Source organism: Panthera onca, chromosome Y (assembly GCF_046562875.1).
Source record: "Panthera onca isolate mPanOnc1 chromosome Y, mPanOnc1 haplotype 2, whole genome shotgun sequence".
Classification (NCBI taxonomy): domain Eukaryota; kingdom Metazoa; phylum Chordata; class Mammalia; order Carnivora; family Felidae; genus Panthera; species Panthera onca.
This window is the reverse complement of record NC_138358.1, coordinates 18,469,096-18,541,184: the sequence shown is the minus strand read 5'-3', so window position 1 is coordinate 18,541,184 and position 72,089 is coordinate 18,469,096. Positions and strand designations below refer to the sequence as shown.

Below are 72,089 nucleotides of genomic sequence, written 5' to 3'. Positions count from 1 at the left end.
GACTTCTGTGCTGTTGCCTTTTAGCTGTACTTTCCCATAGGTCAGTTCTCTGCAGAGCTTCTCCTTGCTTGCAGTTGTAGAGTGTTTGGAATTTAACTAGGTGTGTTTTAGTTTGTTTGGGGTGGGAACCCCTGATTGAAAAAAAATTAGGAAAGGAAAACAGAAAAAAAAAAAGAGAGAGAGAGAGAGAGAGAGAGAGAGAATAAAAAAAAAAAAAAAAACTATAAGACTTATTCCAAAGAATAAAAGAAAAGAAAAACTGAGAGAGGAAGAAGGGAAAAGTAAATAATAAAAATGTCTGTATCAAAAAAAAGAGAAAAGAAAATGAAAACAACAAAGAAGAAACTATTAGCCTCATTACAAGAAAAAGAAAGAAAGAAAGAAAGAAAGAAAGAAAGAAAGAAAGAAAGAAAGAAAGAAAGAAAGAAAGAAAGAGAAAGAAAGAAAGGGAGAGAGAGAGAGGGAGGGAGGGAGGGAGGGAGGGAGGGAGGGAGGGAGGGGACTGTAGGTGTTATTTTGAAGCACTTGATTTTAGTACACTTGGTGTATGGGGATGCTGACTGTGTTGGTTTTCTGGAGGGGAGGCTGGATGCTTTGGCTCTGAGACAGTCTTGCCCCAGCAAATATGCAGCTGTCGGCCATGGTGATTGGCAAGTGGGGTTAGGTGTAACTGGATATGCCTCCTCTGAGGGTTTCTATGTTGCTCTCTGAATTCCCACTGTGTTGGTGTTCCAGGGAAAATGGCACCACCCCAATCTCTCATACCTAGAACAGGGATCTTACATCCCCTGCTGTTCAGGCAGTCCTTCAGAATGGCTAAGGCAGTCATCTTGTCTGGTGCCACAACTCTCCTGCATTTTTTCTTTGGCATGTCGCTGAAATTTAACACCAAAGACTGCTTTTAAAAATGTTTATTTATTTTGATAGTATGGGAGGGGCAGAGAGAGAAAGAGAGAGAGAGAGGGAGAATTCAAATCAGGTTCTACACTTAGCACTGAGCCCAACATGTGGCTTGTTCTTACTATTGTGAGATCATGACCTGAGCCGAAACCAAGAGTCACATGCTTAACTGATTAAGCCACTCATGCACTCCAATATCCAGTCTTAATGGACTTAATGAACCTGCTCTTCTCCTCTGGATTAAAGTCTCTATCCCTGAGAAATAGCCCCATTCTTGAAAAGTGTGTAGAATCTATGGTGTAGCACTACTAAAAGGAGCAAAAAAGTACCCATGTAGGTGAATCTCTGTCCCCTGCTGATTATGTTGAGGTATGTCGTCTTTAAACCTACTTTGTTGAGGATTTTTATAATGAGTGGATATTGTACTTTGTCAAATGTTTTTTCTGCAGCTATTGAAAGGATCATAATGACTTTATTCTTTATTAATGTGGTGTACCCACCACGTTGATAGTTTTGCAAATATTTAACCACGTATGCAAAACAGGAAAAAATCCTGACTTGATCATGGTAAATGATTCTTTTAACTAGTACTGTGAGTACTGAACGATCCCTTCATTCAAGGAATAAATTCTACCTGAGCATGGTGAATGTATTTTAATGTATTTTGAATTTGATTTACTGTATCTTGTTCAGAATTTGTGCATCCATGTTCATCAAAAATACTGGCCTGTAATTCTCCTTGTTAGTGAGGTCTTTGGTTTTGGTATCAGTGTCATGCTGGATTCATAGAATAATTTAGTTTTTACTTCCATTTCTATTTTTCTGGAATGGTTTGATAACTATAGGTGTAAAATAAAGTTTTCTTTAAATGATTGGTACAACTTCTCTGGGAAATTACAGGATATCTGGCCCTGGACTTTTGTTTGTTAGGAGATTTTTGATTGCTCTTTTTATATCTTTGCTGGTAATCAGTCTGCTTATGTTTCATTTTCTTTCCTGTTTCAGTTTTGGTAGTTTATTTCAATAAGTTTATCCCTTTCTTCTAGTTTTCCCATTTGTTGGCTATACCTTTCCCTAATATTCTAATTGTGGGTATTTCTGTGCTGTTTTTTTGTGTGTGATTTCACCCATCTCATTTGTGATTTTATTAATTTGTGTCTTTTATTTATAAGTCTGGCTAGGGGTTTATCAATATTATAGATTCTTTCAAAAGAACTAGCTCCTAGTTTGTTGATCTACTTTATCCTTTTTAATTTCTGTATTATTTGGGTTTTGTTTTGTTTTTGTCTTATTTTATTTATTTTTTGTTTTGTTTTTGTTCTACTCCTTATTATTTGTCTTCTCCTCTTGGCTTTAGGCTTCATTTGTGGTTCTTTTTGTATTATCTTCAGGTGTAAGCTTAAGTGTTTTATTGAGATTTTTCTTGCTACTTCAGGTAGGCTTGTATTGCCATAGAATTTCCTCAGGACTGCTTTTGTTCCATCTGAAAGCTTTTGCACTATAGTGCATTCATTTTCATTTGTTTCCACATGTATTTTTTTTAATTTCTTCTTTAACTTCTTGGTTGACCTATTCATTGTTTAATAGCATGTTGTTTCATCTCCATGAATTTGTGGTCTTTCCACAATTTTTCTCATAGTGGACTTCAAGTTACATTGTCTTGTGGTAGGAAAACTTGCATGACCTGATATCAATATATTTGTACTTCTAAAGGTCTGAGTGTAAACTAGATGGGATCTATTCTGGAGGACATGCCATGTGCACTTGAAAACAATGGTTATTCTGCCATTTTAGGATGAAATGTTCAAATATATCTGTTAAATCCATCTTAGCCTACCAAGGCCTGCCCCCATGCACACTGAATGTGCATCCTCACTAGGATAAATCTGCCTGGGAAAGAGTGGCAGACCACTCCTCATGAGAATAAGCACAAAAGCCTTATATACACCAGGTCTACTGATCACAGAAAGTTTCAAAACTTCCACTCTAAGGGAAATAGGCTCGTGCTTCCATTTTTTTGGACCACTTCTTAATATAGCAATACTCCCACGAGCAGGAATATAATAGTATTTCCTAAAAATCACACAAATATACTGTGACCTAGACAAAAGACAAAATGGAGAAATCCATCATTAAAGAAAGAACAGGAAAACATAAAGGCAAGAGATTCAATCAATACATACTTAAGTAAGATATATGAACCGGAATTAAAAACAATTATATGGGTAGTAGGTATAAGAAAAGCATAGAAAACATCAGAGAATGCCTTACTGTATAGAGTAAAGATCTAAAAACTAGTCAGGTCATAATTTAAAATGTCATAACCAAGATGAAAATTCTCATGGCTGCCATAACAATAAGGATGGCTGAAACAGAGGAAAGAATCTGACACAGAAGAAAAAAATTGTGGAAAACAATGAAAATGAAAAGAAAAGGGAAATGAAATTATTGGATCATGGATCATGAAGCTATAGGTAGGGAACTCAGTGACTCCTTAAATTATAATATTCATGTCATAGGAGTTCCAGAAGGAGAGAGAGCATAATAGTCACATGGTTTATTTGAGCAAATTATAACTGAAATTTCCCTGATCTGGGAAGGAAACACACAATCAAATCCAAGAACCACAAAAAACTCCCATTATATTCAACAAAAGTTGATCATTATTAAGACATATCATAGTCAAATTCACAAAATACACAGAGAAGGAAAGAATCCGAAAATAGCAAGAATAAAATGTTCTTACCCTATCAGAGAAGACAGATAAGGTTCCCAGAAGATATGTCCACAGAAAATTGGAAGGCCATTAGGTAGGGGCATGGCATATTCAATATACTGAATAAGAAACTTCTTCAGGCAAGAATACTTTATCCATCAAGGATGTCATGCAGAATAGAGTGCTAGATAAAAGTTTTCCCATACAAACAAAATTACAGGAGTTTGTGACCACTAAACCAGACCTACAAGGAAAGGTAAAGGTATTTTTGAGAGGGGAGAAAAATAATGAAAAGTAACAAAGGCTAGAAAAGAACAGACAATATCATTTGCTTCATTTTTCATGTACAGAAATGCAACAGATATCTATACATTGAGCTCATATCCTGTAACTTGGCAGGATAAATATTTTGGGGGGAAGTCCTTCAGGTTTTCTATAAACTATCATAGTGAAAGTTTGACTTATTCCTTGCTGATTTGCATGACTTTTCTTTTCGTTGTCTGACTGCTGAGGCAAACTTCAGGTAATGTGTTAAAAAGTAATAGTGACAATAGACATTTCTGTCTTGGTCCTGACCAGAGAGGAAAAACTGTCAGTTTTTATCCATTGTGGGTGATATTAGCTGTGGTGTTTTCATATATGGCCTTTATAATACTGAAGAATGTTTCCTAAGTTAGGAGTTTGTTTGTTTGTTTGTTTGTTTGTTTGTTTTTTCTCAGGAATGGATGTTGTACTTTGTTAAATGTTTTTTCTGCATCTATTGAGAGGATCATATACTTATTATTCTTTTAGAAATGTGGTTTATCACACTGAGTGACAGGAAAAATATTGAAGAATCCCTGCGTCCCAGGAGTAAATCCCACTTTGGCATGTTGAATACTTTTTTCTTGAACCCATGTTGATCAGGGATATTGTCCTGTGATTCTTCTTTTTAGCAGTGTCTTTGTTTTTGGAATCAAGGTAATGCTGGCCTCATAGAATGAGTTCAGAAGTTTTCATTCCATTTCTATTCTTTGGAATAGTTTGAAAAGAATAGGAAATAACTCTTCTTTAATTGCTGGTAGAATTCCCCTGCAAAGCCATCTGGCCCACGTCTTTTGTTTGCTGGGAAAATTTTTATTGTTCTTTCAATGCCTTTGATGATTGTGGGTCTGCTCAAATTTTCTATTTCTTCCTGTTTCAGTTTTGGTATTGTGTGAGTTTATAGGCATTTTTCTATTTAATCCTGACTGCTCAGATTTTTGGAAAATAATTTTTGTTACAATAATCTTTTATAATTGTTTGTATTTCTGTGGTTAGTTTTAATCTTGTCTATTTCATTTGCGATGTTATGCATTTAAGTCCTTTCTCTTTTATTTTGATAAGTCTAAGTTTTTTTCCCATTTTATGAATTCTTTTAAAAAACAGCTGTAGATTTCATTGATCTCTTCTACTGTGTTTTGTGCGTAGAGGTGGCTTCTATATTGTTTATTTATGTGCTAATCTTTATTATTTCTCTTCTTCTGCTGGATTTAAGCCTTATTGTGTGTTCCTGTTCTAGCTTCCTCAGGTGTAAGGTGATGTTATTTGAGATCATCTTGCTTTTGGAGATAGGCTTGTACTGGAGTAGAATTCCTCTTAGGACTACATTTGCTGCATTGCCAAGAGTTTGACTATTGTGTTTTCAATGTCATTTGCTTCCATGACTTTTTAATTTTGTCTTAATTTTTTGGTTAATCCATTCATTCTTTAGTAGGTTGTTCTTTAACCTCCTATGCATTGTCTTTCCAAATTTTTTCTTGTGCTTGACTTCAAGATTCCTAGTGTTGTGGCCTGAAACAATGCAAGGTATGATCTCAATCTTTTTCTCCATTTTGAGGGAAGATTTGTGAGCCAATATGTGATCTCTTCTAGTGAATGCTCCATGTGTACTTGAAAATAATGTGTATTCTAATGTTTTAGGGTGCAATGCTATGAATATATCTGTTAAGTATATCTGATCCAGTGTATTATTCAAAATAATTGTTTCCTTGTTGAATTTTCCCTACTGTTATTGTATTATTATGAATTAGTTTTTGTTAGTAAATTTGTATATACATATTTGTGTGATATAAAATAGGGGGGTTTTCTTGATGGAAAGACCCATTAATTATTTTATAATGTCCTTTTAAATTTCTTTTTACAGTCTTTACTTTAAAATCTCATTGTCTTATATAAGTGTGGCTACTCTGGCTTATTTTTGACATCCATTAATGGGCTTTGGTTTTTGATCCATTCTGATACCTTGTGTCTTTTGAGTAGAGAATTTAGTTCATTTACATTTAGGGTTGTTACTGAGAGATATGTGTTTAGTAGCATTGTGTTAGCTGTAAATTTGGTATTCCTGTGATTTTCTCTTTTCCTTTCTATTATTTTTTCCTGTTTCTCCTTTTTCCCCACTCAAAGAATCCCCTTTCATATTTCTTGCAGGTGTGATTTAGTGATCACATACTCCTTTATGTTTTGTTTGTCTAGGATACTCATTGTCTCCCTTTTACTCTGAACTATAGCCTTGCTGGATATATTCCTGGCTGCATATTTTTCTGCTTAGCAGTTTGAATATACCCTGCCATTCTCCTCTTGTGTGCCAAGTTTTTGTGAATAGATCTGGTCTCTCCTTGTATGTTAAAGGCTTTTTTACACTTGTTGCTTACAGAATTCTACCCTTGTCTGTGTATTTGACATGATGTGCCTTACAGCAAGGTATTTTCTACAGTCCTCTAGGCTTTTTTCCAAGCCCAGCTAGAATTCTTATAATTATTGCTGCAAATTCTAGTTCAGACATCTTATGTATATCTGCATTGATTACATTCCTGACCATGTTTTTTTCCTGTTCTTTATTTTCGGATTAATTCCTTCATCTTGTAATGTTGGAGGGATCAAATAATAAAATAAAAATTGAAAAATAGAAAAAAATAATAAAGGAAGATAGATCTTGCATGTGTTTTGGTCTGCTTGTTAAAAGAAGCCTAATAGAAAAAAGAAAAGACAAATGATAAAATAGAACAGAACAGAATAGAATAGAATAGAAGAGTAGGATAGAGAATAGAATAAAAAATAAAATAAAATAAAATAAAATAAAATAAAATAAAATAAAATAAAATAAAATAAAATAAAATAAAATAAAATAAAATAAAACATTAAAAATAAATTTCTACCTCATTTAAAGGAAAAGAAAAGAGAAACGAAGAGAAACCAATATACAAACAAAACTCAAAGGAAGTTAGATCCTTATAACATCTAGGATCAGTAGAACTAGTGTGTGGAAAGGGTTTGTGCTATCTTCTGTGGGAGATGCCTGCTGCTCTGATAATCAGGCTGAATTTCCCTAAGGGAGATGTGCATGAAGGGCACAGGCAGACAGGGCTTGATGTAAAGACTCGTTCTCTACTTGGTGGATCTGTTTATCTCATTGAGGTTCACCAGTGCCAGTGGAATGGGGGTGAAAATGTTTTCACTTTGCTCCATTCTCTGGAGCAGAAAGTACATTCTCTCACAGATACACAATCCATCATGCCTCCTTGTCCCTGTTTGTGTCTGAACTATCTATCTACCTAGTGGTGCCACCTTCCTGCATTTTATCTCAGGAATGACTGTGTTTCAGAACACCACACTTTACAAACCTCTGTGGCTTGGACCCATACTGATCATCTGGGGAAGTATAGCTGCACTATGGCCAGTGCCCACTTGTCACAGGAAAAAGTTGAATGACCACACAGTGGCAATAACTTGGAGTTTATGGTAAAAGGCAACACATAGTGCCACCATGGCTTGCTGCCTGTGGGTGCCATCTTTGTTCCTGTACTAGTGAATGGGGCAACACTGTACTGGGTCTTTTGCTCATGGAGAGACCATACTACCTCTACCAAATGTAATCCAAACAGGGGAACAGCTTCTCCCCATGTGACCTAGGGCAATCTCATAACACAGAGCACATTCCAGGAGCTTCACCCTGCCTTCTCTCCAGAGAAACACAAGGCCCTGATGTTCAAAGCTTCAGACTCTGTACTCTGCTATTTATAAAATACTGCTCTTATTGAAACCCTCTCATTTCCACCCTGTCAATGGTTTGGGGGAACATTTTTCTTGTGCAGTTCCTTGCATGCATTTTTTTACTCTTTTTTTTTCCTTCACTTTCCTCTAGCTCACCTTTTGGTGTAAGGGATCCCTCACCACCGCAGCACCCACAGCTCTTTTCTCCCACAAGTCAACACTCTGCAATTCCTTCCTTCCATAGGTGGTCTTTCTGTTTGTGGTTGTGCATCTGTGTTCTCTAACACTTCCATAGATTCCTTTGGTGTTCAGAATTATTTGATACTTACTTAGCTATTTGGGGGAGGGGTAAGTTTAGGACACCCTAATTCTCCACCTTAATGTCCTCTTAACAAAAATTTTAATTTCCCTTTTATTACATATGTTATGTAATAACTAAATCGATGTTCAAGTATGTATCAAAAGTAAAGGGGAAAAATAAACTATAAATAAAGAAAAGAATTTTAAAATATATCCAACAAGCAATTCATATCCAAAATATACAATGAACTTATATACTGAAGTGGTAGTAGTAATAATAATGATAATAAAAGCAATAATAATAATTATAAAAATATGCAAAGACCATGAAGAGATTTTTTTCAGAAAAGAAATGCAGATAGCCAGAAGCTATATTCAACAGTGCTCAAAACAAATAATCGCTTAGAAATTCAAATCAAAACCACAACGATATATCACATTACCTTGTCTTATGACTAAACAAAAGACATAAAGCTCTGGTGGGATTATGGAAAAAGAACTCTGTTACACTTTTCTGGGATTGCATATTAATACATACATTAGTGTAAACAGTATGAAGTGTCTTAAATTTAAAAAAAATAGACATTAAATGAAATCAAGCAATGATGTTTCTGTGTATATATAAAAATACATTTTTAACAATATGTTGAAGAGCTAATTTCACTCCCATGTTCATTGCAGCATTCTCTATAATAAGCAAGATTTGAAAGCAATATAAATGTGCAGGCAAGGGTCTAAGATGGTGGTGGAGTAGGGGACTCTTAGCTCATCCCATCCCTTGAACACACCTGCATAATTATAAAATAATCCTAACTAGCATACAAATCAAACTGAGGACTGGCAGCACAAACTTACAACTAAAGGGGGAGAAAAAGTCAAATCAAAGATTGTAAGCATTGTTGATACATGGTTTGGGAGAGAAATGGATTACAGTTAATTAAGAGGGTAGTAAACTGTGGCTGTGGAGAAAGACAAGCGCCAGAGGAACACACAGGGGAATGAACAAGAAAAACATTTCACCGGATACATTGCCTAATAAAATGATAGGGGCTGATTTTTTTTAAGTCTTGCAACCATCAGGGTGTAAGAACTAGAGTTTTTAAGTTCAGCAGGCTTCACAGGGATACAGCCCTGAAGTCAATGCTCTAGTCCTACAGAGAACCCAGGTAAAGGACACTACAGCAGATGGCATGGAAATGGAGATCTGAAGAATGTTTGGCGCATATATGAGGGAGATTATTTGCTCTTCCTGGAGTATATCCCTGAGAGGAAGAGTTCAAGTAGATGCCTGTGTAGACAAAGGAGCTGGCCTGCACCATTTTCTCTCCTATCCATCAGCATAAACACAGAGCCACCTGGGGAAAGTAGCTCAGCACCAACACTTAGTGCCTAACTTGCTTGCACCAAAATACACACCACTGAACTCTAGTGTGAAAGTCGTTTTCAGTCAAGATTCCTGCAATGTAGTATTACGGGATCTTACCCCTAGAATACCAGCCTAGCACCCTGCCCATGCCACACAGCTAAAGCCTGAGTTTTGAAAGCCATCAGGGTTGGCTGGAATACAACCTGGAGAGCACTGTGCTGTGCCTGGAGAGGACAGCCAAGCAACATTAAATGGACAATATAGAAATAGCAGTCTGAATAACACCTGGAAAAAATAGGAGGGTGAGTATTCCCTCTACTCAGAGTGCTTCTCGAAAGGCAGCATGAAAGGAGGTACCATCATGGGGAAAGGGGTGTTGACTGGTGCCATTTTCCATCATCAAACCTCAAAATACACACATAAAACCCTGCAGTAAGCAGCACAATGCCAACACTAACTGCCTAGTCCACTTACATCAGGAGCCACAACCCTGAGCTCTGGTGATACTGCCCTTTTTGGTCAAGTTTGTCTCAGTCCCATTGTGGTGGGCATATCCACAGCACATCTCCTAACCAGAGAATTCTACAGGGATTCAGTTGTTGTAGAAGTAGTATCAGATCTCATTTAACAAGCAAGGCAGAACATACCTAGTTCTGGCCAGAACTATCTGGTCAAGAACCATACACTGTCAACTGCAGGCAAGGAGAGCTTCTTCAGAAGACAAGCCAAGGGATAGAGAACCCAAGAGCAGAGCATACACAGAACATACCAGAGACACCTTGTATGCACCAGGCCATGATCACTATAAGAGTTATTTAAGAAGCCAGAACTCTCAGGAGCAGGAAAATAAAGGGCTTTTCTAACACCCAAAGGAAGACAAAGACTTAGACAAAATGCTAAGATGGCATTCATCCATCCCAAATTAAAGAAAAAGATAGTCATCACCAGAAATCTAAGCAAGACAGGTATAAATAACATGCATGATGGATAATTTAAAGCAACAATCATAATAATACTCACTGGGATTCAGAAAAAAATGGGGAAGGCTGCAGCAAGGCCTTTACTCCAGAGATGAAGAGTTAATAACAATCAGTGGGAAGTGAAAAATACAATAACTTAAACTGGAAATAAACTTGATGCAAGGAACACAAACTGGAAGAAAAAAGGAAGAGATAAGTATTACAGATGCAATATATGGAAAATAATCTGAGAAAAATAGAGAAAGAAGAGTTATAGAACACAAAATAGACTTAGGTAAATCAGTAATGCCATCAAATTAAAAAAAAAATTTTTGTATTATAGGAATTCCAGAAGAGAGAGAACAGGGACTGAATTTCAAGATACAACAGCTGAAAATTTTCCTAATTTGGGGAAGGAAACAGACATCCAGAATCCAGGAGGCACAGACAATTCCCATTAAAAGCAATAAAAGCATGCTGACACTAAGACATTTTGAAACTAAATTTGCAGAATATATCCCTAAATAAAACCTCTCAACAGCACCAAAATAAAGAATATCAATATTTTTCAAGGGAAGATGCATAAGGCTAGCTACAGATGTCTAAGCATAAAACTGGAATGCCAGAAGACAGTGGCGTGACATATTCAAAGTGATGGATGAAGGGAGAGGTGCTGAATGGGAAATACCACAGCCACAAAGACTCTATCCAATAAGGATATACTGCTGAGTAGACTAAGAAATAAAAGACTTTCCCAAACAAACTAAAATAAGAATTTCATGACCACTAAACCAGTCATGCAAAAGTATTAAAGGGGAAGGGGAATCCAAGAGGAAAGGAAAGATGAAAAGTGACAAAACAAGAAAAGAACAGATTAAAACTCCAGAAACATTGATAAAATAAATAATAGAATGGCAATACATACATATCTATCCATAATCACTCTGACTGTAAATGGACTAAATGCACCAATCAAAAGATGCAGGGTGTCAGAATTGATGTAAAACCGGGACCAATCTATATGTTGTCTATAATAGACTAATTTTAGACCTAAAGTCACCTTAATATTGAAAGTAAGGGGATGGAGAACAATTTATCATGCAAATGGAAACCAAAAATAATCCAGAGGAGCAATCCTTATATAAAACAAACTAGACTGTAACAAGACATGAATAGTAAAACAGATTATCCAACAAAAATATCTAGTAACCTTAAAACTTATGTCCCCAACTTGAGAGGACCAAATATATTGCATAAGTTAATAACAAACATAAACAAATTGATGGCAATAAAATAACAGTGGTGAACTTTAACATTGCACTTACACAATGGACAGATCACCTAGGCAGAAAATTAGCAAGGAAACAATGGCTTTGAACTACATGATGGACAAGATGGACTTAACAACATATATTCAGAACATTGCATCCTAGAGCAGCAGAATACACATTCTTTTCAAGTGCACATGACACATTCTCCAAAATAGTTCACAAACTAGCTCACAAATCTTTCCTCAGTAAGTCCAAAAATATTGACATCATGCATGCACATTTTCTGACCATAACACCATGAAACTTGACATATACCACAAGACAAAAGTTGGAAAGGCAAAAAATGAATTGAGGGTATATTACATGCTACTTAGTTAATAGTTCAACCAAATATTAAAGAATAAATTTTTAAAATCCATGGAACAAAGTGAAAATAAATACACAACACTCTAAAACACTTGGGACAGAGCAAGACAAATTCTGAAAGGGAAGTATATAGCAGTAAAGGCCTACCTTAAGAAGCATGAAAAATCTCAAATAAACGAACAAAATTTACATTCAATAAAGATAGAAAAAGAACAACAATGAAGTCCAGAGCCTGCAAATGGAAGGGAATAATAAAAATTAGAGCAAACAGAAATGATGTGTAAAGTAAACAAACAAACAAAAACAAAATAGAACATATCAATGAAACAAGGACCTGGTTCTTTGTAAAAATTAACAGATTTGAAAAAAAAATCCTAGGGATGCTTATCAAAAAGATAAAGGTCACATATAAAACCACAAATGATAGAGGAGAAATAAGGAACACCATAGAAATACAATTATAAGAGAATATTATTAAAAAAATATATGCCAACAAATTGAACAACCAAGAAGTAACAGACAAATTCCTAGAAACTTGTAAAATACCAAAATACTGAAACAGGAAGAAATATAAACTTTAATGATTGAGAACTAGCAAATATATTAAGTAAGGAAATAAAAGTGCCTGAAAACATTATGGCGGTTCCTCAAAAAATTCAAAATAGAACTACCTTACGAACCAGCAATTGCACTACTAGGTATTTATTCGAAGAATACAAAAATGTTGATATGAAGGGGCACATGGACCCCAATGATATAATGCACTTCTTCATCGCTTGTTATAGACCTGGTTTAATATCTAGTTTCTTATGTTTTGGATTTTAGCCTTTTGGACACGTATCAGCCCCTAATCTCATTGTGTTGATTTTCACTTCCTTGAAGATGAGTGAGTTTGAACATCTTCTCATGTGTCTGTTGGCCATCTGCGTGTGCCTCTGTGCTTCCTGGATTTTGATGTCTGTGTCTTTCCCCAGTCTAGCAAAGTTTTCTGCTATGATTAGCTCACATAACCCTTCTACCCCTATTTCTTTCTTCCTCTTCTGGGACCCCTATGATTCTGATGTTTTTCCTTTTTATGAGTCACGGATTTCTCTAATTCTTAAATCATGCTCTTTCAACTTAATCTCCCTCGATTTTTCTGCTTTGTTTTTCTCCATAAGTTTGTCCTCTATATAGCTGATTCTCTGTTCTGCCTCATCCATCCTTGATGCTGCTGCATCCATCTGTGATTGAAGCTCAGTTATAGCATTTTTAATTTCATTCTGGCTATTTTTTACTTCTTTTATCTCTGCAGAAAGGGATTCTAGTCTACTTTCGACTCCAGCTACTATTCTTGTTATCATGATTCTAAATTCTGGCTGAGACATATTGCTTGTATCTGTGTTGGTTAAATCCCTGGCTGTCGTTTCTTCATGCTCTTTCTTTTGGGGTGAATACCTTCGTTTCCTCATTTTGAAGGGAGAAAAGGAATTAATTGGGTACAAAAATTGAAATTAAAAAAACTAAAATTAAAAAATAGTAAAATTAAAAACACATACATACACACAAAAAATCGAATAAATGATGCTCGATTCTAGGCGTGTTTTGTCTGGGTGCTGAAAGTGGTTTGACAGATTAAAGGGAAAAAAGCGAGAGGGGGTAGAAAAAAAAAGAAAAAGGAAATCATTTGAGAATTTGAAAAAATGAATACACTGAAGTAGACTAAAATTAGATGATGGGATAAAATAGAATTTGAAAAAATTTACACAAAAGTAAAGAATATAGTAGAAAAAATTTGAAGAAAAATACTTTCAAAAGAAATTGAAAGTAAAAATGAAGTCTTTATCTTTCTGCATTCAAGAAATAGAAAATAAATGAAAAAGAGAAAAAAGAAAAATAAAAGAAAAAGAAAATGTTAAAAAATTTAAAAAAGTGAATACACTGAAGTAGACTAAAATAAAATGATGGAAGTGAAACAGAATTTGAAAAAATTTACACAAAAGTAAAAAGTGTAGTAAAAAAATTAAATAAAGTATTTTTAATAAAAGTTGAAAATAAAAATAAATTTTTCTCTTTCTGTATTCAAGAAAAAGAAGTGAAAAAGAGAAAAGAAAGAAAATTGAATAGATGGGCCTGCTAACAGACTGAAATATAACTGACATTACTTTATTTTCCCCTAGAAGTCAGACTTATGAAGTGCTTTATAGTCCATAAACTAAGCGGGCGGTGAGACTTTTGTTCCTGAAAAGTGAGGTTGGCCCTTGGGTGGGCCCCAGTGTAATGTCTCCTTTCTCCACTAGATGGTGCTGCTACCATTCTGGGGTGGAGTGTTTTGGTACCCTTAGGTGCATATGCGCATGCGCAGGAGAGGTGAAAATGGCATCACCCAGCTACCCAGTCTCTAGTATCTGAACTCAGTTCTCCCCAATCAGCAATAGTGAACCTGTCCTCTGTATTCAGCTTTAGATAACTCTCATTCTAAACAAATGTCCTATTTATATTCATGGAAATATAAAATTGAAGAGTGGTGCAAAAAACCACTGTGGCTTACATAGGGACTCACTTAAAAATGCTGAAAATCACAAAACAGATTTGGACCAGAAGGTTAAATTTTCACCCAACATAAATTTGCTTCCTGTAACTGTCTCCCTCATCCTACATTCTTCAGATCTTGTCTCTGACCTTTCAGAAGATTGTGTGACTCTTTGGACCTTGGCCTCAAATCCCTCTTCCACAATATGGCTATTTTATCACACAATCCTCTGGATCTGCCAAGAAACCCATTGATCACTGAGCTGCCTCTGTTCATTGCCCTTTCATGACAAGAAATACAAAAACCACCCCAACTCAATCCGCAGGTTGTATGCCTTCCAATGCAGGACATGCAGTTACTTATGTAAAGGCTGAAAGTAAGAAAATAATGTTAGCAGAGCCTGTGAAAACACAAGGTACACTTCCTTTCACTTCACCTACTTCTCAGGGCTCTGTAATCACACTCCATCATCTCCAATCCTTCCCAGGTAGAGTCCCTTTTAAATGCATCTACTCTCACCACAGACATGTTGTCTGGACAGCTTCAAATATTAGACATTACAATATTATTTTATTCCCATATAGAAGATCTTACCAAATGTAGAAAAGGGCTAGAAAGATTAGTGGCCATTCATAATCCTATTCATAGGGAATTTAACTGGTTTGTAAAAGATGTTCTTTTCATCCATGATTACTGCAATTATTTTCCAAGTTATGTAGCCTCTTTGGAAAGTCACTTACTTGGGAAACTGTTGGCCAGACACCCTCCCAGGGCCTCTTGAAAATGACCAGGAAACAGCTCAGTTGGAGGTTTATATCAAAGTCTGGGAGAAACAGTTGTAGAAGCTTTATTCCCAAAGGTAACCTGTTCTAAGAGAACATAAACCATTCATAAATAAGGGTAGCATCCCAAAGTTTTTCTACAATACTTTATACAGGCTTTCCAAAGACACACTGCATTAAACCCCAAGCAAGGCTCATGAGCACTGAAATGTTTGCCTTTATGCATTAGCTAGAAATCTTTCCCCTTACATGAAGGAACAAATCCAAAACAGTGTAGGTGAGGTGGCAAAAAACTCTCAACATTATATCCACTATTACCCAATTCTTTGAAAACAGCTAATGGGAAAGGGTGAAACAGGAAGCAAGGAGAGAGACACGCGGATAAAAGAAATAAAAATAAATAAAAAGCAAAAATCCTTGCCTTCCAAATTGTTTTTTAAGCAGAAAAATTACTCTGAAATGTAATTTATGAAATTAACTCAGAAATTACTCTGAAAATGAGTCAGAGCCCACTAACCAACTACTGAACCCACCCTGTCTCAGGATGTTTGTAAACCCTATAAAAGACTGAACATTGGAAACACAGTTGCTTCCCACTTAAAAAAATAAGAAAAAGAAAAGGTAAATAACAAGGACCCATTGCCTAGCACATATAGCAAATTCAATTCTCACATTCTAGGAGATCATTTCCCAAGAAGACAAGCTGAGAGAATCAGCTGGTCTTTGCCGTTCTCTCAAAAATTATCATTACACTCAAGGGATAAAGAACTGGTTGCTTTTCTTCCTAGTTTTACTGAGAAATAATTGATATATATCACTGCATAAGTTTAAGGCACACACGATGATCTGGTTAACATACATTGCGAAAGGATGACAGTAAGCTTAACAATATCCATCTTCTCATACGGATATAATAAAAAGAAAACAAACAAAAAATAATAATTATCTTTTTGATGAGAATTCCTAGGATCTAGTTTCTTAACAACTTTCCTGTATATAGTATATCAGTTTTAGTTCGAGTCACTGTGTCATGCTGTATACCCCTATTACTTATTTATCTTATAACTGAAGGGTTGTACTTTCTGACTACTTCCCTTCCCTTTCATTTGGGCCTCTGGTAACCACAAATCTGGTCTCTTTTTCTATTAGGTTGTAATTTTTGTTGGTGTTTGTTTTTCAGATTTCTCATATAAGTGAAATCAAACAGTATTTCTCTTTCTCTGTCTGACTTCACATAATGTCCATGTCCATCCATATTGTCCGAAATGCTATGATTTTTTTGTTTGTTATGACTCAGTAACATGCATTGCGGTTTTTTGTGTGCGTGGGTGTGTATCACTGCTTTATCCACCTATCCATTGATGGACACATAGATTGTTTCTATGTCTTTAATATAATAATTAATGCTGTATGAATCTAGGAGTGCACATATAATTTTGAGTTAGTGTTTTTGTTTCCTTTAGATAAGTACCCAGAAGTTGATTGCTGGATCATGTGGAAGTTCCAATTTTAACTTTTTGAGAAACCTCCATAATGTTGGCCACAGTGTAAGTTCACCATCTTACATTTCCACCAGCACATAGGGAGAAACTGGATTTCTTAACTGGTGAAACTTTCTCTATCACCCACTTGGAGTATTTATCTCCCACCCATCAACCCTAATGGCTGACTTAAACTGATGAGAGTCTTTCTGGGAAACCCAATTTTTGACCCACATCTCAGACCACTGTGATATCTGTAGGCCCTTTTCATAACCACCATCCCTTTCTAGTATCCCAATTCCTCACCAGTAAATCTCTCATGGAGGGAGGTGTGTTATCTACAATGTAATGCCACCATACAGTGTAATAGTAAGGGTGGTTTTACTCCTCTTCTCTCAGACCAAACTAAAGATTGTTACTTTCCCTAATGGGGACCAATCTTGATTTAGAATCCTCTGAGGAGTACCCAGAAAAAAAAAGATTTCCCAATTAATCTTTGCAAATGTGGTTGGGTTACTGCTAAATGCAAAACCTGTACACTATTTCATTGAAAGGGAATAAAACTTTCCCATCAGTGTCCCCAAAGCCTCTGTCATGATATGTAGAGTGAGTAAGTGAACCTATAGTAGACTCTGCCTGCAATCCAGTATTCCTACATTTACCTCCTTAGCCTAAAATATTACAAACTTACCAATGAAAAAGGAAGGAAAGTTTGATTCAAGAGGGAACCAAGCCTGCTCATTTATACAAGTTCTCTCAATTTCTCTTTGCATTTATATATAAAGGAAGACAATTGTGAGTCCCTCTCAATATTTTGGCAAGTTCTTTATACTGATTTTGACTCTGTAACCTTTACCCAAGACTTCACTCTCATTCAGTATGTTGCTGACATTTTCCTCTCTAAGTAAGTAACTCACTTATATAAAAATGTATACCCCAAAATTTAAAACAGGTACTCAAACAAATACTTGTACACAAATGTTCTTACCAGAAGAATTCACAAGCCAAAAGTGTGAAATGGCCTTATAATTAATCATCTGACAAACAGATGAACAAAATGAATTATGTGCATACAATGGAACATTTTTCAGTCATAAAAAGGAGTGAAGCTCAAATACATGGTACAAGGTAGATGAACCTTGAAAACAATACACCAAGTAAATGAGGCCAAAAATAACAATACTTCTTGAATGATTCCATGTATACAAAATATCCAGATAGGTAAACTCATAGAGACAGAAAATTGGTTAGTTATTGCCAGGTCCTAGAGGAAAGTAGAGCTACAGAATGACTGCATAACAAGATATCCTTAAACGGGTGGAAAAGTATGTGAAAATACTGTGAAAAGACTAAATGCCACAAAATGTATATAATAAAATGGTGACTTTATGTGAATTTCACTTCACTAAAAAAATAAATAACTGAGTATCTATGTTCTTATAAGATAAAAGAAGTTCAGTAAGAGTATTGCCAAAAGACAAGTTAATTATGAAGACATACCAGTCATAAATGCTGTTGCACCTAATGTTGAAGTTTTGAAATATATAAAGTAAGTGACAGATTATATAAGAAAAATAGATACATTCAGTAGATTTTAGTACTGTTATCCCAACAAAAGTTAGGCCAAATATACACACATAGAAAAGTAAATATTGGGGATGCCTTGGTGGCTCAGTTGTTAAGCATCTGATTCTTGATTTAGGCTTAAGTCATAATCTCACAGTTGGTGGGACTGAGTGCAGAACCTGATTTGGAGACTGTCTCCTTCTCTCTTTGCTCTCCCCTGCTTGTGTGTCATAGACTCTAAGTCTAAAGTACTCTCTGAGCCAGCAAGAGAGTGGGACACAGTATTAAAGTGAGGTGTGTGTGTGTGTGTGTGTGTGTGTGTGTGTGTGTGTATACAGGTTTTGTTCACATATCTCTTTCTAGGCCAGGCCTCCTATCTAAATTCTTTCAGGCAGTTAAGGAAGATGTAAAAATTGGTAAAAAGCTTTGCCTAACTTGGCTTTAATTGGCTTTAGCTCAAAATAATTCATTGTCAGATTAGCATATTTTGGGATGAAATAGTCTACTCTCTTTAAACACACAAAGGTATTTATAACCACACATCATCGAGAGAAACGCATATGAAAATCATGATGGGATACCACTCACATATATTAGATGTGTGTAATGAAAAAAAATAGGGATTAACAATTGTTGGGAAGGCATCAAGGAATTGGAAACTTGTGTATTGCTATTGGGAATATAAAACAGTACGGCTGTTATGGAAAATAGTACGTGGTTCTACAAAATGTTAACTATATAACCCAGCAATACCACTTCCGGTATCCTCAAAAGAACTAAAAACAGAGACCAACCAGAAATTTCTATAACAACATTTATAGCAGCATTATTCCTAATAGTCAAAATGTGGAAATGACCCAAATGCCCTTGAACTGATAAAATGAATAAATTGTTTGGCCATCAAAAGAAAGGAAATCCTGCCATATCCTGTAAGATTGGTGAACCTCAGAAATATTTTGTAAGTAAAATAAGCCACATATAAAAAGACAAATATATGATTCCGTATCTACAAGAAAATTTCCCGTCCCTTCTATGTTCCTTGGCTGGTCTAACAATTAAGTTGATACAGACAAATTAAGATACAGGAGAAGAAAAATTAATTTTATACATATGGGGGCCCAAAAGATATGAGACTTAAGAGGTAGCTGGGAAATTGAAGCTTATATAACATCCGGAGCTAAGTATAAGTGTAGGTATGGAGATGCAATGGAGACGAAGGACATTAACAGAAAGGCAGCAATGTTTGGGCAATGAGAGCTTCCCTGTTATACAATGGAAGTTTCTTAGGTATCTCTGGCAATACCTCTATTCCTGATACAGGTTCTCTGTCCAACGTGTAAATTTAGGTGGTAGAAGTGAAGGTAAGGAGCTTTTCCTGAATATGCTGGGTTTTTACTGCCTTTAGCTCCAAATAATTCTTATGCCAAAGAGACATATTCTGGAGTGGCAAAATCCACTCTCCTTCAGTACCTACAATAGAGAAATTCATAGTGACAGAAAATACAATACATGGGCTAAGAGTTAGAGGTAACTTGGAGTTACTGTTTAATTGATACAGAATTTCTGTTCAGAATTATGAAAGGGTTTTAGAAATGGATGGTAGTGAAGGTTGCACAACATTGTGAATGTTCTTAATGCTCCTGAACTGTACACTTAAAATGGATGTGGTAAGCATTCTGTTATGTGCATTTTACGAAATGTAAAATAAGACAACACAGAAGTGGAGGGAAACAATATTGACACAGAAACTTTATGTAAGATATTCTACTGAACAAGAACTCTACTATTCTACTAATCTACTGAAAAAAAGAAAACCTCACCAAAGACCAGTCTGGGAACACATGAAAGAATAAAATATAAGTCTAGTGAAAAACGAAAGTTCTGAAAAGGTAAGGAGTATGGGAGAAATTAGTCCTGCTACTTCTGAAACATAATTCAAAACCTGTATAATTAAACACCTGGTTCTTACACATTCAGAGACAGAAAGGAAGAATAAATCAAATGACATGAATGCTTTCCAGTGGAACAGAATTAAGTGTCCAAAAATCACACATGTACATGTGTAAATTTAATCCACTACAAAGGTGGTATTTTGACCAACTGGGCATAAAAAATGGACATTTCAGTAAATAGTACTGAGATTAAAGGACAGTTATTTGAAAGCAAATGATAAACCATAATACATACACTTCACATACAAGGCACTTAACTTTACTCACCATATAGAAAACTCTCGTAGAGGCCAATGGCAGGACTCCCCGAGATGGGCTACTTTGGCACAAAGATTATTTCTAATTAAAAGCAGTCAAAACCAAATAGACTCAGCAAAAGTTTTTTTTTTTTTTAATGTTTGTTTACTTTTGAGAGAGAGAGAGAGAGAGAGAGAGAGAGAGAGAGAGAGAGAGAGAGACACGAGCTCATGAGGGATACAGGGAGACACAGAATCCAAAGCAGGCTCCAGGCTCTGAGCTGTCAATGCAGAGCTTGACGTGGGGTTCAGACTCACAGGTCTCACAGGTGAGATCATGACCTGAGCTGAAGTCCGTCGCTTAACCAACTGAGCCACCCAGGCGTCCCAACTCAGCAAAAGTTTTTGACCCTCTTGTCTCCCTCAGCTGACTCAACACAACTTAGATGGAGCAGCTGCTCCTAGAAGGAGCAATCTGCACAGATAACTACATTATGATAAGAACAAGGGGTGGAAGACAGAGATTGAAGGAGGGGAAAACAAGGAGGAATTCAGCAAAGCCTTTTTGTTAAAATTCCTATGCCCCATTGTCTGTATGAGGCCCTGCAAACAGTTGCTTAACACATATCTACTCTTTATCTTTTTTCCTGTGATTTGCACACCTTCCCTTTGAAAGCCCAGACTCCTACCTGCTTCTCCTTAGTGCAGAATGATGTATGTCACATATATCCAGTCTTTCAATTTTGTGTTGGTGTGGAGTCCCCATGTATATGAAATTGAATTTGATGTTTTTTCCTGTTACTCTCCTCGTATCAATCTGATTCACAGTCCAGCTAGAAGGATCTTGAAGGGGACATGGAATTCCTTCCTCCCCAACAATGTTATGGAAGTTCACTCAAACAGAAAAGAAAAGGGAAAAAAAAAAAAAACCCACCCTAGAGGAGCTAAGACGGAGGTGTGGTAGGAGGACCCTAGGCTTGCTTTGTCCCTCGAACACAGCTAGATAACCATCAAATCATTCTGAGTACCCACGAAAATGACCTGAGGACTGACAGAAACAAACTCCACAAGTAGAGAGAGACAAGAGGCCACACGAAGAAAGGTAAGAAGTGCAGAGACATGGTTCGGGAGGGAAACAGACTGCAGGTGCTGCAGAGTGCAGAGAACCCTAGTCACAAAGAAGGGTGAGAAAGAGGCCCACTCAGGGGAAGACACAGGAACATTTCCCCAAAGGCACTCACTCCACAACGAGAGGGGGTGAATTTTGTGAGCTTTTGTAAACAGTGGGGTTCAAAGCCTGGAGTTTCACAGGTCCCCAGGATAGCTGGGATGGAGATCTGAGGACGGTGCCCTACTCCTGGAGAGAAGACAGGCAAACAACTTCTGGGCAGATGGCATGTTCTAAGGATCACCTCAGTGGGCAGGGAGAGACTGCTGGTTTGTTTTGGAACACATCTGTGAGGCGTGGCATTGCCTCTGTGGAGACAGAGGAGCTGGTGGGCACCATTTCCTCTGCTCCTGAGCGGAGGTGCAGAGACACATCCTCAGGGCAGCTAACCACAACACTGCACAGCAGGCTTGCTCCAAATCCCACACCCTTGTGCTCTGGTGTGACTGCCCTTCTGTACCAAACCTGCATCTGTCGCAGCACAGCGAGAACCTTTCCCAGAGGACCGGTGCCAATCTCCCCAACACCAGGACCCTGAAGTTTGGAAGTTTAGAAGTCAGCAGAGCTGGCTGGGGTAAACCCCAAATGCACTGTGCTCCTCTGGGCCGGCAAGTAACGCGGAATAGACAGAAAACAGCAATCTGAAAGACACCTAGACACACGAGGGGAAAGTATTCACTCTTCTTCGGGGGGACTTCCCTGAGAGCATAAGCATGAACTCCTCTCTCCAGAAACAAGGGACCTGGCTAGGTCCCATTTCTGTCCCCCCGCCCCCACCATAAGCCACTTCAGTAAATAGCACAGTGCCCACACAGTGGATGCCTGACCTGCTAACACCGAGTCCTGCCCCCCTGCACTCTGCTGGCACCGCTTCTGTGCATAGAAGCCAGTGCAGGGGGCGCCTCCCCCAGAAGACCAGCACACATCCCCCACGCCCCACGTGTACCGACCATTGAGTTGTGCAGGACTTCAGTTCTAGTGGAACTAGCATCAGGTCTCTTTTACCATGCCTGCTTAAAAACTTACCCCACTCTGGCCAAGGACCCAACACTGTCCACTGCAGGTAAAGAGAGCATCTGCAGATGACTGGCCTGAGGGATAGAGCAGCCACAGCAGAGCAGCAGAGCACACCAAGCATACACCACAGACATTCCCTGAAGCATGAAGTCCTGCACACTGTATGACTGGTTCTTCATAAAGCCTTTAGTCTCACTGTGTGGGCACCGTGGGCACTGTGGGCACAGGAAACATATCAGGCTTTTCTAACACAGAGAAGAAGACAGAGACCTAGACAAAGTGCCAAGAAGAAGGAATTCATCCCCCAAGAAACAACAAGATAAGGTCACAGCCAGAGATCGAACCCCAGCAGATGTAAGTAACATGCCTGGTGGAGAATTTAAAGCAACAACCATAAGGATACTGGCTGGACTTGAGAGAACAATGGAAGACATCAGGGGAGCCTGGGTGGCTCAGTCGGTCAAACGTCCAACTTCGGCTCACGTGATGATCTCGTGCTCTGTGAGTTCCAGCCCGACGTCGGGCTCTGTGCTGACAGCTCAGAGCGTGGAGCCTGCCCTGGACTCTGTGTCTCCCTCTCTCTCTGCCCCTCCCTTGATCATGCTCTCTCTCTCTCTCTCTCTCTCTCAAATAAAGAAGGAAATAAGTAAGTAAGTAAGTAAGTAAATATATAAATAAACAAACAAACATTAACAATTTCTTTTAGAACTTTTAGTAGAAGGGAGGAGGACATCAGGGAGGCCACCTTGATAAAGCAGTTATAACACAATCATTCAGAAATGAAAAAATAAAATAACAGCTTCATAACAGGCTAGATGGAAGGACCACAAGGCCGGAAGAAGCAGACGGATGAACAAGTGATACGGAAGATAGAGTTATGGAAACTAAAGAAGGTGACAGAGGAGAGAGAGAAAGAAGAATTGTGGTGACAGATTTAGGGAACTCAGTGACTCCATCAAATGTAATAACATTCATATACTAGGAGTCCCAGAAGAAGAGAGAAAAAGGAGGAGAGAACATTTATTTGAGGAAACAAAACATCACATTCAGTGATAGGGAAAAGACAGCGCGTCCACGACAGAACTCCCATCAAAATTAACAAAAGTAGGACAACTCCAAGACGTACTGTAATTAGAGATACAAAAAAATAGGGACAGAGAAAAAGTGTTAAAATCAGCAAGACAGGGGTGCCTGGGTGAGTTAGTCCGTGGAGCGACCAACTCTGATTCTGGCCCAGGTCATGATCCCCGTGCTGCCTGGCCTCACTCTTCTGTGAGGGCCTCACTGTTCTCACAGCGGGGGATGTGAGAGTCCCCAGTGGAGGGAGGAGAGGTTGCAGTGGCGCCATTTCCCCTCCAGCACCAACACGGTGGGTGGGACTTCAGAGAGCAGTACTGCCACTGCCAGTGGAGGCAGGACCCGCTGACACCCCACCCTGTCCATCCGTGCCTGGCAACTACTTATTTACTGGGGAAGGAAACAGGCATTCAAGTCCAAAAGGCACAGAGAACTCCCCTCAGAATCAACAAAAGCAGGTCAACACCATGACGTATCATAGGGAAACTTGCAAAATATAGGGATAAAGAGAGCATTCTGGCAGAGAGGAGTTAAGATGGCAGGGCAGCATGGAGACCCTGAGTTTGTCTCATCCCTGAAATGCAGACAGATCAGCATCAAACCATTGTAAACACCTGGGAAAATTGGTCTGAGGATTAATGAAACAATCTGCACACCTTGAGCCTCAGAACTTGGCAGGTCTGTGGTGCGAAGAAGTAAACCGGGGTAGAGAAAAGCCATGGAGGGCAGGGAGCCATTTTGGCAGAGAGAGAGCAGAGAGGGAAAGAGAAAAGGGGGAGAGTGTGGGACATCGGGAGCGTGCAAGAAGAGAACTCTCCCTGAAAGTAGCTGGAGAGAGGGAGAGAGAAAAGGGTGAAAACACTCAAAGAGGACTGGACAAGAAATCTGCTCCCTATCACCACTGATGGGGGGAAAGGAGAGCATTTCAACAGCACAGGATTGTGTTAACAGCGGAGCACGAGTCTGACGTTTCAGAGCTCAGTGCCTGGTGGTGCTCTGGTGACAAAGTAGGGAGAATCTCCCAGGAGCAGGCAGCGTGGCCTGCGGGGTCCACGTGCCACATGGGGAGAAGCAATTTCCCTGCGTGGAGAGAATCTGGTAGAGGCCATATGGCCTCTGGCCTCCCCACGGGAAAAGACCCCACAGGCCCAGGAGAGCTGCCTCATTTGCTGGCATTGAGACAAAGACGCCAGAGTGCAGAGAAACCTGGCCCCAGCTGCGTGCTGTGATCCGAACCTTTGAGGGTGTGCTGGCGCACAACTGTTTTCTGGGACAAGTCGTCACCTGCCCATTGCTCCCAGATAACTGGCGTGTGTCCAATCCGGGGCAATCTCTGAAGCCTGGGGTTCTGAGACACAGTCCCATCGGAGATCCAACTCTGGAGGGAAGTGCTGCCTGGCCGGCGGACAGCCTGGACACAGACAGTGTGGATGCAGGGAGTGGACAGAGGCCTGAGACAAAGGAGGGGTGCTTCCTCACGTGAGGGTACAAAATTCCCATTCCAGAGACTGGAGAGCTAGCTGAGTGAAGTCATTTTCTTCTCTAGCGTGCGCCCCCTCCCACACACACTCATCAACGCTAGTGAGCTAAGCAGCGCCACCCAGCGGAAAACAAAGTCCACCCCCGCCCCGAGCCTGACCAACCTGTGTCCTCCAGACACATCTCCCAGAAGACCAGAACAAATCCCTCCACCTGTCAAGCCTGTGGACTACAGCGTACTGCAAAATTTCAGTTCTAGGGAAAAGTGGAGGCAACCCCACTCGGATTTCATTCCGTACGCTTCTTCATCTGTTCATTCTCTTTGCTTCTGTTTTTCTGATGTGTTCTGTTCTCTTTTGTTATGTTGGTTCCTTTTTCTTGCACTCAGAAGGAACAACTTTTTTTTTTAATTTTTCAAGTTTAAAAAATTTATTTTGTTTTCTTTAACGGTTTTATTCGACTTTACTATTTAAATTCTTTTTAATGTGTTCATTTTTTAAGCTCTGTTTCCTTTCTCTTTAGTCCCTTTAATATCAAGCATCTCTTAACATGCAGACAGATGCATACCTAGGATCTAGCTTCCTTTAAATGATATTTTTGTTTTGTTTTTAATATTTTACTTTTAACTCTTTAAGTTATTAATTTATTTCTCCCTCCAACATGACAAGATGGAGGAATTCACCCAAAATGAAACGAGAAGAAATGACACCTAAGACGTAATCAGCACAGATACATGTAAGATGTCTGAACTAGAATTCAAAACCACAATTATAAGACTACTAGCTGGGGTTGCAAACAGCACAGAAGACACCAGAGGAACACTTTCTGCAGAGATAAAAGAACTAAAAGCTAATCAGGCCAAAATGAAAAATCCTATACCGAGATGCAATCAGGAATGGCTGTCTTGACGGCAAGGATGGAGAAAGCAGAGCAGCAATTCAGTGATATAGACCGTAAGACTATGGAAAATAATGGAGCAGCAAAAGAGGTAGGAAACAAATGCAAAAGATCACGATACAAGACTTAGGTGACTCAACCACTTGTGAAAGAGGAAGGACATTCATATCCTAGAAGTTCAAGAGGAGGAATAGAGAAAACAAGGGGCAGAAGGTTTATGTGAGCAAATTGTAGCAGACAACTTTCCTAATCCGGGGAAGGACACAGACATCAAAGTCAAGGAGCACAGAGAACTCCCATTAGATTCAATGCAAAATAACCAACTCCAAGGCATATCATAGTCAAATTCACAAAACACACAGACAAGGAAAGAATAATGGAAACAGCAGTGACAAAAACAGTTCTTCACCTACACGAGGAAGCAGGCCAGGCTTACAGCATATCTGTCCACAGGAACTCGGCCAGCTATAAAGGAGAGGCAGGATACTTTCACCGTGCTGAATCAGAAAAATCACGCAACCAAGAATGCTTTATCCAGAACTGCTGTCATTCAGAATGGAAGGAGGGATAGAGTATTCCAGACAAGCCAAAACTAAAGGAATCTGTGGCCACTAAACAGGCCCTGCAAGGAGTCTCTAGGAGGACTCTGTGAGTGTAGAAAGAAACAAAACGGAACAGAACAGAACAGAATGTAAAAGAAAACAAACAAACAAACAAACAAACAAACCACAAAACAGATCAAAAGCAACCAAAACCTAGAAAGGGCAAGAGAATTTCACCAAAAAGACCACCTCCACAATGGCACTAAATTCATGTCTAAAGGTAATGGACCCAATGCTCCAATCAAAAGGTAAAGGTAACCACTCTAAAGGTAAATGGGCCCAATGCTCCAATCAAAAGACCCAGGGCATCAGAACGGATTTCAAAACAAGGTCCATCCAAATGCTGCCTACACAACTCTCATTTTAGACTAAAGACACTTGCAGATTGACAATGAGGGGATAGAGAACCACCTATCGTGCTACTGGACATCAACAGAATGCTGGAGTGGCCACACCTGTATCAGACAAACTAATCAGACCAAATAATTAAGGGGTCTATCCATCAAGAAGATCCAGCAATCGTAAATAGTTACGTCTCCAAGTGGGACCACTCAAACATGTAAGCCAATTAAGAACAAACAAAGAAAATCATGGATACTAATACCATAACTGTAGGGGACTTAAATACCCCACTACAACAATGGACAGATCATCTAAACACAAAATCAGCAAGGATACAATGGCTTTGAATGACAGGCTGGACCAGATGGACTTAGCAGATATATTCAGAACATTTCATCCTAAAGCAGAAGAATACACATTCTTCTTGAGTGCACCTGGAACATTCTCCAGAATAGATCACACACTGGGTCTCAAGTCAGCCCTCAACATGTGCAAAAAAGATCGAGCTCATGCCATCCATACTTTCAGACCACAAGGCTATGAAACTTGTAATCAACCACAAGAAACAAGTTGGACAGCCCTCAGAAAGATGGAGGTTAAAGAATATCCTACTAAAGAACAAATGGGTTAACCAAGAAATTTACGAAACGATAAAGAAATACAGGGAAGCCAATGAAAATGAAAACACGGCAGTCCAAAGCCTTTGGGAGGCAGCAAAGGCAGACCTAAGAGGTTCGCAAATCAGGCGTATCTCGAGAAGCAAGAAAGTCCCCAAACACACAATCAAAACTTGGCCCCGAAGGCGCTGGAAAAAAGAACGGTGAATAAAGCCCAAAACCAGAGGAAGAAGGCAAATGATACAGATTAGAGCAGAAATCAATGACATCGACTGATCAACGGACCAGTAGAACAGATCAACGAAACTAGGAGCTGGTTCCCTCAAAGAACTAACAAAACTAATAAACCCTAGACAAAAATAAAAAATAAAAAGGAAAGGACTCAAAAAATAAAATCAGGAATAAAAATAAGAGAGATGACCATCAGTACTTCAGAAATACAAACAATGATAAGAGAATATTATGAGCAGTGATATGCCAACAAACTGGGCAATCTGGAAAAAATGGACAGACTCCTAGAAGCATGTAAACTACCAAAACTGAAACCGAAGATATAGACAATTTGAACAGACCCATAACCAGTAAGGAAACTGAATCGTAGTCAAAGCTCTCACAACAAAAACATTCCAGGGCCGGATGGCTTCCCAGAGGAATTCTACCAAACAGTTAAAGAAGGGTTAATACCTCTTCTTTCAAAGCGGTTCCAAAAAGTAGGAACGGAAGGAAAACTTCCAAATTCATTCCATGAGGCCAGCATTACCCTGAAAAATGCTGTTTCGAAGGCGCAGATGCACCCAAATGTTTATAGCAGCAGCACTCTCAACAACTGCCCATCTAGGGAAAGAGCCCAGCAGTCTTTTGACTGATGAATGGATAAAGAAGAGGTAGCGTATTTACGCAGTGGAATATTACTTGGCAGTCAGAAAGAATGAAATCCTGCCATTTCCAACAACGTGGATGGAAGTGGAGTGTATTACGCTAAGCGAAATAAGTCAGTCAGAGACAGACAAATACCACACAACTTCACTCATATGTGGAATCCAAGAAACAAAACAGATGGACGTAGTGGAAGGCAAGGAAAAAGAAGGTAAAAACAGAAGGGGGACACATAAGAGACTCTTAAATACACAGAAGCAACTAAGGATTACTCGAGGGAGGAGCACGGGGGATGGACTAAACGCGTGATGGACATTAAGGAGGACACTTGTTGGGATGAGTACACCTGGGTGTTACAGAGAAGGGATGGATCACTAAATTGTACGCCTGAATCCATTGTGACCCTCTCTGTAACTTGACTTTAAATAAAAGTTAAAAAAAAGAGACAACAAATTCTGAAAACAGCTAGGGATGAAAAAGGTCCTTAACCTACAAGGCTTGAAGTTAGCAGCAGACCTGTCCTCAGAAACCTGGCAGGTCTGAGGAGAGAAACAGGAAATACTCACGGTGCCGAATGGGAAAAATGTGCAACCGGGAATTCTTTATCGAGCACCAGCAAGGCTGTCACTCAGAATAGAAGGAGGGTTAAAGACTTTCCCAGACAGACAAAAACCAAAGCAGTTCGTGACCCCTAAACTACCAGGCAGAAAATGTTAAGGGGACCCCCTGAGTGGGAGATTAAAAAAAGAAGATAAAAGTCCTGAGCAACAAACACGGCAAAGGACCAGGTCACCTGAAACACCAACTCTACACGTTAACACGATGGCACTAAAATCGTATCTTTCGACAATCATTTTGAATACAAATGGACTAAATGCTCCATCCAAAAGGCATAGGGTATCAGAAGGGCTAAGAACTGACACAACTCAACACCAACCCTCCCCCTGCAATTATGCATTCAAAAATGGGCAGAGTGCTTGTTCAGATGTTCTTTTTTCCCCAAAAAACACACGCAGATGGCCAACAGACACATGAGAAGATGTTCAAACTCACTCATCTTCAAGGAAGTGAAAATCAACACAACGAGATTAGGGGCTGATACGTGTCCCAAAGGCTAAAATCCAAAACATAAGAAACGACATGTGTTGGTAAGAACATGGAGGAAAAGAACACTCTTGCAGTGCTGGTGGGAATCCAAACTGGTACAGTCATACTCTTTGGAAAGAGTATGGAGCTTCCTCAAACACATTAAAAACAGGATTACCATGTGAGTTGGTAATTCCACGACCTTTTGGAGGTATTTACCTCCAAAGAAAGAAAATGAAACCTTAATCCGAAAAGATACATGTCCCCCGATGTTTCTGGCCACACTGTTTATGAGAGCAACCTAAGACAAATGGATAAGAAAAACATGCACCTGCACAATGCAAAATTACAGAAAAGGAAGAGATCGTGCCATCTGCAACAACATGGTGGGACCTGGAGGGTGTACTGCTAACTGACAAGAAGTCAGACTGAGAAAGGCAAATAGAAATGATTTCACTCCTAAGGGGAATCAAAAATAAAACAATGAAATAAGCAAAGAAAATGCAGAATCAGACCCATACACAGAGAAGAAACTGATGGTTGCCAGAGGGGAGGAAGCGGCAGAATGGACAAAATGGGTGGAAGGGAGTGGGAGATACAGGCCTCCAGTTACGGAACGAGTCAGTCTCAAGAATCAAAGGCACAGTATTCGGAGCACAGTCAATGATGTAACAGCGATGTAATGGGACAGATGGAGCTAGTGATGTTGTAATAGCGATGTAATGGGATAGATGGAGCTATCCTGGCACACTTGTGGTGAGCATAACCTGATGTATAAATGTGTCAAATTCGCTATGTTGTACACCTGAATCCCATGTTGCAACCACACACAAATTTTGAGAAAGAAAGAAGGAAAGGAGGGAGGCAGGGAGGGAGGCAGGGAGGGAGGGAGGGAGGGAGGGAGGGAAGACGGGAGGGAGGGAGGAAGGAAAGAAAGAAGAGAGAGAAAGAAGGGAGGGAGGAAAGAAGGGAAGCCATGGGAGAAAGAAGGGAAGGAAAGGTAGGGGAGGGGAGTGGACAGGGCGGAGGTAGGGGACAGGAGGGGAGGGGAGGGGAGAGAAGGGAAGGGAAGAAAGATGGAAACAAAGATAAAAGGAAGCAAGGCAGAAATGAAAGAAGGGAGAGAGAAGGAAGCAAGGAAAGAAGGAACGGAGGAGGACTGGAAGGAAGGGAGGAAGGGAGGGAGGGAGGGAGGGAGGGAGGGAGGGAGGGAGGGAGGGAGGGAGGGACAGGGGTAGGGAAGGAGGGAGGGAGGGAGGGAGGGAGGCAGGCAGGGAGGGAAGAAAGAAAGAAGGGAAGGAGGGAGGAGGGAGGGAGGGAGCAGGGAGGGAGGGAGGAAGGAAGGGGAGAGAGAGAGAAAAGAAAAAAATGAAAGAAGAAAAAAAAAAAAGAAGAGAAAAGAGAAGAAAAGCCAAGCCAAGCCAAGCCAAGCCAAGCCAAGCCAAGCCAAGCAAAGAGAAGAAAAGAAAAGAAAGAGAAAACCAAGGGGCAAGTATTTGGAAAAATCTTAAAACCTATATCCCAAATGTCTCTTGGTGGAAAAAAAAATGGATCCCGATTTACATGTCAGACCTAAACCTGTAAATGTCTTAGAAGAAAACTTGGGGAAATGCTTCATGCCATTGTAGTTGACAGGGATTCTTGGACTGACGCCAAAAGCACAGAAAGGGAAAAAAAAAATAGCTTGACTTCATGAAAATTGAATATGTTGTGCATCAGAGAATACCATTAAGGGAGTGAAAAGGCAAGTGACAGAACAGAAGAAAGTATGGTGAAATTACGTATCATAAGATATTAACATCCACAACTTATAGGCAGTTCCTAAAGCACAAGAACAAAATAACAACCCAATTTAAAGATGGGCAAAAGACCTGAATAGACATGTCTCCAGAGCTGACCAACACATCGCCAATAAGCACATAAGAGATGCACACTATCACTAATCATTACAGAAAGCAAACAAAACCACCGAGTAAGACACCGTCTCACAACCATTACGATGGCTCTTATTACACAAACAGAAAACAACAAATATTGGCAAGGCTGTGGCCTAATGGGATCTATTGTGGAGAAAGTTCCTTGAGCACTTGAAAGAAGGTGTGTTCTGTTGCTTTGGGATGCAATGTTCTGTATATAGCTTTTAAGTCTGCCTGTTCTATTGTGTTGTTTAAGGTCAATATTCCCTTACTGATTTTCTGTCTGGATGATTGGTCCATCGATGTAAATAGGGTGTGAAAGCCCCCTACTGTCATTGTATACGTATCTATTTCTCCCTTTAGGTCTGTTAATGTTTGTGTTCTCTATGTGGGCGCTCCTATGTTGGGTCCATAGATATATAAACATGTTAGGTCCTCTGCTGGACTGACGGATTTTTCATTATGATATGCCCTTCTTTGTTCTTACACAGTTTTTATTTGTCAGGTTATTTTGTCTGATGTGACCATAGGTACCCCAGCTTTGTTCTGGTTTTCATAAGCATGGGATGTCTTTTCCCATACCTTCACTTGTGGTCTGTGTGCATCCTTCCATCGTAAGTCATTCTCTCACAGGCAGCATATAGATGACTGTTGTTTTCCAAGTCCATTCAATCACTATGTTTTTTTGATTACACAATTTAGTCCTTTTACACTTGGAGTAGTCATGGATAGGTCTGTACTCGCTGCCGGCTGTTTTGCAGTTACTCTGTTTCTTTTCCTCTTGTCCAGCTCTCTGGGGTTTGAGGAGTTTCTTAAGTGGTATGCTTACATTCCTTTCTCAACGTCTTTTGGTTATCTACCACAGATTTTTGTCTTGTGATTACCAAGAGGCTCCCGCATGACATCGTGTGTGTGTGTGTGTGTGTGTGCGCGCGTGTGTGTGTGTGTGTGTGTGTCTATTTTGTGTTGTAACAACTTAAGTTAGGATGCATTCTAAAGCTCTACATTTTAATTCTTTGCTCATGTTTCGGGATGTTATGGCACATTCAAAAAAAAAACCTTCTATCGTGTGTGTTCTCTCCGTGATTATTGTAGTTATGGTTAGTTTTACCACTTTTCCCTTTTAACTTTCAAACGAGGTTTGAAGTGATGAAGCCCCTGCCTTTATAGCCTTTCACCGTGAGCAGTATGATTTACACTTCCACGTTGTGTTGCTGATTGGTGTCCTTTCTTTTCAGTCTGAAGGACTTCCTTTTACAGTTTTAGATTTCACGTCTCCAGGATATCCTTTACCTCTCCTTCACTTCTGAATAACAGCGTTAGCCTGGTGGGTATTCTTAGTTAGTCACAAGTGTTCTGTTTGTTTCCTTTCAGAGCTTTGAGTATATCATGTCACTGACTCTGGCCTGCAGAGTTTCTGCTGAAATACCTGCTGATAGGCTAACAGGGTTCCCTTGTATGTAAATTGGGTTGGTTTGGTTTTGGTTTTGGTTTTGTTCCCTTGCTGCTTTATAATAATCTTTGTCTTCAACTTTTAACGTTTTAAGTACAGTGTGTCTCAGTGTGGATGTCTTTGGGTTCATAATATTTGGAACTGTGCTTCCTGAATCTCAAGGTCTGTGCTTCCTGGATCTCAAGGTCTGTTTCCTTCCCCGGGTTAGGGGGGGTTTTCAGCTATTTTTTAAGTAAATTTTCTTCCTCTTTCTCACTTGGTTCTCCACTTGATGTTGTCCTGTAAGTCCCTTTAGCTATCTTCACTTTTTTCCCATTTTCTCTTTGCTCTCTGATGGTGAGCTCCACTGCTTTTGCCAAAAAGTTTACCGACCCTTTCTTCTACCTCACTTGGTCTGCTGTTGAAACTCTCTGGTGTATTTTTCAGTTCAGTTAATTGTATTCCACTGCTCGACCACTTCTCTTTGGCTTTTTTTCTTTTTTCTTTTCTTTTGTATTTTCGATCTCTTTGTTAAAGCGCTCACTGTTCTCATCCATTCTTCTCTCAGGTTTGGTGAGCACCTTCATGACCACCACTTGGGACACTTAACAGAGAAATTACCTGTTCTGTTTCATTAAGGCTTTGTTTGTTTGTTTGTTTGTTTGTTTGTTTTCCCGAGGTTGTATCTTGGTGTTTCTGTTGGAACACACTCCACTCTTTCTTCATTTTTCCAGACTCCCTGTGTCTGTTTCTATGCAACAGTTGAGGCAGTCACCCCTCCCAGTTTTGAGGGGATGCCTTGGGTAAGAGGAACCGCGGAGTTCAGCAATGCCCTAGGTCTTGGTTGTCTCTCAAACCTTCAGGATTGTCAATGGCCTATTTTACCCTTCATAAACACACATGTTCAGTGTGCCAAGACCTGTTGGGGTCCCAATGTAGGCGGATCTCAGTGAGCACTGAGATCTGTACTAATTGGAGTACAGCCCCAGGTAACACATTTTAAAATACGCAAATATATGCAGTTCTGTAGGACCAGAAGCAGAAGCTTCCATCTGGCTGTTTCCCAGAGCAGATGTGTAGCTCTTGCCTTTCCTGACGTGGCAATCCCCAACAACTCTGATTGCTGCCATCTTTGCATCTGGACCGTGTGTAGGCCATTCAGAGACGCTCTAGGCCATTCCTGCTTCTCCACAATTTTCAGAAGGTGCCAGGTTGCTAAGTGGGGTATACTTGTGCCACTTGGAGCGGTAGTAAGTACAACTGTTCCAGCTCTATACTTAGAGTCAGTTATTCAGAAAAGAGTAACGTGTATGCTACGGAGCAGATGCTTTCAAACAGATGTGAATGGACAAAATTCATCACTGGTAATTCACATAGACACTTCACAACCCACGAGAATTGCCGCATTTACCTTGGAACCAACACTTCTAAAACATTCCTGCCACGATTCTTCAAAATGTCCTATCCCATTCTTCACTTTTTTTTAACTTTTTTTTTTTTAACATGTATGTATTAGTGAGAAACAGACAGAGACAGAGACATAGCACGAGCATGGGAGGGACAGAGGGAGGGGGAGACATAGAACCCGAGGCAGACTCCAGGCTCTGAGCTGTCAGCACAGAGCCCGACGTGGGGCTCGAACCCACGGACCGTGAGATCATGACCTGAGCTGAAGTCAGACGCCCAACCGACTGAGCCACCCAGGTGCACCGCCGCCCCCCCCGCCCCCCCCCCCCTGCATTCTTCACTTTTAAACTGATGGCAGGGTTTCCTTGTTGAGAATGTTTCCATATACCCAAGGTGAATGCTACTTGAAATAACATGGGCCACAGACCAGAACAAACTCTTTATTCAAGTCAGTTTCTTTGGAAGATGCAATAAAAATAGAAAATTAAAAAAATAACAATAAAAATAAAAATACAGTGCCTGGCATATAGTGGATGCTAAGGAAATATTTTCCTGAGAAATAGTACTGTTTTACTACACTACTTCACAACACTCAGCTTCAGTCAAATGGTTAAACACTTTTGAATCTAACCGTGTTTCAGGTTCTACAATTTCTTAATCTACATATAGAAAATCATATCCTCACAACTGTCAGGCATCTAAACGTATGAGGGAAATGCTGACCTAGGAATGCCAGAGCTGACTGAGTTTTAGGAAAGCTATTCCACATCCCAGAGACTAGTAAAATGCTGTATCTAAGCATACCATAAAATGAGGCCATACAATCAACCTAAGTCTCAAGGAATTAGATTCTTACCCTCAATTTTGTAATGAAAAACAACTTTACATTTAAAACCATATCAAAATTACATCTCATAAGCTTATCAGGCACATGCACCTTTCGTTATATTTTATACGGGCTTTGCACCCTTAATACTCACAAGATCAGCATATGTCTTACAGAGAGCTGCCAGCTTCTCCTCTGGAGTTGAAAGAGTGTTTAAGGCTTGCATCAATAGTAACACTTCTTTTCCTGATGGTCCAAAAGGAATGGAGGAAAAAAAAGTACCAGAAGGATAAAATTAATCCAATCTGTCAATTCTACATAAAAATTATGTTCAGCTATCCAGATTATGATTTAAGGGGACATTAGATACAGGCTCACCAGTAAATCAGTGAAACTATTTTCAAATTCTTGATTAGAAGGGGTCAGCCTCCTCCCTGCCCCACATCGCTTCACTTAATAACTAACACTACTAGTGGTCAGCTATTTGGCACTGACACTGTAAGAACACCACTGAATGAAAGTGTAAGTACTCTAACTTAGCCACTGGTTCCAAATTAAGACATTCCACAAAGGGTAGGAATGTCTTCAAAAGCTTTCTGCTAGCCAACTACAAGTATTCAAGGAAGTTTAAGACTACCTAAAGCGCACATAATCCACAGGGACACACACCTTTTCCAGTGACCAATGTGACTTAATGACTGTTTCCTGGTGATTTACCAAGGATACTCTGGGTGCTAATCAAGATTAGGGCCAAGAAAAAGAAGTGAAAAAAAAAAATAGCTCTTTCCTTGGGGAGTTTTACAAGGATACTTTAATAACTGTGCCAGGGATGGGGCGCCTGGGTGGCTCAGTCGGTTGAGCGTCTGACTTCGGCTCAGGTCATGATCTCGCGGTCCGTGAGTTCGAGCCCCGCGTCGGGCTCTGTGCTGACAGCTCAGAGCCTGGAGCCTGCTTGGGATTCTGTGTCTCCCTCTCTCTCTGCCCCTCCCCTGCTCATGCTCTGTCTCTCTCTCTCTCTCTCTCTGTCAAAAATAAATAAACGTTAAAAAAAAATTTTTTTTTTTAACAGAGAAGAATAACTGTGCCAGGGAGAAGCGGTAGCTGAGGTAAGTGGGGGCAAGCAAAGGGTGCTTCAAACTAAGTGATACGCCTCATTCTGTACCCTGCGGGTAGGTACCTTTTTATTTTCTGAATTGTTCCCTCTTGTATGTAGGACGTTTCATTTTAAAAATCTGAAGACAACTTTAATAGTTGTCTTAAATTTAATAACTTAAGTTAAATAACTTTAATATTTTACAAACAACTATGCATGGGAAAGAGGAGGAGGAACAGGCTGACTTCAAAAAATACTCTGCTATGACAGCACACACAATTTCCGTAGTGAAACCATTTCTCAGTCTGTTCAAGGACAAATACAGAGGGAATACAATTACCGAATGTGTAAGAAGTAACCGTCCATGTAAACTCTAATTTTATGAAGGTTTTAAACTGTAACCATCTAAAACTATTTAACAATTTTAACCTGAAGCTATAATTTACACACATTGGCGGAGTGATGGGTTCTGAAGACAGCTGTCTTGTTGGCGAGGAATTTTAAATCCTTCTCATATTCCTGTAATGTTAAAGTCCTACAGGGTGCTCAAAAGCGGATTTTTAAAAATTCCAAGTTACAGGCAGGTACAGAACTCATGCAAATCAAACCACGTAAACGTTACGTACAGTAGGAATTTTAAAAATTGAGAAGCAACCCGTAAGGCCAAGTAGGCGTTTTAGACTTTATTCCTCAAATGTAACATACCACATTCTAAGCCCTAACCTGTCAAACTAACAGAGCAGGAGGGAGAAAGCACACCCTGAAAAGCATTCTTGTGAGCCTGCCTTCTAAGCCACAGAAAACATATACCGTTTCCAAATTTTAGTGAAGAGTCTTTTAAATAAACTGAGCACATACAGAGGTCTCGCAGTAATTACTGGTCAGATTTCCACTCCACTCCACTCCATTCATTTAAAGGGTTAAATACGGGGCAAAACAACAGCACTGCTGCCCAAAGGCCACAAACTTTTTCCCCCAAAAAACAATTCTTGATTATTTGCAGAGAAATAATGTGATTCCTATGACCAGGCTTCCTACCTCGTCATATTCTCATCCTGATTATAACTGCCAACCTGTTCCAAGAACACAGAGGTGTGTTTTCACCTAACCACATCTTAAGACAGACTTAAAACAGACTATGTTCTGTCATTACCTGTGCTGCAGAAAGGCTAGGTAAAATGAGTAGCATGTGAAAATGTCCAAGCACTGAGCAGAAATTATTACCTAAGGTTTTTCCTTTGTTCCTGTTGCACTGTGCATCTTGCTGATCATCAGAAGGATCTCTTCCACCATCTGGCCCAGGAGGCTCCATTCTTGACTCTTGCGTGCAGTACACTGGGTTCACCAAATTCCTGTTCTTTCTTATAAAGTTACTGTCTTCATCCTCTTGCAAGGAATGCCTGCTACTTGCGCCAGCACAATTTGAGTCTTGGTGCTGAAGAGTATCGTTCGACTGAGAGTCACACAACCTATCTGCTTTTACGCCTAGCCTGCAAATTCTAGATTCATCCATCGTGCCACTCACAAGCTAGAAAGAATGAAGAGGGGGAAAAAGAAATTTTAAAAAGGGCCATGGAAGGGGCTAAATCAATTGTAGTGAAGGAAGGGGAACTATGCAGTGCATAAGAATACAGTTTTCCATCCTACATTGCTCATGTCTAAACATACTGTGTACTTTTCGTATGTGGTACAATCAGTGGGCCCATCATCATTTCACAGTTTTTTTCCCCCCTCCTTTCACAGTTGTTTGCAAAATAGCAATGCCAGTTAGAATCAAAGGAGGCAAAGAGTTGGGAAGGACGACCATAATGGTAGAATAGAAAACCCCGAGGCTCTGTCCCCCCAGCAAGTAACATGCTGGCAGAAACCACCAGAATCAACTTCTGCAGAACTCTGGGACCTTCTCAAAACTTACAACACAAACACAAAATAAAACTTATAACCCAAACGGAAGGCTGAGCGAATGAAAAAGCAGCTGTCTTGCAGCAGGAGAGAGCACTGTGGGATTTTAAACTTCCCACCAACCATTCCCTATACCCTACGTCAACAGTGACCATGGAGGCGGCAGCCCACACTCTTAGTGCCAGAGGGAACAACGCAGACATTATTTTCAAAGGATCGTGGTCCCAGTCAACCCTTTCTGGCAGGTCTCTGAGAACCGTGTACGTAGGTTTGCCTCTGTTTTACTTTGGGGAGAGCTGTCCCAAGACTGAGGTAGCTTCCCAGGATGCTCTGGATACAAACATCCCAGCCACAAGTATTGACTTCAGCGGCTGGGTGTATGGAACAACAATCAGGAAAAAGGAAGCGAGAGAGAGAGAAAAGCTAGAGGAGAGAGAAACTGGGAAATGAGATGATGATATAGGCTTTTCAAAAGTTCTGGCATCCGTCTGGCCTTCATGTAGAAGTGAGAGCTAACGTGTGAAAGCAAAGTTATCAACAGCCTGCCTACGCCGTTCAAAAGCAAGTGGAAACATGTCTTGTGTACTGATGTGGGGCCACCCTCTCCCTCTTCACGTCCTCTGATTTCTTCCTGTGTACCCTGACTTTAGCCACCTTAAGGAGGAGGATGGCTAGGGTCGGGAGTAAGGATTCCCCATCCCCCAATGGAAGCCAAAGGCCATACGCATGCATCCCAGCATGCTGGTGTACCGTGGACAACAGAGGGACTCAAACTTTTATGTCTCTGTTTGGAAACAGCTACTGAAGTCACTGCCCCCATCTGAGTCTGTTCCACCGATGGCATTTGGGGCACACTTCACAGATCAAGGAAGTGAGACAATCAGCCATGGGCTTATTCAATGTACTGTTACTGCGCTGCCCTAATTCTGAATGTATGCTTCAGATTACTCCACAAATACATGTATACATCGGATATAAAGTGTAATATGCTGCCCGTGGGGATTCTGTCATTTGGGAAACCCACAAATAAGTGCTTTTGGCGTCCACAAATCCTAATGACTCCTTTATGTTACAAGTCTCTGTGATAAGGCAAGCAATGGGCAAGCCTACCTCACATACCCGGTGCATCCTTTGGAAAAGCACCAATTATCTTGTCCCTGGGCTCCTGCAAACGCTGAAGACTTATTCCAAGATGCTCTCCTGACCCTCTGGCCTGATATTCTCCTTTCGGGGTGGGTGAACTCAGTTTTTAAGACTAACAATGTAGGAAAAGCCCAACAGGTTTCATGTAACAAACTGAAATGGCCGACTCGAGGACTTAGTCAGCCAAGTCCCACCTCTACTTTACACAAAGAAGTGTTCGCTGTCATTCTGGAGGTCTGTTGCCTGAAGCAAAGCCACTGGGCCAGTGGGATTCAGAGGGGCTCTCCAAATTCCGGTTTCCTCTCCAAATCTCCAGTTTACCCGGTGACCTGGTTACAATGAAGCCGAATGGCCGCAGCTGGCTGTGCTCGCTGTTTTGCCTCAGCACAAATTATGAAGAACCAAGAATGGACATGGCTGCTGCGTTAGGCGGAGTGAATTCAAGGTAACTCCTGCTGCTCTGCTGCTCTGGCCTATACCTTATCTCTCCCCGGTAAGACTTGTTACGGCTCACTACTTGGTCTTCAACTTAGAAAAAAAAGACAGACTGGTAGATTAAGGACCTCCTCTTTAGCACCACGAAATGGGGAAATCAATCAAACCCACTAAATGAATCATCTGGGTTATTCACGTAGATGCCCATGGTGAGAGTGAAAGCAAGCTGCGGATCAAGCCTGCACCACCCGGACTGCCGCCTTTGCTACAGGCTGAATTACGCTCACTGACTGCACGGATCATGGCAACATGTACACCACCATCGTAGACTGGGCACAAAGTAAAACATTCTGTTTCTGATGCAGACGTTACCACTGTATGCTAGGCTTGTGACACAGGCTGAGAGTTGACCCAGTTGTCTCCAGATTGGGAAGGCCACAGCACACAGGGCACTGAGTGTACCTCCTGCTGGAAGTTTGAGTACCGCTGACCTTTGAACTATTGCCAGGGCTACTGGTCTCGGGTACCCCACGGCTACCTCCTTTTCAGGTTGTGGGGTTGCCACTCCACTCTGATCAGCTGACTCTCACCACAGCAACGAAGCCCTTGCCCTAATCGATCCTGTGATCACCTCCTACAGATGACCTGTGATCTGACAGTGGCACACCTCTTATCAAAGACCCACTAAGAATGCAGCGACAGTCCAGGTACCCCTTGTACCACCCACGTTCCCCCATCATCCATAGGCACGTAGTATTACTGGGAGTTAGGACTGCCCCTCAAAAGCCATCTCAACAAGATTCCCAACAGGTGCCAGGGTAGCTCAGTCAGTTAAGCCTCCAACTTCCTGGTCTCAGCGCAGGTCTTCTTCATCTCAGGGTCATGAGTGCAAGCCCCACAATGGGCTCCATGCTGGGTTCCTAATATTACCTCCCCACCTTGTCCTTATCTACACACCTTGGAAATGCGAGTTGGGCCAGTGAATGCAGCTGCCCCCAGAAAGGGATCATCCCCTCTGTCTCCTCCCGGGTAATCATCATCGGGGCCAATGCGGCAGAAGAAATTCAAAGAATCCTGACCATAGCATTCTTGGGCTGATGCTTGCCTCATTCCCCCGACAGTAAAACCGAGTCACCCAGGGGGAACACCCTCCAGGTACCAAATGGGGCCTAGAGGACTCAAACGTTGCATCAGCTACCTGGAGTCTCTTGTGGGACTGACATGGTCCTAGATCACAAGGATGATGGCGTACATTGTTGAGTACAATGCCCAAGGGATATCCCTAGGGTGATAGTCCACACCGGTCAAAGAGGAGAGAATGCATCTCTGTGCCGTTTATACAACTTACCTCAGCCCTGAAGTACCTAACCTTTCTGGACAAAAGGACTGCCACAAGTAGGGGATGACCGGACAAAAGGTAAAGATGTATCTCCTGGAAATACCGGAGATATTTTTGCGGCAGTTACCAAAATGTACGCACTGAGGCAGGAACGGGTTAGGCGAAGGGGTGCTGGGGGTGGGGGGGAAGGAAGAGCCCCTTGGACTGGACACACTGCTGAATGTGCCTTCCAGCCAGACAGCTCATGACAATTTGACTGCAATTTAAATGGATGTAGCTAGCAGGGGATGTCCCCGAACCTGCACCTCCCAAATAAAATACATGTGTACCTCACTGAGTGTCTGCCCTGCCTTCATTCCTCTTAGGCATCACCAGCTCATTCCAGGGGCAGAAAAATGCCACCCTCCCGATGTCATGGACAGAAGGACAAACTGCATGGACTGGCCTCAGGCAGGCCATTCAAAAAGGGGATATAATTCAATTACTTACCTGCAAACTCTAAGACTCACCGGCTCTCTAGGGAGTTATGCTGTCAAGCACTCTGAACTTGTGCCACTTGGGGACACTGATTGAAGTCCTCCCTGGGAAGCTCCAAAATCATAAACAACACTTTCTTTCCAAAGGTACCATGTGTGCCTCGTCTTTCATGGAAGTTGTGCACTAATTTGTGTCCCTCAAGCGTCGTCTGTCTTAGCGGTGGTCATAATGGATCACCAAGTGTTTAAGTCATAACAGATCATCAAGTGTTGAAGTGTTTAAATACCACTAGTACTCATGTAGCCCTCAGACAACTGTGAAGTGCTCTCCAAAATGACGCTAGCTTTGGTTCCTTGCAGGAACCCACCCGAGAACAACTAACTCCACACGTAGGTGGGTTTATGCCCACAGCGCAGGTAGTTTTATCCCCACAATGGAAGTCATTCACGAACCAAAGGCAGTCTGAAATCTGTCCACAAATTTAGTTGAAATGATCAACGAATGGCTTCAAGGGAGTCTCAACTCCCTGGCCAGAGTTATTAATGATGACAAAATTGCCCTAGACCTCTTTCTTGCGGACCACTTGTGAGTGTATCTTGCCATGCCTCAGGCCAGTGGAAAGGTCAACACCGGGCCCCACGGAAGAAAGCCATCTGGCTTTCTGACGGTCTGTGAGACTTCCTCAGCCAGTTACAGCAGGGCAGGGTCGAAGTTAATCCTGCCACTTGGGCTCTTCCTCATGCTTGGAGTCCTGTTGATAGTATCCTATGAGACAGACTGGAAAAATCTGGTCCTGGGCTATGCTGGTCAGACTGAACAAGTGTGGCCAATGGGCACCCAACAGAAGATTCACCAGAGCCTATGACAGTGTTTCTGCCTCTCTTGTGGGCAGAGACACGACACACCTCCTGTCTTTGTTTCAGACTATCTTTTCAAGGATGCCCTGGGGGAAAAAAATAAGAATGGCATTGACTTCTAAAGCAATGGGCAGATTTGCTTACTGCCTATGTTTCCAGTTGCTGCTGTAACAAAGGGCCACAAACTCAGTGGCTCATTTATTATCTTATATCCCTTCTTGAGGCTCTGTGGGAGAATCCATTCCCTTGTCTTTTCTGGGGGCTACCTGTGTTCTTTGGCTCGTGGCCCTTTTTTGCATGTTCAAAGCCAGTAATAGCAAGTTAAGCCTCATACATAATGCCTCCTCCCGCCCCCCTCCCCCCACCCCCGCCACCTCACCACCGACTCCTCTCCCCGTCTTTCCTTTGCAAGGATCCTAGCAGTTTCACTGGGCCCATCCGAAGACTCCCTCAATATCCTCATCTATGCCGCCGCATCTTTGCCAAGTCCCTTTGGACAATGAGGTCATTCATGAGTCCTGCTGAAGACATGGGCGTCCTTGAGCAGGCACTGTTCCTCCCACCACACTGCCCATTATTAACGAGTCAGATCCCCTAAACCTAGCATTACTCTTCTGAAATGCAAACATCATCTGCTTCTCTTTACACCACCAGGCTCAGGAGACAGGTGCGTGCATGCGGGCCCTCAGGTAAATGCAATTGTAAAAAACTCTTCTTTTGTCTCGAGGTTTCTCCCCGTATTCATAAAATACTGCCAAGTTATCAGTTTGCAAGTAAAGTAAAATCTCTGGCCCTCCACAGTTTCTAGTTACCATGATTTTTCAGATTTGGGTATCTGCCCGATATTTTCTAGAAAATGAATGAAATAAGCCCGTCAGGATAAACAACAGAATTTGTCGCAATGGGAAGACTTCAAACTTTCAAACGCAAATCAGAATTTTGGATAATTTCAGTCGGTCACCATGACTCCAGCAGCTTCCCAGTACATAATGGCTTTTCTGCTGAGAGGGATAATGATATCAGCAAGTATGATTGCCTAATATTGGATAACAACATTTGGAAGAAGAATGTACGTCAGTGACCACATGACAATGCATTACGAGATGACTGAAAGGTATGGGATCCATCTGAACCATGTAATACAGCATTGGGTTTTCACAGGACCCATTAAAATTTTTGGTAGCACTGTAGACTCCAAACTGGAGTCCTTGGTGCTTTTTAAGGAGTTTTAAAAATAAAATTAAGTAATATTTAGATAACTTCTTAGGCCGAAGAAATGAAGAACTGCCGCCCTCAGGTGTAAATAAGGACACACACAAGAAGATGGCAGGAATAAAAACATAATCTAAGAAGAATTTGTACCTTACAAATGATCTGGCAAATCCAATTTTAGGGAAAATGCCCTGGCACTACGTGGGACAACAGGACCAACCACTTCCTTCTTGGTCAACTGTAACTTGTAAGTAAGTTATATTTATTTTTTAAGTGACTGGCATTACCAAGCCAGGATAATCCAAATAGGAGGTGAGGAAAAGTGAATCCTAAGCATTTCCCCTTGCTCTTCACTGCTCTGATTAAACCATCTGGAACAGTGGTATAACCCCTCATTCAATACTCAGAAATCCTTTCCAGGCAGGTATAATGAACAGTCTCGGTGATGAGCAATTTTAAGAAGTCTGTCCGTGTACAAGAACCAAAGATATGGACAAATAAAAATGCATTATCATTATGACCTATCACATTCTGAAGAGTAAGTTCTTCTGAAAGTGGTAATTGAGCTCTGGTAGGCAATAATACATGGACAAAATAACTTCGTAGGAGTTACTACAAATACTTCCTGCTGGCAGGCAAAGCATCTGGGAGAAGAAATATAAGTGCTAAATATAGGGATGAAGAAATCTAATTTTCTGCAGCACTGAAGAAGCCAAAATTGACCAAAATAGTTTGGCAAACGGTCTGTTATGAAAAGGGTCGTACAGAGTTTCTAGTTTTATAATCTCCATGCTAGTAGTATACATACTAGTAGACTCCTTATAGACGAATTCTAAAATGACAGTATATATTAGACTAAGTACTTTGCCTTTTAAAACAATCACAGAGGGTTATATATTTCAGATTTCATACCTGTGGCTGTTTTGTCTATAAAACTACGATGAGCTAAAAACCACTTCTAGCTCTAACTATATATAATTCAATGACTATTTGTACTCTGAGAGATACAGGTACAAATCTACATTGATATCGGCAGCCAAATAATCAGGAATCCAAAGATTTTAACGTCCACTGAAATATGCTTGGACCTGACCTATTTTGCAGAGTGGCAGGGGTTGAGTCACACAACTAGCATCTTTAAAGCCAGAGAGTCCTAAAATATAAGATGGTCCTCTACTCTTATGGGTTAGCCAAGTGCATCATCTGTGTCCCAATTTTCTGAAGCCACCTTTCTCCAGCTCCATGTGGACCAATCATCATGCCATTTTGAAACATCAATGCTTTTTTTATTTGTCCTACTGTCCCAGACCACTTTAGCATTTGTTAACACACAATTGTGGACTTTCTTCAACAGAACTTACAATGAATGGGTCTCTCTACTTCACACTTCAAACAATGGTCAACCTGTAATTTACCTAAGTTACACTTTGAGGTGCTTTTTCCGAGAATTCCAGTGCACCCATACCTCCAAATCTGTATCTAACGTCCAGGTGGGGCTCAAATGAGTGAAACCACAGGTATGAAGCCTAGACGGTTCACAATCCACCTGGTCTCTAGATCTCACGAGATTTCTGACACTTCCTAATCACATCCCACCCTTAATTACATTTATTTTCATTTAGTAAAACTATTACTCATTTACTTGCCACCAACATTTGCTCACACTCAGCAAGAAGGCTTTGCCCTTTGTACCCTTAACAACTGAGGACTGTGCTAATAAGAGAGAGCATGAGACATATGGAACAGATAATGGTCTTAGAGCCAAAAGAGCCCGATATTTTAACATAGCACTTACCACATCCTGTGCAGCCATGGTGAGAGCTAAACACTTGTTACCTCATCTGTAAACTGGATGGACAGTACCTACCTTATAGAGTTGTGAGAAAATTTGCTATGATGAATATAAACTGCTGGCCCACTGCGGAACTACTGTAATAATTTGTGAATGAGGAATTCTGTAAGATGCATGCTATGTTAGCTTCTTATTACTGTTGTTAACAAGTTACTATCAACCTAATGCATTAAAAATTCACATTTATCATCTTACAGTTATGAAGATCAGAAGCTCTCAGGCCTCCTTCTCGAGGCTCTCAAGGAGATTGTTTTCACACCTTTTCCAAGTTCTAGAGACCACTCCTTTCTCCACCTTCAAAGTCTGCAGCAGATTCCTCAGATCTCTCTCTGATACCTGCCCACATCTCCTTCTCTGAGTCTCACACTCCTGTTTTCCTATTATAAGGATGCTTGTGTTTACACCGAGCCCACCTACCCAAATAATCCAGAACAATCTCCCCATCTCAGCACACTACTTAATCATAAGTGGGGAGTTCCTTCTGCAGGATAATATACCCACAGGTTTCAGAAATTTTTTTCTCTTACCACATGTTAACACAACAACATTTTTTAAAGAAGACATGATGTTCTATGGCATAAATTCTAGAAGCTCTTATTCCCCACCACACCAGTCTACCTTACAGAAGTAGAAAAAAATGTCATCATAACAAGTAAATATTGCTTACAGCAGGTTAAGCGGTGGAAAGTGGGAAGACGGGAGGGGCATTCTGGAAACAGAATTAAAATCAATTCCCAAGACCATAAACATTAACAAAAGTATTGTGGTAGCACAGGGAGACCACATTGGTTATCTGGTAAATCTTTTCCATCAAAGAGCAGAATTTACACGGTCGTAACTACCAACATAAATTCAACTAGGACATGGATAAAACCACAAAAGTATAATCTCTGGGTCTGAATGGATACTAAAGGTCACCTAGTATCTGTATCTACTCTCTTTAATGCTGCTGAATACTAACGTTAAATTGGTATATGCTTTAGATGTTTTAAATACAGTCACACCCATTTGATTATCTGAAAGGTACTTATAATCATATTGGGACCATGGGGAAAAGGAGAGGTAAGAAGAAAAAGGAGGAAAAGGAATTTATTTGGGACATTACTTTAAACTCTACTTTACATAAACAACAAGCGTCCCTGAAGCAAGGTCTGTCATTTGCACTGTCAATTATACGATTATGTATCAATTCTAGATAGTCTACAGATAACTCGAGACAATCACAATTGTATGCTAACTATAGATAATTCATTAGGAGCTATTTCACCTAACCAAGTTAAAAAAAAAAAAAAAATTAACTAAGTGTGTTATCTGGATACCACCACCTTACAAAATTAAGCTTATGCAAGAGGGAGGGACATGACTGAAAATAATGAGGCAGGTTTTCCATAAAACCATTCCTACACTAAGGCAATGATTAAGCTCCCCAAAACTGTCCAAATTCCCTTTTTTTTTTTTTTTTTTTTTCCTTAGAAGTCTGGAATATAATCAACACACCCACCAGGGGAGGGCTAAATGAAGAAAGCAGCTACTGCATATCTGTAAGAGGACAGAGTGACTTTATAATTACCTGCCTAACATACACTAACCACAGCTTGAAAGCGGCTAGCATTCCTGGTGTCGTCTGCCGGTGGCAGAGTGGCTAATAGAAACCTTGTTCTTAAGAGCACTGATGATGGGTTTTGACCCATACAGTGGCTCCAAAGGAGCCTTTATTCTGCTACTCTCAAAACGAACTCCCTTGGGCTGGTATAGCCTCCGAGTGCCAAAGCTGTAGTAACAGCCACAGCCACCATTCTGGGCTAAGAATAACAGGTAAGGCAAACAACCTAAAAATGAGAAGGTTGGAGAAGAAAGATAGACGGAACAGAGCTTTGAAAAGCCCCCAGGTATACCAGAGAATCCAGAAGCCCAGACATATGTAAGAGCAGGATATGCTCAGAAAAGACCTTAAAGATCCTAAGGTTTTACATCTTGCTGTGTTCAAGGAGGAAGTATGCGCTAAGGCAAGTTTTAAATGGCCTAGCCAAGCGTTAACGGAGTTCCCTAAATGAAACCCACTTGTAAAGACTGAGTTTGGTTTTTGTTTTTGTCACTCCCAGCTTTCAAGGAAGTATCTTTCATATCATTATCTAAAACAGATGACTTCCAAGACCATACAAAGTATATATTATTTTTGCAAAACAGCTCTCCATAAAGAAACCATAAAAAGTTAACTGAACAAACAACTATAATCTATCACAAGCAGCAAGAACCCTAGCTAGTGGGGGAAAGATTCTGGTATCCACAGTTCAGTACTCACAACTGCGCATTTCTTACTCACTGCCTTCTCTTGACCAAAGTTTAGTCAGCCTTCTTTCCGTTCCACACACCCCTAATTTCAGGCTTACCCATGAGTAAGCACTAAAATACAGATTATTCCCCCTATTAAGAAGTCACCCCAAGTAAGAGCTGAGACACACAGCCCATCATGCCACATGCTCACTTTCTTTGCTTGCTCATTTCCCCTGAAAAAGTTTTTACTAATCTTGCTTACCCTCCCAATAAAAGAAAAGCCACTCTCTGACTGAGATACTTTCAGATTTCTACAATCAGAATGTTCTCCATATTGCACCGGTCTCTTTAAATAAGGTGTCTTCTTACCAAATCAGAATTTGCTTTTGTTTGATAGTAACATTCGCCACACTTAGTTGCCAACAAAAAATTATAGTGTGTGCAAAGAAACACGGAACTATGGGCAAATCACAGGAATAAAACAAAGTAAGAGAAAATGTCCCTTAGGAAACCTTGGTGTTGAACTAATTACATGCATGTTTTGAATTACCTGCTGGTGTAAATATGTTACTGAGAACGTTTTAAAAATAATAAAATGTGTGGGGTGCTTGGGTGGCTCAGTCAGTCGAGCGGCCAGCTTCAGCTCAGGTCATGAACTCAGGTCATGGGTTCAAGCCCCGCGTCAGGTTCTGGGCTGACTCCTCGGTGTCTGGAGCCTGCTTCAGATTCTGAGTCTCCTTCTCTCTGCCTCTGCCCTGCTCATGGTCTGTCTGTCTCTCTCTCTCTCTCTCTCCCTCTCTCTCTCTCTCTCTCAAAAATAAACATAAAAAAAATAAAATAAAATTTATATGGACAAAGTGCTAAATCGGGAAAACAATGTATGTACAAAATAACAGCATCAGTAAATAAAAGTCAGAAAAAGAACCACAAACAGAAATTCCAGACCCAAAAAGTACAGTAACTGAAATGAAAAACTCATGAAAAAGAGATTCAACAGCAGAGTTTTTAGCAGGCAGTAAAATCAGTACACTGGAAGTCAGGTCAACTGAAATGGTACAGTGTGAGAAACCGTACGAAAAAGTGTGAGAAAGAAGAATGAAAAGAATCAACATGCTTAAGAGACCTGTAGGCATACCAGCACACACATGATGGGAGTTAAAGAGGAACTGAATACAGAAGAGCAGAAAAAAATATTTGAAGAAAATAACAGCCACTAAGAGACAATAAGAAGTGAAAAAATTTCTCGTATCTGATAAAAACTATTAATCTACACATACAAGGAGCTCAACAAACTTAAGATACGATAAATTCAAAGTCTGTCCTTCAAAACAGAAGAGGGCATTAAACATCTCCAGACAAACAAAAGCTGGGGGGGTGGTGACAAATGGTAAGTGGAGCAATTGTGTTTGTCGATCATTTCATAATGTATTAATATGCTGAATCAGTATGCTGTATGCCTGAAAATAATATAATATTGTACATCAACCACACTTCAATAAAAGTAAATGAGATAATAAATTCAAAGCAAAAGAGAAGGAGAGAATACTTTATTACCAGACCCACACTACAAAAAATGAAAATGAAGATCAGATTTGAGACATTTGAAAATGAGACAGAAATGAAAGGATAGTACACATCAACTCAAAGCCATACAAAACAATAAACTACTAAAGGTACCTACATAAGATAAACACAAAAGCCAGTATTACTGTATTTTTGTTCTTAACTTCTTTTTTCCCCTAGGTGATTAAAAGACAAACTACAAACAAAAATAAAAATGTTTCATCTATAAAGATGTAATCTAAGACAATACAACAAAGAAGATGGCAAAACTGTATATGAACAGACTTTCAGTATACTACTGAAACAAACTTGGTAGTAAGTCAAATTCATTCGTTATAAACTGAAGGGGCCAATTGTAATACCCAGAAAACAACTATAAAACTAACCAATATACACAAAAAGAAATGAGGAAAAAAAATTCTACACTACAAAAAAACACAAACACAGAAGAAGGCAGTAACAGAAGGAAAAAAGACTCATACCAAACAAAAAATAGCAGAAATAAATAAATAAATAAATAAACAAATAAATAAATAAATAAATAATAAAACGCAGAAATAAATAAATAAATAAATAAATAAATAAATAAATAGTTAGCAGAAGTAAATTCATCCCGGTTAGTAATTACGTTCAATGTAAATGGAGTAAACTCTCTAATTAAGGGGCCAAGTACGACACATGGATTTTAAAAATGAAGAGTCCAACTAACCGTCTTCTACAATAGACTCAGATACAAGGACACAAACAGTATGAAAATGAAAGCATGGGGAAAGGATACTTCATAAAAACAGTAACTAAAGGAAAGGTAGAGGGGCAATGCTAAAATGAGAATCGGCTTTCAGGCAAAAATTGTTACAAAAGGCAAAAGCATCATATTTTGACAAAAATGTCAATCCACAAAAATTAACAATTACAACTTTACATACATCCAACAGAACCCCAAAATATATAAGCACTGATAAACACAACAAGGGAAAAACAGGTAATTGTGTAATAACAGAACCCAATCAAAGCCATCGTCTCAACAGAGGAACAAGGGAGTCACTTGTGTTTTAACTGCCCCAAATTTAAAAAATAACCGAATAATTACACATTATTTCTGCTTCCTGAAAATATAGGGGAAAAAAGAGGAAAAGAGGTTTACCTTGAGAAGTATTTTTTTTCCCAAGTCAGTGAGAAAGTTTAAAAATTAAAGAATGTACCTAAAAGTGACTTCTGCAGATAGCAGATATTCACCCAACTTGAAATGAAAAGAAAGAAAAGAAAGAAAAGAAAAGAAAAGAAAAGAAAAGAAAAGAAAAGAAAAGAAAAGAAAGAAAAGGAAAGAAAGAGAAAAGAAAGAAAAAGAAAAGAAAGAAAAGAAATTCAAAATGAATACCTTATCTTGTTAACGTTTCAATCCCAGTTAAATGAGAAATCAAAACTAGAAAAATGCCCAGAAAAGCATAAGCAGAGAACTGTACAGTTGGTAGACAAAAATGAATCCGCTGAGACGCTATCATTTTCAGACTATTCATGTCCAACTATTAACACAAAGGGTCATTACCTTAACCTTTCTAATCTGGTCATTAAAAACACTAATTGAATAAACCCCTGTTCCTAATCCAACCACTTTCTATCCTCATCCGAAGGAGCATAAAGCAGAACTTATGTTACAATTTTAATCAGAGTTCTCCCGGGGGGAAGGATCTCTAAAATCACTGCCACACAAAGTGACAATTTTGAATTTCTAGCTCGAATCTGCGACTTCGCTTTCAGTGCTGCACATACTGGATCTTTCCTGCACATCTTTCTTGTGTGGAGAGTGAGAAGTTGGGGGCGGGGGGGGGGGGGGGGGGGGTCGGGTGGACCCTGAGAAGTTAGCAACCCATTGTACTGATACCTGAAAATACCTAACATTGGAAACAGACCCCAAAAAGCTAGTTCTTGACACTTTGCTCAATTATAAACTTGACCTTCTGAAATTCATTAAACATGTTAGAAAAATATTATTTCATGATTTCATACAGGAGTGAATGTTTTCACATGTTCAAGTGATGGGAAAAGAAACGGGATTTCCAAAGCCCTCGTCTGCAATTCTCGGCAACAGGGCTGCGAAAACAGCATACCGAAAACAGCATACCGTTAAGGAGCGCATCCGCAGGCGTCGCGTGACCGTTCCCCGATTCTACAAACCGATCGCAGAACTAGTGGATTCTCCCATTCTTAAGGAGGTCTCCACTTTTTTGTATCCAGGGAGTGAAAACTCCTTGCCGTAAGTAAAATAACGGAAATTTTCTAGAATGTGTCCCACATTGAGACAGCAAAGGCCAGGCAGGGGTAAGCCACTCAAAGCACAGAAAAAAAAGAGAGAAAGGAAGAAAAACGTAAGTTAGAAAGACAAGTTGTTACACGACGATCCTGCCCAATTGTGTCGGACTGAAGTCCTCTGGCATCACCTCGGCATCGCTGCCCCCGCGTGTCGCCAAACGGGCGATGCCAAGAGCCAAGGTTCAGGAACCACGCGCCCATACCAGCTACTTCACAGCAACGGACCAGCCTGTGTGGCGGCGGAAAGGAAAGGCAGAGCAGGAAAAGGAGACGCAGCGTAGCCAGCGCCTCCGCGCCATTACCGAACTACGCAATAGCTCGCTAGTTCTGCCAGGGCGCATCCAGAGCAACTCTGTGCACCCACCAAAGCCCCAGGGCTAGCTACTGACCTCAGTCCCGTCTCCCGACTGTGGTGCCCAGCGCGGGGAGCACTGGGAGCAAGATCACCAGGCTCCAAGGCCCCCGCAGCGACATTCGCACGTGGCTGTCACACCTGGCTCACCCGCACCTGGCCTTCAGATAGGGCTGCGCCCCCTGCCCTTCCTTCTCAGCCAAGCGCCCCCAAGCCCTAGCGGTCTTCCCCACCCCATTTAGTCCTACACACAGGTAAAAACACACACTCGCTCCCACAGTCATCGCCCGGGAGGAAACAAAGCCAAATGTTCGTCTCGTGGCAAAGGTTACCAAACAAGCGTTAACAGCCAACACGTAAAAAACAGTATTCTTCCTCACCTTTTACCTTGTAGTCGGTGGCAAGCCAGGCATTTCCCCCAGTGACCTAACTGAGGATGGTGGGTGCCTCTTTCAGCACTACCAGTTTCACCTGAGTCGCGAAGGATTGACGCAAGCAGCCAAAATGTGCCATTTAACCAGCAGCACGGAAGCTTCCAAAACGTAGCTTTTAGGTTCTGTACCTCGGCAACCAGTCACGCACGAGAGGTATTTCACGTGACCGGAGGAGGTTGTCCTTAGAGGGGAGGAAGTCGGGCAGGATGGGGAATGTTAAAGGCTACGCTGTCGCTCTTTGGGGCCAAAGTTTCAGTAAAGGCCGTGAGGCGTTGCCAAGTCCGGGGTAGAGCCTCCGGATCGAACTGGAACTGGCACTCCGAGCAAGCTGCGTCGCTGTACCTCCCAAGCCCACAGCGTAATTCGGGGCTCTGAAAAAGTGAGCGTGCCCACTGGGCTGCGCCGGCAGCCTTCTGGGATTTGTAGTTTTCCGAGGAAAAGGTCCTGCTTATGGAAGGTATCCGAAGAACTTAAGAGGTATTCCAGTGTTTGGGAATGTAATAATAGATCAGCGTTGAGTGAAAGCAGCCACACACTTGTGTTTTAGTTGGATTAACCTAAGGTGTCCTCACACTTCTCAAAAAGTGGAAGACTGTTGGCTTTCATGATTTGTCTGCTCTCCAACACTTGCCCAGAGCCTGCCCTGCCAGCAGAACTTTGACTGTCATTTACCAGTTACAGCTTATTGGGAGATAGGGCTCTTGTCTTGTTGAGGGATTGCTGACCAACCCGGGCTTCCAGAACAAAGCTCCGCAAATAGTTGGCCTTTAGTATTTCCTGAATAAATTCTACTGTGTCCATCATCTGTTTCATTGATTACATTTACAATAAACTTGGTTTGCTGAATAGCTTTCCTTTGTTGTTGTTAATATGAAATGTTGCTCTGAGGGTTCCTGATACATTTGATACATGTTTCCATCTCATACAATCAGAGCTCCAAGAATTAAGACTTTTTAAAAAAGGTATAATTCACTACATCAAATTCTCCCATTTTTAAGTATGCAATTGGTAATTTTTATCATATCCATAAAGGTGTGTGATCATTACTATATAAATCCAAAATATTTTTGTCACCTTCACACACACACACGCACACACACACACACACACACGCACGCACGCACACGCACACACACCATGCTCACTAACAACCACCTCACATTTTCCCTTCACCCTAGCAATTGATTTCTTTTGACTTCAAGATTGTAGTATCCATGAGTTCTTCATTCTTTCTAGGGCTCATTATATTCCTTGGATTTACCACATATTCTCTATCCATTCATCTGTGGATGAATATTTGTATTGTTTTCAATTTTTGTCAATTGTGAATAGGGCTGCCATGGACATTTCTGTACAAATATTTGTGTGACCATCTGTTTTCAGTTCTTTTGGGTGTATACTTAAGAAGGAAATTGCTGGATTATATAGTAGTTATATGTTTAACTTATTAAGGAAGTGACAAAAGTGTTTTCCACAGCAGTTGCACAATTTTATGTTCCCACTAGGCGACATATTTATCCACATTCTCACCAACATCTTCCTAGTATTCATTCGTCTGATTATAGACATCCAGTGGTACCCTGTTATACTTTTGACTTGTGCTTCCACATGTTTAATGATATTTATCATCTTTTCCTGTGCTTATTGGCTGGCCTTCTGGAGGAAGGGTCTCTTAAGATCTTTTGCCATTTTAAAAATGGGTTGTCTTTTATCGTGGAGATGTGAGACTTATGCACACATGCCGGATATAAGCCCATATCAGATAGGGTTTACAAATATTTTCCTCCATTCTGTGAGTTACCTTTGCACTTTCTTCATGATTTCTTTTGCTCCACTGTTGAGTTATTTCTAGCGAATGTATTCTAAGTCCTGAAGGGTAAATGGGGAATTGCTGAAACGTCAGCAGTGTTCTGGTCTCAAGGCTCTTGGATGCGATAGCATTATCAGAATAGAGCCCCATGATCCCCCAAAGGATAGTTAGGTACAAAATTGGTTGTAACTTGCTGGCACTCACTGGAGATGCACGTACTCCCTGCGTGTTTTTCACATAAACATCAGACGATCCTTTGTTTTCTCGTCCTATACTTTGGTACTCTTTAATACTCGTATCTGATAAAATAAGAAATAAAAGCTATGTGCAGTTAGCCGCAGCTACTGTTTTCGCTGGCTGAGGCAGCCCTGCATGTTCACTCAGTCTAAGTGTCTGAGAACTTTTTCTTCGGTGCACAGTAACACCCCACAAAGGTTTTTGCTATTGATGAAACCCAGTTAACTTATTTGCACGTAAATTTTATTTTGCACTTGTACTTTGATCTCATATCTCAGAAACCACTGCCCAGTCCTAGAATATGGTGATTTATGGCTATGTTTTCTCTGAAAAGTTTTCGAGTTTAAATTCTTATATTCATGAACTTACACCGTTTTTAATAGTTTTCGTATATGGTGTATCATGGAGTCCAACTTCATACTTTTATTTGTTGATAACTCATCCTAGCACCATTTGTGGAAGAGACTATTTTCCCCCATTAAGTGGTTTTGACATTCCTTCTAACCATATGTGTGACTGTTTATTTCTGTCTCTAAATTTTATTATTGATCTCTATGTGTATTTATACGCCGTTACCATACTCTATTTGATTTTGTCGTACATTTTGAAATTTGGAAGTATAAGTCGTATGGTTTCAAGATTGATTTGGTTTTATGGGTCCCTTGTAAGTCCGTGTGAATTTTAGAATCCCCCTGTGCGTTTCTAGGAAAACAAAATAAGCACAGGTTAAAAAAAAAAAAAAACAAAAAAAACAACACAACAACAAAAAGCCAAGAGATGCTTTGAAAGGGATTGCTTTGAAGTGGCAGATCTGTTTGGATCATCTGTAGGCCACCTGTTAATGAGCAGTCTTCAGTCCTTTCATACATGAGCACAGAAGTCTTTGTACTTGTTTTAAGGTCCTTTTAAAATTTCTTTCAACAATATTTTATAGTTTCAATGTACAAATCTTGCACATCTTTGGTTAAATACATTCCTATATATTTTATTCTTTTTGCTGCTCCTGTAAATGGAATGTTTTCTTAATTCCATTTTTGGACTATTTATTTCTAATTTATAAAAATGCAATTAGTTTTTAATGTGTTGATCCTATTTAATGCCACTTTCCAGAATTTATTTATTATGTCTAATAGAAATGTTTATTGTGTACTTATGTATGCTTGTGTTCGTTAGTACTTTCCACACTGGATACAAAAGCATGTTTTTGCAAATAGTATTACTTTTTTTCTTTGCAAATATGGATGTGTCCAGTGATTCTGTTTCTCCTTAGTGTTGAAGGTTTTGGGAGATGCTTTGAGTCAAAATGGGACCTAACTTTCCAAGATAAAACTTACACGACCAGATTAAATAAAGGGAAGACTTAATATTTAGCCCTTATTTGTCAAGGAAAGTTCCAGAGCCTCTTATCTATTGAAGGAGAAGTCAGAAAAAGGCTTTGATAGAATTCCCTTTCCCTCCTCCTCCCCACCCCCTACCCAGCTTCAGGCACAATTATTGGCAGATTACCGGGCACTTATGATCACCTGCAGCCGGGCAGTGTGATCATTTCTTGCAGTTGACCAGAGCCTAAAGCTTTCTTGTGCTGGCAGGTGCCTGGTACTCAGTGAAAGAGCACCGACTCACCCTAAAATACTAGAAGATGACCTTCTAATTTGCGAAAACTGGGCCGTGTCTGATATATTCACACTATCTCTGCAGTCCACTGCTCTTATATATTCACACCATCTCTGCAGTCCACTGCTCTTATTTACCCTTAAGTCTACATAGCAGAAAAATCAAAATTCCACCAAGGATAGATGGGAGAAAGCTCAGCCAGAGCTACCAGCATTGACAGGCTTTTGCATCCGTCAAGATAGAACCCATGGGTTTTATGGAAGTGCTATCCCAACTGGCATTGTAGTGTTCACCAGTGACTGTGTATTTCTTTATGACTTCCTCATTCAGTTGTGGCTCATTTCACAAAACAGAATAAACACATGTTCAAAGGCAACAAAACTGTTCTTTCTGTGAAAACTAGTCTTTCAGGACTCTGAACTTCTGGAATACTCCCTTCTGTTCCTACACTGTGACATAGACTGAGAGCCAGGGCCACACAACTGCGTTTCCACTCAGCCAGGTAAAATCTCAAAATTTACAGGGAAAAGTAACACATGTTGCCAAGTCACCAATACTCTTCTTCCCATTCTCCGTGGGAATTAGATTTAATCATGGTGAATCTCCAACCCACCCCAGAACTTATTCAGCTGTCCCTTTAGGAATTCACTCCCTCAAGGATTAGAGGAAGAGTTAAGATGGTGGGGAAGTAGGGGGACTCTGGGCTTTCCTTGTCCCTCAAACACAACTGGATTAAGGTCGGATCACTTGGAACACACAGGAAATCCATCTGTGGAGAGGCAGAAGGATCTCCACAGTTGGAAGAAGACAGCTTGGCAGGATCGAGGTGCGTGGAAGCGGATTGGGGGAGAGAAAAATGGCAGAGCTGTGGAGGAGAGTGAGCCATTTTTGTGGAGACAAAAGGGAGACAGAGAAACAGGGATAGAGAAAGTGTGGGATCATTTCACACAAGGGGACAACCTCTCTCTGGACCACAGACTGGAGAGCCGGAGGTTCTGAGGGTTGCTGTGTGTGTGTGTGTGTGTGTGTGTGTGTGTGTGTGTGTGTGTGTTTCAATCAGCATTTGGAGCTCAAACTCCAAGGTTTGGGAAATGCATGACTTTCTCTGGGGAGCGTATGTGAGGTGCACTCCCGGACAGGTGGGGGCTGGCCCCAGAGGGCGTAGGGTGGTGTAGAGATCTCCAGGGTGCACGGGGAGGGAACAGTGCCCTTCCGGGAGTACTTTTGGAGCAGGGTCTGTTACCTCTTCAAGGACAAAAGACCCCGCAGGTGCCAGCCGAAGGCTTTTCGTCAGCAAGGGAGAGAAGTGCACCCAGAGGGAATATCAACTTTGCTGCTGTTAGCTGTTCTGCCTCATAGATTTGGTGCTCTCTGCAGGCATGGGAGTGCTTTTCAGGCACAAAGGATATCAGATACAGTGTGGAGAGGCTCTACTCCGGAGAAGGCTCTACTCCGGAGAAGGGTCTGCACGTGCCCAGTTTTTTAAGACTTTGGGTTTTGAATCCCAGCTACCCACGAAAGATAAAACACAGGAGAATTGTGGTGCAGGGTGAGCTGTCTGCCATCACTATTCTATGAGGGCTGCCTGAACAACAGGGGTGTGAGATCCCCAGTCCAGGGAAGAGAGATTGGGGTGGCGCCATTTCCTCCCAACACCCATGCAGTGGGACTTCAGAGAGCAATAAACAGTCCCCAAAGGAGGAAGGACCAGCTCAACACAAACTCTGCCCCCCTGTGCCTGAAACTGCATATTTTCTGGGTCAGGACTTCATCTGAGCCAAGGAAGTGGGCTGGTCTTCCAAAAGCCCAGCACAGACAGCGCCCCCCATAAACCGAGTGTACTGAAGATCCAGTGTTTAAAACAACACTTAAAGTTTAGGTGGAAAGTTTAGGTGGAAATAGGACCAGGTTTGATTTATTTTTTAATTTATTTTTCTTTCTTTTTTTTTTTTTCCTTTCTCTTTTGGAATCAGGCTCATAATTTCTTTTTTATTTCCTTCTCTCTCTTCCCTTGCTTGCTCTCTCTCTCTTTCTCTCTCTGCATCAGATTTTTTTTCTTCTTTCTTTTTCTTTTTTAAATCTTTTTTTTCCCCTTTAGAATCAGGCATATAGATTTTGATTCTCTATTTGATTTTTTTGTTGTCGTTACTTTCCTTTCCTCTTTTTTTGGTATAAAGTTTTTTTTTTTTTTTTCTCTTTTTCCCAGGCTTACTTCAACAAACAAATCAAAGCACACCTGGTTTAAAGTTCAAACACTCAGCTCTAAAAGCAAGGAGGAGCTCTGCAGAGGAGTAACCAGTGGGAAAGAGAAGCCAAACACAACAGGACAGTGCACACAGCATGCACCTGAAATACAACCTGAAGTGCCAGGACCTGGACCGTTTATGACCCTTTTTTTTAACACAGTAGTACTCCCAGGGGCAGAAAACATAACAACCTTTCAAAACATGCAAAAGACAGAAACTTAGCCAAAATAACAAGCTGAAGAAATTCTCCACAAGATAAGGGTCAAGATCAAATCAAGACCAGGGATTTGCTCAAAACAGATATGAACAATGCATCATCTGAACAAGAATTTAGAACAACAGTCAGAAGACTACTAGCTGGGCTTGAAAAAATATATGGAAGACATGAAAGAAACCCGTGCTTTGGAGATCAAAGTCATAAAAACTGGTCAGCCCGAGACTTAAAAAAAAAAATGCTATCACTGAGGTCCAAAACCCACTGGATACACAATGAGTACTGAAGAAGCAGAGAAGAAAACAGAAAATATAGAAAATAAAGTTATGGAAAATAATGAAGGCGAACAAAGAGAAAGAAACGAAAATTATTAGATCACTAGGGGAGACGTGGAGAAATTAGTGATTCCATAATATGAAAAAAAAAAAGAAAATCCAAATAATAAGGCTTCCAGAAGACGAGCAAAAAGCAGAAGAGAAATATTGTTTGAACAAATCGTAGCTGAAAACTTCTCTAATCTGGGGAGAAAAGCAAACATTCAAGTACAAAAGGCACAGAGAACTCACCTCAAAATCAACAAAAACAGGTCAACACCATGATATAACACAGTGAAACTTGCAAATTACAAAGAGCAGCTAGGGACAAAAGGCCCTTACTCTACAAGGGTAGACACAAAAGGGAGGTAGCAAACCTGTCCACTGAAACTTGGAAGACCTGAAGGGAGTTACAGAAAATATTCAATGTGCTGAATGGGAAAAAAATATTCAGCCAAAAAATTCCATATCCAGCAAGGCTGTTATTCAGAATAGATGGAGAGAGAGAGACTTTCCCAGACCAACAAAAACTAAACAAGTTTGTGACCACTAAATCAATCCTGCAAAAAATTTTAAGGGGACTCTACAAGTGGAGGCAAAAAACCCCCAAAAAGCCCAAAGAAACAAAGACTACCAAGAACTAGAGAACATCACCACAAACACAAAATCTACAGGTAACACAATAGCACTAAATTCATATCTTTCAACAAGCACTCTGCATATTAGTGGACTAAATTGCTCCGCTCAAAGGACACAGGGTGAAGAATGTATATAAAAACGAGATCTATCCCTATGTGCCAGCAAAAGACTCATTTTAGACCTAAGTACACCTGCAAATTGAAAGTAAGTGGATGGAGAACCATCTATCACAAAAAGAAAGCTAGAGCAGCCACACGTGTATCAGACAAACTAGGTCTTACTTTTTTTTAATGTTGATTCCTTTTTTGATAGAGAGCGATAGAGTGTGAGTGGGAAAGGGACAGAGATAAAGGGAGACACAGGATCTGAAGCAGGCTTCCAGCTCTTAGATTTCAGCACAAAGCCTGACACTGGGCTTGGACTCACCAACCGTCAGATCATGACTTGAACCAAAGTTGGCCGCTTAACCCACAGAGCCACCCTGGCACACCCAGACAAACTAACTTTTAAAACAAAGTCTGTAAAAAGACATGAAGAAGGACACTGTATCAGAAGTAAGTGGTCTGTATAACATTTGTAAATATTTATGCTGCCAACTTGAAAGAACCCAAGTGTATAAGTCAATAAATCACAAAATAAACAAAGTCCTTGATAATAACACAATAATAGTAGGGGATTTTACTCTTACAGACGTGGACAGAACAAGTACGCGGAAAATCAACAAGGAAACAATGACTTTGAATGACACGCTGGGCTGGTGGCCTTAACAGATCTATTCAGATTATGTCGTTCTAAACCAGAAGAGTTCACATTCTTCTCAAGTGTACATGGGACATTCTCCAGAATGCATCACATACTGAGTCACAAAACAGCCCTCCACAAAGATAAATGATCATACCATGCACATTTCCGGGTCACAGGGCTATGAAACTTGGAGATAATCACAAGAGAAAAGTAAGAAATTCCTCAAATATGTGGAGGTTAAAGAACGTCCTACTAAAGAATGAAGGGTGGGTGGCAGTGCCTGGGGGGCTCCGTCTGTTAGGCGTCGAACTTCAGCTCAGGTCATGATCTCACTATTTGTGGGTTTGAGCCCCGCGTCGGGCTCTGTGCTGACAGCTCAGAGCCTGGAGCCTGCTTCAGGTTCTGTGTCTCCCTCTCTCTGACCCTCCCCTGCTCATGCTGTGTCTCTATCTTTCTCAAAATAAATAAACATGAAAAAAAAGTTTGTAAAGAATGACCGGGTTAACCAGGAAATTAAAGCAGATTTTTTTTTTTTTAAAACATGCATGGAAGCAAATGAAAATGAAAACTCTTTGGGATGAAATGGAACCCCTTTGTGATGAAATAAAAGCCTTTGTGAGGCAGCAAAAGCAGGTCTAGGAGAAGAGTATGTTGCAATTTGAGCCTCACTCAAGAAGCAAGAAAGATCCCAAATACACAACCTAACCTTACACCTAAAGGAGCTATATAAAATAAACAGCAAAACCCGCAGAAGAAGGGAAAAATTAGAGCATAAATACAGGATGTGGAAACTGGAACAACAACAAACAGTCGAACAGACCGTTTAAACTAAATGCTCGCTCTTTGAAAGAATAAACAAAATTAATAAATCCCTAGTCAGTCTTGTCAAACAGAAAAGAGAAAGCATCCAAATAGGCAAGAGCACATATGAAAGAGGAGAGGTGACAACCAATGCCACAGGAAAAAAAAAAAAGTTACAACACTATGAAAAATTATATGCCAACAAATTGGGCAATCTGGAAGAAATAAAAAAAAAACATTCCTAGAAAATCACACACTAGCAAAACTCAACAGGAAGAAATAGAAAATTTGAACAGGCCCGTGACTAGTGCAGAAATTGAATCAGTTATCAAAAATCTCCCAACAAATAAGAGTGGTGGGCCAGAAGATTTCCCAGGGGAATTCTACCAGCCAGTTAAAAAAACACAGTTAATACCTATTCTTCTCAAACTGTCCCAAAAATAGAAATGGAAGGAGAGCTTCCTGATTCATTGTATGAAGCCAACATTACCTTGATTCCCAAACCAGGCGAAGATCCCACTAAGAAGGAATTACAGGCCAATATCCCTGATGAAACTAGTTGCAAAAATTCTCAACAAGATTCTAGCAAACTGGAGCCAACAACACATTAACAGAATTACTCACCAAGATCAGTGGGATTTATTCCTGGGCTGCAGGGCTGGTTCAACATATGCAAATCAGTGTGATACACCACATTAATAAAAGAAAGGATAAGACCATATGATCCTCACAGTACATCCAGGAAAAGCCTTTGACAAAATACAGCATTCATTCTTGATAAAAACTGCCACAAAAAAAAAAAAAATAGACACAGAATAGACACATAACATACCTCAACATCATAAAGACCAGATATGATGGGCCCACAGTATTATCATCCTCAATGGGGAAAAGTTGAAAGCCTTTGCCCTGTTGATCAAGAAATAAGACAAGAATGCCCACTCTGACACTACTATCAGATATTACTATCTGATACCGTATTGGAAGTCTTAGCCTCAGCAATCAGACAACAAAACCTTTAAAAGGACATACAAATTGGCAAGGAAGACATACAAATAGTCTGTCACTATTTGCAGATGATCTGATACCTTACATGGAAAACCCAATGACTCCATGAAAACGTAGCTAGAACTAATACATGAAAATTCAGCAAAATCACAGGATATAAGGTCAACTGATATAAATCAGTTGCATTTTTTTTTATTTAAACACTTTTTTAACATTGGGGTGCCTGGGTGGCTCAGTCAGTTAAGCGTCCGGCTTCAGCTCAGGTCACGATCTCGCACTTTGTGGGTTCGAGCCCCGCGTCGGGCTCTGTGCTGACAGCTCGGAGACTGGAGCCTGCTTTGGATTCTGTGTCTTCTCCTGTCTCTGCCCCTCCCATGCTCATGCTCTGTCTCTCTCTCTGTCTCTCAATAATAAATAAACATTAAAAAAATTTTTAAAGATTTTTAACATTTATTTGTTTTTGGGACAGAGAGACAGAGTGTGAGCAGGGGAGGATCAGAGAGAGAGGGAGACACAGAATCCAAAGCAGGCTCCAGGCTCCAAGCTGTCAGCACAGAGCCTGATGGGGGCTCGAACTCGCAAACCGTGAGATCATGACCTGAGCCAAAGTCACATGCCCAACCGACCGAGCCTCTCAGGGGCCCAAAATCACTTGCATTTGTATACACCAATTACAAAGTAGCAGAAAGAGAAACCAAGGAAGCTATCCAATTTATTAGTACCAAAACCAATAAGACATCTAGGAAAGAACCTAACTAAAGAGGTAAAAATCTGTACTCTAAAACTGTAGAACGTTTATGAAAGAAATTGAAGGGGATACAAAGAAATGGAAAAGCATGTCATGTTCACGGGTTGGAAGAACAAACATTGTTAAAATGTTGAGACTACCTCAAGTAATTACACATTTAATGCAATCCCTTACCAGCATTCTTCACAGAACTATATCAAACATTCCTAAAATTTGCATTGAAGCACAAAAACTCTGAATACCCAAAGCAATTCTGAAATAGAAAAAAAAAAAAGCTTGAGGATCATGATTTCAGACATCAAGCTATATCTGAAAGTTGTAGTCTTCAAGACAGAATGGTAATAGTGCAAAAACAGACACATAGATCAATGGAACAGAATAGAGAACCCAGAAATTGACTGACAAATGTATGGCCAAATAATCTTCCAAAAAGCAGGAAAGACTATCCATTGGCGGGGGGGGGTGGGGTGGGGGGGGGGGTGGGAGGGGGGCGGCGGGTAAGCAGTTTCTTCAACAAATGATGCTCGGAAAACTGGACAGTGACATGCAGAAGAATAAAACTGGACTATTTCCCTACATGATACACAAAAATAAATTTGAAATGGATCAAAGATCTAAATGTGAGACAGGAAAGCATCAAATCCTGGAGGAGAGCACAGGCAGTGACCCCTTTGCTCTCTGCTGCAGCATATTCTTATCGCAAAGGATACAATAATACAGATTCAAAGGGGTACATGCACCCCCAAGTTATATCACCAATAGCTAAACTATGGAGCTATTCATCAACAGATGTTCATCAACATCTTCATGTTCATCAACAGATGACTGATTAAAAATGATGTAGTGTACATAGGTAGTATGTATACATATACATGCATAGTGAGATTTCTCAGCCATTGAAAATAATGAAATCTTTCCATTTGCAATGATGAAGCAATTTTCAATGGATGAAGCTAAAATGTACTACGCTGATATTAAGTTAAGATGAGAGACAAGGAGGGGGATCCTGGGCTTCACACGCAGCTGGATTGAGGTCAGATTATTCAGAACACTCAGAAAATTGATCTGCAGAGTGGCAGAAGGATTTCCACGGTTGGAGGGAGACAGCTTGGCAGAAGCAAGGTGCATGATGTGAGTTGGGGGAAGAAAGTGGTGGAACCATGAGGGGAGGGAATCCCTTCCATGGAGAGACAAAAGGGAGAGAAAGAGAGAAGGGTTGAGATAGTGCAGCATCAAATAAGCACAAGAGGAGGGGCGCCTGGGTGGCGCAGTCGGTTAAGCGTCCGACTTCAGCCAGGTCACGATCTCGCGGTCCGTGAGTTCGAGCCCCGCGTCAGGCTCTGGGCTGATGGCTCGGAGCCTGGAGCCTGTTTCCGATTCTGTGTCTCCCTCTCTCTCTGCCCCTCCCCCGTTCATGCTCTGTCTCTCTCTGTCCCAAAAATAAATAAAAAAACGTTGAAAAAAAAAATTAAAAAAAAAAAATAAGCACAAGAGGAAAACTTCTCTGGGCCACCAATTGGGAAGTAAAGGTACTGAGCATCTCTCTTTTGCAAATAGGATATGGAGCTTAAACCCTGAGTTTCTGGACATGCACAACTTTCTCCAGACTGTAGCTGTGGAGAGTTCTCACGGGGAAAAGGGGGTAATGTATGGTGTAGCAATCTCTGGGGCACACTGGGAGAGAACGATCCCCTTTCTGGACTACTTTTGGAGGAGGGTTTATTGCCTCCCCAAGGACAAAAGACCCTGCCAGCGCCAGACAAAGGCCTTTCAACAGGTGGAGAAGTTCTACTCCAGAGGAGGAAAGAAGATCTGCACAGTGCCAGGTCCTTTAAGACACGGCTTTACATCTTAGCAGTGTGTACCAAGGAGAAGTCTCAGGATATTTGGGGCACAAGGCAAGCTGATGGCCCTTGCTCTTCTGCAAGGGCTGCCTGAACAGTGCAGCTGAGATCTCCAGTATGGCCATGAGAGACTGGAGTCATGCCATTTGTCCCAACACCAACACTCTGGGACTCCAGAGAGCAGCATAGCAGCCCCCAGAGTAGAAAAGACCTGCTTACCCCAAACTCCATTCCTCCATGCTTGGCAGCTGCTAATTAACTGGAGTAAAGACTGACGCTGTGATTATGCAACCAGCCTCTTTCCAGACCAGCAAACGCACCATTCTCTGGGCACCAACAAATAACTCTTTTTCTTCACCTTATTTTTCCTCCTCCTCTTCCTCCTCCTCCTCCTCCTCCTCCTCCTCCTCCTCCTCCTCCTCCTCCTCCTCCTCGTCCTATTCCTGCTCCTCCACCTCCTGTTCCTGCTCCTCCACCCTATTCCTGCTCCTTCTCGTCCTCCTCCTCCTCCTTCTTCCCTCCTCCTCCTCCTCCTCCTTCTTCCCTCCTCCTCCTCCTTCTCCTATTCCTGCTCCTCCACCTCCTGTTCCTGCTCCTCCACCTCCTATTCCTGCTCCTCCTCCTCCTCCTCCTCCTTCTTCCCTCCTCCTCCTCCTCCTCCTCCCCCTCCCCCTCCTCCTCCTCCTCCTCCTCCTTCCCTCCTCCTCCTCGTCCTCCTCCTCCTCCTCTCCCTCCTCCTCCCTCCTCCTTCTTTTTTGTTTCTTCCTAGTGGAATCAGTCTCATAGTTTCTGATTTGTTTTTTGTCGTTTCATTTTATGTTTATTTTGAATAAATATAGATATTTTGAATAAATAAAGATATTTTATCTTTGTTTTGAATCATGCTTTTCTGTTTGCTTCTTTTTCCTTCTTGTCTCTTGTTTTTTGACCCTCTCTATTCTTTGTGCCTTTGTACCTCCTATTCTTGGCTGCTAATCCTGTTTACCCAAACTCAGATGTGAGCATCCTATGGCTTTGTACTTCTTTGTGCCTTGTTAACTCATTGGTATAAGCCCAGGGTTCTCCACTGTTCCCCCTTATTGTTTTTTGCTTTTGGGTTTTTGGTTTTGTGGGGGTTTTTTTTTGGGGGGGGAGTTCTTTTAGTTTCATGTTTGAAGACAATCCGTCATGATGAGTTCCTTGTCTTTTTAAATTTTTTTTTGGCTTTTGGATGGCTTGGAGGGTGATTCTGCACAATGGTAAAAGCATTCCACTTCCTAAAGTTACCCAGAATTTGAGATGGGTGCTAGCCTTAAGTGAGAAAGGATTTAGGTCGTGCCACGTTTCCCAGGAATCCGCCCATTTATTTTTAAGCAGATCCTTTGCAAATTGTAGCTTTTGGAACAAAGTCATATCTAAATCTTTTATATTGTCAGAGAGGTGGGAAGAAAAGATACTGCGAGGATGTGTCTGGACAGCATCCCAAGCTTGGGAGTGATTATAAGGAATTCCAGTCATGCATATATTCTGGTAGCTAGGGTCACAGGGCAGTTTAGAGTGGAGGAACCAGGCCTCCTGTCTTGTTCCAATAAATTTCACTGCAGCCTCAAGAGCTTCCAGGTGGGCCAGAAGTGTCTATCAATGGAAGTCTGGCTTATAAATGCTTTGGTAGCATTGACCATGCATTTATTAAGGACATGGGCTGTCTGGATAGTATGATGCAGGGTGACTCCCGCTGTAGTGCAGAGGTGATAATGCCTACTGCTGCTAGGATGCCCATGATTAACAGGCCAACAAACCTTTTTTGCCTTACGGCAGAGTGCCAGTGTCCAATAAGCTTGGAAGGCATGCCTAGTCCTGAAGGATGCATATAGGGTTCAGAGCTATTAACAGGAACCCAGGCTGAGATGCACTAAGTACTCATAAGAAGGAGGTGTTTAAATTGGATGATGTTATCATTACTTATGCAGGACATAAACCAGCCCTGAGAGGTAGAGATATTATCAGTATTTCCTAGTTGTTGGATCTGCAAAGGGGAGGTAGCAAAGAGAATGTAGGGAAAAGGGACACGAATAGTTGTCCACGCAATTTGGTCATTGTGCAGAGAGGCCCAAGTTAGGTTGCCATGTCGCTTTACATAAATTTCACCATTGGTTAATAGTACGAGTGAAGAAGGGGAGGCCTAGTTTCCAAAGATTACCAGGCCAAGGTCCTTTTAATTTCCCTTTATGTGCAGAAATTATAGGGCCAGACAAGTCTCCATCTTTTCAAAAAATATTCTCCTACTAGGCTGGCCAAAGGATGTGGTGTTATTAGAATATTTTGTTTCAAGGTGTCCTCTAGGACCCCTGTCAATAATAGCCCAGTTACCCCAGTGAAGATTATGCTCAGTCTCTCCATAACAGGTTGTCCAAGGAATATTATTCCAGGGGTGGTCTGAATACTTGAGACTAGAGCAAGCTATAACATTAGGAGTGCGAGATATGCTTGTTTTTTTGAGGTATATCAAAGCTTGTGACCGAGAAAAAGGTAAAATCGTCTGGCCTGGTAGAAATTTGGGGCTGTACATGTAAAAGCCAGTTGATTTTTAGTCTAAGGCAAGCAGGTAAGTTGCTAAGTTTAGTAACACGCATAGGAGGTGCTGGAGGAAGTCACCGTGAAGGTCTTGGCATATAAAGCCAACGCTCTTGTTCTATTTGGAAGGGCAGGTTAAGATTGGCTCCATCTATGAACTCTGTCGTCATTGCTAATAAGAATAGCCCAGTCTAGGAGTGTTAGGCTATCAAATATACGTGGCTTAAGGAGATGAGCCCCAACTTGAATAGTGAACTTGGCCTGGACAAAAGAGGGCAAGGAGAAGAATCAGGCTTACGCACACTGAATTTTTGTTAAAGACAGAAATCATGGCCATCAGATGTGAATTAGGGGTATACGCAATATCATTGTTTTGTAAGAGGATGCCGGCCTGGTTAGGCGGCATTTAAGTGTTCCTCGTGTTATGTCAGGGGCAAGGACTTACGTTTGTGGAGTGGCTTCAGGATGAGGAGTTCACGAAGAGGCTTCTTCCATATTGCAAAAGGGGCCGGTGGCCGCTCACTCAGAGGCATGCTCTGGATGTCCTGGTTCGTTGGAAGCTATCCCGGGGATCTCCGTGATGCCATGGTAAGGCTTTACCAAACAAGAAGGAATCCACAAATGTCCAGAACCTGAAAGAACACAAGTGTACCCTCAACCCCAGCTAAGAAGTTTAGTGGGCCCAGTCCGTGTGGGCCCCCCTTCAGCGGTTTTGCGTAGCACCGTAGGGTGAGAGGGTTTATCTTGTTTTGAAGAATGTCACTCAGCTGCATTAGTCCTTGAGGATTAAGACTTAAAAAGTTAAGAGTCATCATAGCAAGAAGGAGCTGAGGTTGTCATGCAGACAGCCGGGGGTATCTCCCCGTTTTTGTTTTTGTTTTTGTTTTTGTTTTTGTTTTTGTTTTTGTTAACACGTGTTTGAGCTTATTACGTGCTCATTTTATAATTGCTTGGCCTTGTGGACTATAAGGAATGGGTAACTCCAACCAAGGCTTAGGTAAAATAACATAAAAGGGTGTGTGGTCCTGTTGTTTTACTCTTTTTGTTAAAATTATATTTATTTATGTATTTATTTATGTGTTTATTTACCTATTCACTCATTTATTTATTACCATTAGCAGTAGTGTTTTTGTTTTTTGTTTTGCTTTTGTTTTGTTTTGTTCTGTTTTTGTTTGTTTTTGTGGTTGTCGTAGGATGCACTAATTGTATTTTGGTTCAGCAATAACTTGCATATTGGTCATTGGCCATTGAGGGAGGGGGCGAAAGGGCCAAAATCAAGGTCTATTTCCCTGCCTTTCTCAACATTGCCCACATAAATATGTTTTAGCCACGCGGATATCCATTTTTGCCTTACAGTGGGCTGAGTTTAGGAAAATGGCTCCCATGAACCTTAGTAAAAGCCCTTCATAGATATTCCATCCCTCACATGGCAGAGGCATCCATTCCCCTGCTGAACAGGAACACGCAAACGTGGAGGATTTGGAGGCTGGCAGCAAGAGTGTTGCTATCATTTTCCCAGCCTTTGGATCCAAGGAGGAGAAATTTTAATCTTGACACAGTGTACTTTAAAAATCTATTTATTTTAACCTTAGTGCGTCATGACCACACATAAAATTTTTTAAAGATTTTTTTCCCCACGAACCTTCTACCACTCTTCTTTGCATTTAGATTTTGTCACAAGCCATTTTTCTCCAAATAACCTGTCTTGTTAAGGACAAAATTACTTTCTTTTACTTTCAACAAAAAAAAATATTTCCATTTCTCATATCTTTTTTTATGTCTCCTACTCTTCCACATACAGTTGTTGTTGTTAGTTTTATTAGTTTAACTACATTTAGCAGAATTTTAAGTCTTAGAAATCTTAGTCTCCAGTGAAAACTATGTAGTGACCAGTTGTGAATTATCTGTTACAATAGAAAATTTTTTATGTGGTAGACTTATGAATCCATTAGCATAAACATGTTTTTTTAACAATTTTAAATATCCTTACTTTTTTTTGCCACAAGTCAAAACACAGACTTACATTTGGCAATTAGTGCTTTAGTTTTTTTATCTGTTTAGATGTCCAGTGAATTTATCCCAAATTTATCATGCAAGCAAAACTTTAACATTTAGGTTACCAAAGACCTAAAAAAGCTACATTAACAATTACCGGTGAAAACTATGAGGCAAACAAAGTTAACCATTACTTGAAGTTATTCTTTTGTTACCAAATTGGAACAGATATAACATGAGCTATTTGACCTTTGGTAAACCTTAGTAGAATAAAGTTTTATATTTAATACTATTAACTTTAAACACAGATCTAACACATTTAAATTTAAATTAGTTTAAACACCGAATATATTTTATTTACCATTTAAATCCTGGAAAGTTTGTTAAAACCTTAGGAAGTCATTATGAAGGACATCCTATGTAAGATTAGAGATCATTACAAATCTTAAAACTTTATTTATCCAACCAACACAACAATAAAAGATCCTAAAGGTGAATGTATACCATTATATAGTTGTTAGCAAAATCTAGCTCCTTTAACATTGAGAAGTTTTAACTTAAGCAATCAAAGACCTGGTAAAGATGAAACCGAAAGCTTTGGTTTTCTGACATACAAAAGAGAAAAACAAAAACAAAACCAAAACATTTGTTTACATTGTCTTATCAAGAGCAGAACAGTTCAAGAAAACTTTGTTTTTTTGAACAGAGGGAAAAGCAGAATTTCAGCCTTATACCAGTGTACTTTAAAAATTGCATTAATGTCAACCTTAGTAGAATAAACTTTAATAATTTAAAAGACATGCCTATCTTAATAATATTTTATCTGTGTCCCCTTAAAAGTTTACCACTGTTAACTTTTTTCCATGGAGTCAGTGAGAAAATTTAAAGTTTAAAAGGGTGTATTTTTGTCTTTTGACAGCATAGGGAGGAGGAGCTGATGTCTGAGATACTGAAGAGCCAGATATGTTAGCCACACCCCATGTGGTGCAGAAATGGGAGGATGGGGAGGAGGGCAGAAAAGGTGAGGGGTGGCCAAGAGGCCTGAAGGCAGACAAAGGTGCAGAGGGCAGAGAAGAGTTCACATGATCCTAAAGCCTGTCAGCTCAGACAGATGAGTGGATACTGAGTTTTGTTTTGTTTTGTTTTGTTTTGTATTATTTGTTTTGTTTTGTTTTCCACTAGTGGATTAGGCAATCCATGTCAGGCCAGAGAAGACAGAGAAGTTCCCCCAAACAAAAGTAGTTTCAGCAGCTGCTTGGGGATATTCCTTAAGATCTCTATCCTGAGGTAGACTAGCCAGAGACAATTGGCTCTTATCATCATAGTTATTAATCCAGTGAATGAATGAGGCAGAAGCCCTGACATATAATTACGGTAACCAGAGTGTATAGGGAGAAACAGTGTGAGAGTTAGAGTCTCCTAAATTGGGGATGCAGTGTGTAAAACACACCACACTATTTCAACTCCTTGTTTTACTGACAATGATTGGAAGCTGGGCTCGTTGTCTTGGTTGTATATACTGACCCATGTCAGACAGTTGCTCAAAAGACACTGGAAGAGCAGCAGCAAAGTTCTGAATAGCACGAGCCACACAAGCATCATGAAATTCCTGAGCAAAGACAGCATATTGGGCCAGGGTCAGTATGATGTTCATGAGAGAGCCCCAGTCCCAGGGACACATGGAATAAGTGCCACAAATGTTTTCTAAAATACGGATTGTTAAAGGGCTATTCAGGCCCTATAGTTGAACTGCTTTCTGTAATGTTTTTTACTATTTTGAAGGGCAGGCTTTCATGGACATACTGTCCATTTTTCCTGACAATAGGAAACAGCTGGAATTTACTGGCCTTAAGGGATATTTTAATGTACTTTTGCATCAGGGTAAGGACTTTATCAGAGCTGGTCGGTTAGGTTTTTAGAGGCTCAATATGGCCCCACCCTTTTGAGGAGAGGGAGTATCTTTTTGCTGTAGAGGCGCCAGAGGCACAGTCTGACTGACCTTTCTCCTCCTTTTTAGATAACTATGTCTTTACATACACCATCTGAACTTAAGGAGGAAAGGGCAGTGTGGATGATGGACCAGGTTAGGATTGCTTTAGGGGGATATTAGCCCCTTTAGAATGCCTGGCCTTTAATGTTTTCTCTATTCATTCCCACACATCAAGATCATAAGTTCCTTGTTCAATAGCAATAATTTAAGCAGAGTCCTTATAATTTAGAGTCATCCCTGCTCCTAGTGACTGAACTATTCGAATATAGTGCTTTTGTTCAGGCTCTAGGGAGTCAGGGGGAGAGTGGTTCCCATGGGAGATCTCTCAAAAATTCCACAGAAGCAAATCGTAATATAGTTTTGCTTTATCCCTTGCCTTGTCAGGTAGAGACTGTACCTGGTGCATTGTTTTTTTTCTCAGAGCTCCTAAACCACTCTGCGACATCCTGCAGTCCTTGTGTCGCACTGCCTGGCCACATCAGCTCATTGCCTATGTTTGCCCATAGTCACCATTTCCTTCTATCACGTCTGTGTGTCGTAGACTCTATGTCTAAAGTTCTCTCTTGTCTAGCAAGAAAGTGGGATGCAGGATGAAAAGTGAGAAATGGCTAATGTCTGGGAAAAGACAAGAGGTCCTGAATAAGGGTCCTTCCCTATATTTATTAAGATCAGAAGGCTTACAAATGTGATGGGCATGTAGAAAGACACAATGAAACTATGACTATTAACTTGGGAATGTGAGGGGAAAGGGAGTTTTGAAGATATACGGTCTTTGGGGTTTGGGTCAATATAAAACAAAATGCAGGTGCCAGGCAGATGAACAGATGGTTGTTAATGGCAGACAGGAGGCGCTATGTCTGTTTATTTTCGCTAGCCTAGGGGATAAGACAGATAGGGGAAACATCCTCAGGGTTAACAAGGCACCTTTT

General features: G+C 40.7%; 1 protein-coding gene across 1 annotated transcript; it reads right to left on the bottom strand.

Annotated features, from left to right (window-relative positions):
* Nucleotides 1-21,067: 21,067 nt before the first annotated feature.
* LOC145714932 (putative gamma-taxilin 2) lies at nucleotides 21,068-48,386 on the bottom strand. The gene is made up of 5 exons (XM_081794466.1): nucleotides 48,295-48,386; nucleotides 37,478-37,781; nucleotides 35,315-35,406; nucleotides 22,613-22,848; nucleotides 21,068-22,238 (listed from the first exon to the last, which is right to left on the bottom strand). Exons 2-5 carry the CDS (start codon nucleotides 37,764-37,766, stop codon nucleotides 22,136-22,138), a joined length of 720 nt encoding a protein of 239 aa, XP_081650592.1. The 5' UTR covers nucleotides 37,767-37,781; nucleotides 48,295-48,386; the 3' UTR covers nucleotides 21,068-22,135.
* Between the last annotated feature and the right edge of the window lie 23,703 nt (nucleotides 48,387-72,089).

Bases quoted from the DNA above. Each gene is read 5' to 3' on its own strand.
- LOC145714932 (XM_081794466.1), bottom strand. From the start codon at position 37,766: ATGGATGAATCTAGAATTTGCAGGCTAGGCGTAAAAGCAGATAGGTTG. The intron at 35,407-37,477 runs GTAATAATTTCT...TTGGACCATCAG, and splicing joins GAACAAAGGAAAAACCTTAG to GAAAAGAAGTGTTACTATTG. The intron at 22,239-22,612 runs GTAAGTTTTTAA...TCGTGTGTCTAG, and splicing joins GGGTCCTTGGCCAGAGTGGG to GTGTCTTTCAGATTGCTGTT.